We start from the raw sequence: 54,976 nt of genomic DNA, 5'->3' as shown, positions 1-54,976 counted from the left end.
TCTGCGCACTATCTGGTAGCAACTCACATAAAGCTGGTACAAGTCCCCTATGTAAACAGTTGCAGGGCAAACATTAAAAAGTATTGGGAACACATGAAATTAAAAAAAAATCAAGCTACAATACAAAGAACAACTAACCTTCTACATATGTGACATAGCAGTCAGTTCATGTTTTGTGCCTAAGTTCAGATCTTCTATCAGATAGTTGCATAAAAAACTCCAACTGTGTTTTGTCTCTATGTCAACAACAACCCATGCAATTAGAAACATATGTTAATTTCCATTTCTACTTAACAACCAACAATTAACCCTTGCAAAAAACTTTAGAAAGTATCCATCAAAACCAATAATTTTTCTTCATACTTCGAACCAGCCCTTCTTCAAATGCATCAAATTAAACATAGAAGTAAACAAACAATGTTTTTCCAGCCTGAGACTCTCTATATGTCCTCACCTAATAGGAAGCACCAGGATTAGTATGTTTAATCATGTCTGCATAACCGCAAAATATTGAAAATTCCATCATCCAATCAACAAAGACATCCGTGATAATCTTCTTTTTGTCATATGACAAAAAAATTCTTCCAACATACAACCCAACTTTTTTTGTCACCAATTCCTGAATTTCTTACAATATTATATATTGTTGACGTGTAATTTCATCGTTGAAATTTTCTACAACAAACATAGATGTACACAACTTATTCTTGGTTGACTGAGTACATACATGAACACAATAATAATTTTTGACTATAAATTCACCAGAATCCTTATCTATACTAGCAAACAACAACCATTTACATTTCTTGTCCTCACACTTAACTCTAACATTTTTTTGTCATTACTCTTAAACTTAAACCTAGTTTTATATTAACAAGAATAGTCTTCAATAACTTTTCTTAATTGTTTAACACTTTTAAATACCATACCATGCTCAAAAATAGATAGAACACAATCAGAATCAAATTTTACCTTTTTAATTTATCTTCTTCTTGGTAAATTAACATCCTTCACAAAATCAAGATCCAATTCATCCCTATTGTTATCACTATCCAATTTTGAGCTATCTATATATTGCTCATCACCCCCTATTCTTTAAGTTTATCTAGTAGCCTTGTTCCAAGCTCTATTTCCTCATTTTGAGCAGGTTTTTTCCTTTTTCACTTAGTTTTTCCTTTAATTTCTAAGAGCTCTTATTTCTTTGTCAACCTCAGAGTCATCCTCATCAGGAATAGCATCCTCTTGAGAGACATCAGTGTTTTCTTCATTTGATTCAGTCCATTCCTCTTCTGGATCTGATATATCCCCTGGCTCAAACTTCTACATTAACATTTTCAGATTCAGCCTCATGATTCAACCCTTCACTTGCAGTTACTTGTATATCTCATAATTCTTCTTCTACTACTAACCCACAAAGCAAACCGGTTGCGACTACTTCTACATTGTCCACCACATGCTTCACATAAAGGTCAAAAAAGTCAAAATTTTGTAGGCTTTGATAAGATTTAGTAAAGTGAAATTAGTGTCCAGCTCAATAAATCCATTAACTATGGGGTCTTCAAAACAAAACCCACTAACAGTAATATACCTCAATTGTTTAATGTAAAAAATTAATTCGATTATTGAGAAGTGGTCCTTGTCGAAATTAACATACTCCACCTCACTTTACCCTTTATAAGTAATTCTTTTTTCCCTGAATAAATTTACCACCATGATAAAAATGGTCTATAATAATGGCGTCCATAAGATTCCCTGAAACAAGACAAAAACCCTAAAATTTTCTGACACGTTATGCATAACAAAGACAAAGAGAAGCCTAGCTTTTTCCAGATATTCACAACACACCATCACATTGTTACTAAAACACAGTATATATCACGCTACAACAATAGAAATTTCATAGAAATTAAGAAATGAACTTACCTCATACTCGTCAACTCAAAAATTCTGATTGAACTCCAAAATCATCTGTAATCTTTGATAATTACTTCAACAAAATACTCAAAATCACTTTAAAAGTTTACAATTTCAGTTGTAAATGTCATTGAAAGAAGAACGATAGTTAGGGTTTTCTCGTCCAGCATTGGGTTAGAATGTTTTTCGGGGAAATTAGTTTTTAAGTTTGAGGATTTAATATCTGGTTCTGACGTGTAATTGGGTCGAAGAATATTGGTCGAAATTTTCATGTGGGGAAGGTTCATTTCCGCGTATGTATCTACTGTTGTGGAACCAAATATCAACAAATCATTTTTATGGAAGAGGATGACAAATCAAGCCACTAAGCAAGGGACGACGAGCTCCGGTACAACTTGTGTTAACCTTGACAAGTTGTGGTTCCCTTCATTGAGATGGTTTTATAAATTTTAGTTCAACGGTTTTAACATCTTTTCCATTTTAACTAAATTAAAGATATGTCATTTTAATCAAGACTAGTATCCATATCTGAGTTGAGTTAACCCAATAACTAACCCACTCAAGTCATTATTTATGAAACCCAAAATAAATCCCAAATTCTTTCTCTCAAATATTTCTCTCTCTACAACTTGAAGAATAAGAAAGAGTTGGAAATAGATCAAGGAAATTTCTCAGATCCTCAAGAATTTGTGTGCTTTGATATCATGGTATTATGACTTTTTTTTCCATTGAATTCTTTCATACATTAAGTCCCCAAGATTCCCCAATTCATAAGAGGAAATTCTCCAATTTGAGTTAGTTTTTTTTTCTATAGTTGTGGGCATTGATGAATGTTGATCGAATTTATTGGATTATGTTTTATTATGATTTAATTGATAGGAATAAATGTTCTTAGGAAGAATTTACATGTACCAAGTCCTTACCCATGTCTAAAAAGAAGAAATTCATATGATTATGTTAAATTCCATGAAAGGATAAATTGTGGGCTTAGATGTATCCTTATAGAAATGATGGATTATGACTATAACTGCCTTGACATAGAGGCTTATCAGATAATGCGATATTGGTTGCTTGAGAGTGAAGGATATGTTATGATTATGAGATGTAGGGCTTGAAATTAAAAGTTCTATTATGAATTAATGAATTAGATGTAATTGTTTTGGAAGGGATAATTCTCATATAAATTGCTTATGTATGAATGTGAATGATTTTCTCACATTGTATTATTCTTGGTTGAAAGGCTTGATCACCTTAAATTAATTTAAGAATTATAAGTTATGGTGATAATACCAAGATTTGATTTGTAATGTAATACCTTTCCCTGGATTGTCTGAATTGGTAAGTTAATGTCTTTCCATGGATGCTTGGATTGGTATTGTGTTATGTTCGAGGGATAAATTTTATTTTTAATGAGATACCTCTTCATGGTAACTTGATTTGGTAAGAAAATGATACCTTTTCATGGTATCTGTAATTGGTAAGAAGATGATACATGTTCATGGTAGCTTGAATTGGTAAGGACATATACCTCTTCATGGTATTTTTGATTGTTAAGGAGATGATACCTTATCATTGAAGATTTTATTGGTTAAATGATACCATTTTGTGGTACATTGAAAGCCATGATTATGTTCTCTTCCATGTACAATAACTACCTTGGATTGGCAAGGTACGTTGCCTTCTATAGATAATGACAAACGCTAAAAATTGAAAAATTCTCACATCAAGTTATCATAGTTATAATGAAACAGATTACTTCAAGAAAGTACCGTGAGTATGTCTTAAGATGATATTCACTTGCATTGATCGTGGTTTATGAATTATGTTGTTACCTCTTCTACTTATGTTGATTTTTATACAAGTTATCCTTTTTAGTGCATTTTTGTACTAGAACATACTTTTTCCTACACAAACATAAGAAGTTTCTAGTTATAAGAAAACAAATATTAACTATGTCAACATATAAGGTGATGTTGATAGTACTGGTCAAACTATTGAATATTAAGGTTTCATTCATTAGATTATTGAAGTGGTGTATTGAGGTTGGCCTAAAAAGAAGATTTTATTGTTTCAGTGTGAGTGGTTTGACCCATCACATAGATGCACAAAGATGGACCATCAACACAATATAATTGAAGTTAAGCATACCAGGTTATACACAAGTTATGATCCTTTCATCATCGCAAAAAATGTTAAACAAGGGTGTTACACTTCATATCCATTGCGTAGAGACAAAGTTGATTTGTAGATCATTATAAAAAGTAGGCATGTGGGAAGAATTGAAATTTCCGATGTCTTAGATATGGCATAAAAAATGATATTTCCATTTTCCAACAAAAAGTTAATGTTGAATTGGAAATCACAGTACAAAATACTCAACACATATTAGAAGATGTATCTAATGATGAGATACTGATCTTTGAGGAAGAAATGTTTGAGAATGTTGAAAATGAATCATTCGATGACGAAGAATGGGACGATAATGTAAATGAAAGAACTGAGGAGGTGGAATGGGATGATGATGAAATAAAAACAAGCGATGAGGAATAGTGTAGAATAAAGCTCGCTAGTATATATATGTAAGTAAATATATTTTTCAAATTTTATTGAATTAATGATATATATATATATATATATATATATATATATATATATATACACATATATGTATGTATGTATGTATATATATTGCATGTAAAAGAAGAACAGTGAAAATGATAGACATTGGGAGCATCTTTGAGTTAGCCAGACTAAGTAGGCTAAAAAGAAAACACTAGGAGAGACATAGATCCTGAGGATAATGCAAGATGCATTTCTTCTTCCAAAGAGCGCATCAGCAATGACATAAATCTACTTGTTGTTCTGTTTGTTACGGTGGATCCCTAAAAATATTATCCTAATTTCTGTCAACCACTCGGTACTTCCTCTACTTCACAAGCATTGCCTTTAGTGCGCTACGAGGAACTACCTTTACATGCTATTTATTGACGACGAACCATATCGGAAAGTACTACATCTCCCAAACGTACATCTCATAAGTTATCTACCGTGAGGATTGGAGATTCTAGTAGCGAGCAGTAAGATGCTATGACTGGTATGCCTGTATTGACTTAGCGTTATGACCCTCTATCAGCCTCAAATACAAATATAACTACAACTACACGTAGTGCTACTAATATGATGGGATGTCTACTCTAGTTCTATGGTAGAATGACACAATTGGTAGAGTCATGATTGAGCCAAATGTATCATCGTAAATTAGTTTTTTTAATCTACTTGTTAGATTATTTTATTTGTTTTTTATACTTTAATATATTGTTCATGAACTAACATATTTATTATCTATTTTGCAGGTGACATCCGGCAACGAATGTTGTCAGGATTTAAAAGAAAGTATTAAGACACTAGATAATAGGCTTATCACTCCTGGGGGAGATCCCAAATGGTATAGGCCAGGCGATAGTTTAATAACTTTAAGGTATACATTTTTTAGTTAAGTTTAGTATACTTTACATTTTTTTACTATCTAATTAACGTTGTTCAATTTTTTATTCAGAATATTTCTACTTGGGAGCCAAGACACAATCAAGTCGTTTCGACCACATTTGAGAGGAATTTATCCGCCAGACTATCTGTCTTGCCAAAGAAATTTTGAAATGATGGTGAACGCCTAAATTGGATGTTGTTGCATGTTCAATGTTGAACTGGGTATGTATTCGTTAGGAAAAGTAGGTTGGTTCCACCCTCTAACTGCATCAATCTTGGCTGGATCTACTCTAATACCCTCCTTGGATACAACGTGTCCCATGAAGGCCACAGAACTATACCAGAACTCAAACCTTGAGAGCTTGGCATACCACATCTCTTCGCTCAATAATTGAATTATTATGATCAAGTGTCATACATGGTCTTCCTCAATCTTGGAGTAAACCAATACGTCATCAATGAAAACATTCATAAAAGAATCAAGGTATGGTTTAAACACCCCATTCATCGACTTCATTAATGTTGCAGGGGCATTAGTCAACTCGAAGGACATCACTAGGAACTTATAATGTCCATATTGTGTCTGAAAAGTTGTCTTCGGGATATTTAAAGCCCTAATCTTGAAATGATGATACCCGGACCTCAAATCTATCTTAGAGAACAATGATTATCCTTGTAGATTATCAAATAAGTCATAAATAGTCATATCCGAGGAGCAACCCCTAGAAGTATCATGGTGTACATGACCTCTCAGAGGTCTTATACAAGATCATAGTTATCATTTATCGCATTTTTATAGTAAATTTAGCGGAAAATAAGCAATTACATAACTTTGAATAAGACATAACTTAGGAATCCTTGAACATAAAGATCCCTTTACTTGAATTTGGAAAACACATATCAAACCGTTTACCTTAGAGACATCCTTTAAACTTCCATAACCTACACTCTGTATAAGAAGGTGAAGAAGAATTTTGTTAATACAAAAATGCACTAAGTATGGAAATTATGCAAAAACATGCATTTAAAGAGGACGTTTTGTTAGAAACCATGTATCATGCCTTTTAAAAGATTCTTCAAGAAAAGTTAAACGGGTTTATTTGAAAAGTTAAACTTCACCACCCTCGTTCTACATTCAAGAAAGGAAAAGCAAGCATGCAACCAATCCATTCCCAAAATGATATCAAAATCGAGCATATAAAGTTCTACTAGTTCAGCATGAGAAACTCTATTAGGCAAGTTTATCGGACAACTTCTATACACCCTTTTTGCAACAACAGACTCACCCAACTGGGGTAGACACTATACAAGGTTCATGCAAGATATTGGGTAAAATGTAAAAAACATTTTAGCTACAATAGGTGTAACAAATTATAAGGTAAAACCGAGATCAAGTAAAGCATATACATAAATAGAAAACACTTTCAACATACCCATCACCACATCAGGAGAAGACTCTTCCTAACCCCTAGAGCGGAGAGCATAAAAGTTGTTCTTCTTAGGAGCATCACTACAACCTATTGCTTGAGCTTGACCACACTTGTCTTTGCAATTCATATTAAGGCAATCCCTAACCTTGTGGTCGCTGTAGACACAACCCAAAAAGTTGCCCGTTCCAACAAAGCATTCACCAAGATGACCCTTTCCACACTTGGCACATGTATGTTTCTCATTTGATGGGTTTCCACTCCTTCTCTTTTGGGTTCTAGATTTAGGCACCTTGTCATCATGAGCCTTATAGAACTTGGATGGAACTTGATTAGATAATCTCTTCTTGAACCTAGGATTATCTTGGATATTAATCCTACCCTTTGAAGAACAACTATAAAAAAATCTCGCCCTCGTAGTATCTCCACTCTTTCTCTTAGCGCTTGCCTCCTCCACTTGTCCAACATGAACTATGAGATGAGAAAACTTCATATTGTTATGTAGCATAGCCGAATAACACTGCTCTTGCATGTCCTTCAACACCCCTGTCACAAAGCGACTCATTTCATCCCTTGGATCAAAAACCAACGAAGGAGAATACTTGGACAATTTAGTGAATTTCAAAAAGTATTCAAGCACAGTCATACCTTCTTGACAAAGGTTGATGATCTCCACCACTTTGGCTTCCCCCATCTCTCTACGAAAGAACTGATCAAGATAATACTTTTTGAAGATCTCCCAAATCATAAGATGAACCCCTTAGAGGCCTATAGTCCTTCAATTCGATGTACCAAGTTTGAGACACATCTTTGAGTTGTTTAGTGGCTAACTCGGCATTCTCACTAGTAGTCAACCCCATAAAATAAAGGATCTTGTGGACTTCATCAATGAACTCTTGGGGGTCTTCTTAAACTTTGGACCCATAGAATTTAGGAGGATTCATCCTAGTGAAATCCCTAAGACGGGAGGCTAGGTTATCAACTTGTTGATTTGGTCGGGGTACAACCTCGTAGTTAGCTTGGGCCGTCATGGGTTGGGCTAGAGAAGTGATGTTCTAGTCTAGTGAAGTGATGTCTTGGGACATTTGGAAATGGGCATCCCTTATCTCACCATCCGTTTAAGGTCGAGGAATGGAAGGACCTTGGTCAACATTAGCATCTTCTTCAAGAGGAGGAACTTGATCACCACAACGAGGAACTCACACATTGGTAATATCTTCCTCAAGTATTCGAACTGCATTCCTTCAAGTATTCATTCCCCATAACAAAAATACAAAGTTTATATGAAAGCACAAAATAATTATACTCTAGATGCACGATATTGTATTTTAAAAAAAGAGAGTTTTCTAAGCATCACATAGATTTCTATTCATAAGAATGGCACGTTTTAAAATTTTAAGTAAGAATCTACATCGACGTGGTTTAGAGAGACATCGATGTCAAAGATATTGAACCTTATGCTTTGATACCAAGTTTGTTATATCCGGGAAGCACCTCTTACACGTAACCGGCTTGGTCATCCTCTTTGAGGACTAAGGCTAGCCTCTTAGCATACATCATTACATTAATAAGTTAAAAATATGGAAAAACTCAAAACTTTTCATTACATTTACATTAAGGTTTACATCGACCTCTACATACACATAATATATATTCATATCGAGTATACACAGACCCATCGTATAGGAAGATTACAGAGTCTTCTACTTTTATTACGCATAAGTGTATACATATATATATATATATATATATATATGTAAAACGATAGAACATAGTCTTTAAAGAGTGTCACATCTCAAACCAGATTATAGAAATTGTGGCACAGCCCATATATCAATGTAAAAGAGACACATATAGGTTATAGAATCCGTACTCAAATTATAGAGAAAGAACATAAGAGCCTTAAAAGTAAAAAACAACTTCATATGCTCTATATTGGCATCGCCGTCGAAAAGTGAGGACCTACCCACTTGGATGACTGACAAAGTCCAAGTCTTCTTCAAAGTCGTCTCAAAGAGCCTTCAATGACCCGAGCCTAAAATGTTGGGGAAAAGCGATAAAATGGTGTTAATACACCATTTGTACTAAGTATTAGACCATATGCACATATAAGATCAAATTATGCTAAAAAGGGACATTTACCTTAAAACGTGCTATATTACCTTTTTAAATCCTTATGAAAAATAAAGCAAGTCATATCAATCAACAAGACATGTTCATTAAGTGAAATCAAGTCACATACATATTAATCTACTTGAACCCAAAATCTAATACAACCGTATCATCAAGTAATAACATCACAAGCATAAGTAGGAGTTCATTATATCATAATAAAGCAAGACAACTACTCATGAATCCTCATAAAGTCAACAATTGTCACGACAAACCAAAGCCCCATAACCTTACTTAAGAAATTGACCTAACAAGAACCATTACAATATCCAACTTCACATACCAAAACCTTCAAGGATAAATAACATTATATCTTACAAATATAGACAAAATACAAGTTCATAAGAATATCAGTTACCACATAATGTCATTTAAAAGTAAAGTCATCGTATTATCATCTTTTTCTTTCATTATCATATACATACATAATATCAACCTCTTAGGCTCCCTTCAATACCCCTACCTAGGCTAACAAGAGCTAGTGTGAAATTCGGTGTTATAAATCCTTACCAATGAAAGGTGGTCTAGCATACAAAGTAAAACCAAAAATAAACGTAGCATTCTAGGTGAATCAACTAGCTAGTCTTCCTATGGGGGCAACATAGTTCAAGAACTAAGAGATAGGTTAATCCCTCTACATACTACTTGGCAATTAGGGCCTCCTTTAATGAGAATTCATTGGATGGGTATCCCTCATTGGGAAGTCAACATGACATGTTGAACTATAGGTTGAATCTTCCTCTACGGGAAGTCATCACCTTCCATTGTTAAGTTAACTCGGTGCTAAGCTAAGTTTTTATTTTTGAAATGTCTTTATTAATAATCATAAATTATTGTAGATCATAGGGTCTCATCCTTGTATAATAAACATCATCATAGCTGAATGAGAATTGCATGAGTATAGTACTTTCATTGCAATTAATTTAAGTGAGGTTAGAACATTCATATATTCATTCATGATAAGGCACATTGGTAGTCATCATCATCCTTATAATATTTTTATCTTATCAACCTCACTACCATTGTAAAGAAATATCAATTCAACATCATACCACCCTACCAGTCCTAATACAAGTCAAACTCCAACCCAACATCATGACTTAATCATAATTAACCGTAATTTGAAGTAAAGAATAGGGATCATAAGGCTTATCAAGTCTCATTCATAATCCATCATCAAGGTCTTACCATCAGCCCTTAACTCAACCCAATTAGGTTATAGTTTCATCATCAACCAATAACCAAAATACTTCCAAGGCTAATTGAATCACTACATTAAAATTTATCACTATTTCATAGTTTGAGACAAGGTAGTTAGGTCAATTCACTACATACTTCATATCTTATATCAACTTCTAAAGAACTAGAACGATAGGATTATAATTCATCCTAATCTATTCATGATTGATGCAATAACATAATCTTGTATTAGTTTAATCAATAACCAAGTAAATTAAACCAACATTACACAATTTATTTCAAGTTCATAACATAGTCTTAAGGAGTGAATGTCATCTTCTACAACCTACATAAAATTATCAAGATATATCATAATTAAGTTAGATATATGTTAATCTATTCATAATATATAAAATAAATCATAAACAAATTAATTCATAACATCAATTTCTAGATTGGATGAAACCAACTTGAAAACTCAACTTTTGAAATCACGTTGATGGAACCTTTTGAGGAAAGAGGTCTAAAAGGTGAATTAGATCACATTCCTAAATAAATAATGAAGATTGTTAATGAAAGTTTAATCTTTGCAGCCCTTAAACCCTCCCCTAGATTGATATTCAATGGAGTTCTTTCATAGAGAGAGAAAGAAGAGAGTATTGGGATTGTGAGTTATGAGATTTATAGTTACTCTTAAATAGGTTATGACTTTATATACGGTGCTAACTAAGTTAATTAGACCTCCCCAATTCCCAACTAATTAAATAAAACTTTAATTAATTAATTGAAGCTAACTTAAAAAGTGCAGAAAATTAGACCTTCACAAATGACTTCATGATCGATGTATCGTGGGTCAATCGACGGCTAAACCCCCTTCCATGTTGCACATCCCTGTTTTGATTCAGAGACTGTTCAAAAGAGTCTCTTCCATGATTTTTCTAAGTGTTTGTAGATGGATGGAATAGGCACCCCGCAGATCCACACACTCCCCGTCCTTTCCCTTCCGTGGGTGCACACTGCCCAGGAAGTCCTTGACCCCAAAATGCAATGGTTCTCCTCAAGGGCCCTTGGTTGGTCCTTGGGTAGTCGTACCCAGAGGTTTTGAACATTAATCGACTTTAACACATGTAAGACACCCTTCCACAAATTTTCATTAATTTCCAACTCCTAAAAGTTAGTCAAATATGCTAAGGCACGCTGGTACCTCTTTGAACTAGTTTCTGGACATCATTGACGTTCTTGGACATTTTGGTTTCTAGACTTCCTAAGGAACAATATCTAAACCTTATGACATTTATTTTAGGCATTAGAACACGTCTTGGATTTCCGAAGTGTTACAAAACCACACGGTAACCAACAAGAAAACCTCTAAACACAAGATTAGTGGACAAAATATGGGTACTCCTTACACCCCATCCGAATCTCCATATTACCACTTGCATAAAATCAGTCCAACCTAACAGTTCACAGTTTTAAAAAGTAAATCCCAACAACAACACTCTAACATGTTACATATTCTCAATAACAACTCAATATTCAACAGTGACAAGTTTCACAGAAAAGCACTCACAAGATCACCAAAACACAAATTCAAGTTCAACAATGATAAATTGTGCAATGCCATGAAATGCAATATCAAGTATAGTGATGCATGTCTGCCTTAATGATACACACCCGTTGTCGCTTAGTATGAGACCCATGGGGGATCTATTACTCCATGCATCCATCGCTACATGTGTTACAATCCTTGATAATAGTAATCCTCGTGGAACGTGATACGTCGCTTGAATATAATATCCATTGCAGCGCGTGATACGACCCTCAAAATGGAACATCCTCTTATTACATAACACTTATCACAACCATGTATCAGATGCATTCCAAATGACATGTTAAAATAAACAATAGGAAAATAACCATTATGATAACAAGGAAAAATTGACAACAATGCAACAGTAATATAACATCAACAAATAAGCAATAAGCCACCAAATTGTTCTCAAACGTCACACAAGGAAATATACAAATTTCATAAGCTTAACAAGGGTTCAAAAATCTACTTGCCTTATACCAATCACACAATCACTCCGAGACTTGAGTTTTCTCATTTCGTTGAGCTTCCAATTCAATGCAATCTATTCGAGTACATATTCACAATGAGATTCCAAAACTAACAACACTCATGTCGCTACAGGTTTAGCATAGACCCAAAAGCTTACCCAAATTTATAATTAAGTTTGTCATTCTTGATGCCAATTAACATTTCAACTATCATATTTTCCAAGTTTGAAGCCTAGGGTTAAACTTCAACTTCTCCAATATAATAACTGAAATGATATTTATTCAATTCCTTAACCTGATATTTAATTACCTATCTCAAACATTTAATATTTAGTTATAATGTGATACTTGAAATAAACACTTTAACTATGAAATATAACCGGTCATGCAAAAGAAAAACTCACGAGCTTCCAACAAATTATCCATTTCCGATAATAATTGCATAATGCCATTAATAACACTCACACCCACCATATTTTCACTTCAAATCCCCCTTCTGTAAAACCCCAACAATGTACTAACAACTATCCCGTTCTCATACTTTATTCTAATCCAATTATTGTCTCATTATTGTCATTCATTAGCCCACCATCATATACTTAATTAACCTACATGCCTTAAATTTCCAGAATAGCCTCACTTTCAACTTTATCAAACATACAACAATAAACAATAATTCCCATCCAATATTTTTTAATATTAAATAATTTTTGTTGTTTTATCTATCATTTCTCTCTCTAATTCCAATCATAAATTTTGTCCTCACCGAGCCTCCAAATTTACCCAATTACGAATGACACACTAAATCTGAAAAGAATATTAACTATTCCCTTAAAACTTTCTTGGTCACCGACTTTTACGAAGCTCATTCTACCTACTTTGTAAAGTATTCAATGGAAACCAAAAAAATTATATGTCTGTTAGAGGTGGCTGGCTCAGTTGGACCGATGACATCCATGACACAAGCTACGAATGGCCAGGGTGAACTCATAGAATTGAGTTTGCGAGGCAGCACTCACCATACACTTGATAATTGTGACATTTCTGCAACAACATTCAATAATCATACTCCATATTTATCCAAAAGTAACTGGCTTGAAGGATCTTCCTTGCTAGAGTTAGCCCATTTATATGCGTACCACAAACTCTGGCATGTATATGTTCTAGAACTTTTGCATATTCAACGGCATCAACTCATCTGAGAAGACCTAAATTTGGATTCCTCTAATAAAGGATATGACCACTTAGAAAGAAATTGAGAGTCATATGGTGTATCGACTTCTTCTTGTTAAATGTTGCATTCTCAGGTTAAGTTCCGGTCTTTAAATAACTCTTGATATCAAAATACCATAGAAAACCATCTTGTTCTGAATCAACGTGTAAACAATGGGTTGGTTGTTCTGTTACCTCTATATCCGGAGGATCGATATAACTAGTATCTGGATGTTTAATCATTAAGGCAATGGTGTAAAGAGAATCAGCTAACTCATTATGTGTTGTGGAGTGTGTTTGAATTCAATCTTGTGAAATCTTTTATTAACCTTCTATATATATTGCACATACGGTGTGATCTTCTAGCTCTTCACAACCCATTCTCCTTGAAGCATATGATCAGCAAATCTGAATCTCCAATAACTAGAAACTCATGGACATTCATGTAAATGGCCATCTTCGACCCAAGAGTACAAGCTTCGCATTCTGCCATATTGTTGGTCCAATCAAATTGGAGTTTAGCTGCCATAGGATAGTACCGACTAGATTCTGATACTAAGACCCCTCCAACACCTCTTCCTTGCAGATTTGTCTCTCTATCAAAGAATACTCTCCAACCAGGGTATGCTTCAGCAATATATTCACCCACAAATGATACCTCTTCATCGATAATATAAGTCTTAAGCGGTTCATACTCTTCATTGATAGGATTTTCTACAAGATGATCAGTAAAATCTTGTGCTTTTATTGCTTTTTAAGTCACATACACAATATAAACATTACTTAAAAGAATCTGCCATTTAGCCATATTTTTGGTCGGCATCGCCTTCTAGAAAATATACTTCACCGGGTACATCCTGAAGATGAGGTCGGTTGTATAAGAAAAAATACAATCTCTTAACTTCTGAGCAATCCAAGTCAAATGACAACAAGTTCTCTCCAGAAGAATGTAATGATCCTCATATGGAGTGAATTTCTTTCTTACATAATAAATAGCTTACAATTTCGTCCCTATTTCGTCATGTTGATAAAGCACGCACCCATATGCATTATTAGTGATAGAAAAATATAGCAACAATGGACTCCCTTCTCGTGGAGTAACCAACACTAATGGATGGGACAAATAATTCTTGATGGCATCAAATGCAGTGTGACATTCTTCATTCCATTTTGTCAAAGCATCATTCTTCAATAACTTGATGATAGGCTCACACACCATGGTGGACTAAGTTATGAATAGACTGATGTATTTGAAAATTCCTACGAAACTCATCATTTCCTTTTTCGTAATCAAAGGTGGTAGTTCCTGAATTTTAATGATCTTGGAAGGATCTAGTTCAATTCCCTTTCTGCTGACTATAAACCCCAATAACTTGCCAGTTGGTACCCCAAAACCACATTTGTCTGGATTTAACTTCAAGTTGTAACGACATAGGTGATCAAAAAACTTTTTCAAGTGAGTGAAGTGGTTCGAACTCTCGCGGGACTTGATTATGACATCATATACATACACCTCAATCTCTTTGTGAATCATTTTATGGATAATGTTCATCAAAACCCTCATATAAATAACCCCGACATTTTTAAGACCAAACGGCATCACCCTATGATGGTATACACCCCAAGTCATAATGAACGTTGTCTTGTCTGCATCTTCTTCATCTATCAAGATCTGGTAATAACCTACGAACAATCCACAAACGATAATATCTCATGCGTAGCACAGTAATTGATTAGAATGTGAATGTTCGGCAACGGAAAATTATCTTTTGGGCTTGCTTTTTTGAGATCTCTGTAATTGACACAAATTCTAATCTTCCCATATTTCTTGACAAACGGAACAACATTGCCCAACCAAGTCAGATACTGCGTTTCTTCCACTAATTGATTCTCGGTTTGTTTAGTAATCTGTTCTTTAATCTTTAAACTTAACTCAGGCTTGAACTTCCAAGACTTTTGTTTTACTGTACTAAAACCTTGATTAATGAGCAATATATGGGAAACCACATTTGTACTCAATTCTAGAATATCGTTGTAAACCCATAAAAATATGCCAATGTACTCACTAAGAAAATGAAACCGGTCCCTTCTTTGAATTTCATTCAAATGGACACTAATTTTGACCTCTATGATGCCCTCCTCATCTCCAAGATTCATAGTCTCAAATTCCTCCAAATTTGGCTTATGTTGATTCACATATCGGAACTCTTTAGCAACATATTTTGGAACCTCATTTTCTTCTTCGTTTTCTTCACATTCATCATCACCTGCCTCATTTTGTTTGATTGGTTCTTGACATGACATGACATTGGCAGGTTTTAAATTAATATTACTGAAATCATAAACACACAAAGTTAGAAAAATATATATAGCAAATAAGTAAATAAACAAATTTTCAACAAAAGAGGCTTTCATTCAAATCTAAAAACAAGTGCAAACTTTGGCCATGGCAGAGGGTTTGCCTTTTTAACATAACAAGGGAATTTCAAAAACTTAACCAATTAAAAATTGCAAAATGATGGGTCTCGGGCCTCTTTCAGACTACCATCGATGTTCAAAACATGCATAAATATATGTATATTCTACCTAAGGCGTTGAGGGAATCAACAGTGGCATGAAGGTCTAGTTCTGCAGTTGCTCCGCTGGATCAGCATCGCGGATACTAGATGTTTCGACCTCATCTTTTATAATAGCATAAATTTCTTCAAAAAGGCCCAGACTCCTTCCCCAAGGCCATCATAATCGTCATACCCTCGAGCTCGAAATGACTAATAGAGATGAGGAATAGTTCTAGCCAATGGTTGATCAATATTCTTGCTCTTCATCTCTGCTTCACCTTCTGTGGGGACGTACCCCAAACTAAACCTTTCTCCTTTTGCGGGAATTTGGATAGGCTCGAAAACTCCTTGAAAATTCCTTCCAGACCATAAGCCTCGTTCGAAACAATTCTTAAGCATCAAAGTAGTAATAAATCTTGTATACATAGGCATAGGAGGTTATAGAGCCAAATAATCATCACTAGCATTTCCCAGCTCCACCGTGTAAGTATTGCAGCCTCGGGAAACTTCATGAACAATTAGCACAGACCCATTAAAATGGCTTCCTTAACCATTAGTAACCATTTGTTGATCTTTTCAGACGAATTTCATTATTTGGTGAATGGTAGAAGGCACAGCCCCAGCCATGTGGATGAAAGACCTTCCCAAAAGAATGTTGTAGCTAGTGTTGATGTCCAAAACCTAAAACTCCACATTGAGCTCTGCAGGACCCATCTGAATGATGAGGTTTACTATACCCAGTGTGTCTCTTTGCAACCCATCAAAAGCCCTCACATTGACTTGGTTCTGTTTAAGCTTTCCCTAGTCAAATTTTAGAAGCCTCAAAGTCAATAGTGGGCAAATATTGAGACCGGATTTGTCATCAACCAAGACCCGCTTTATAATCCTTTCTTGACATGAAATGGTGACATAAAAAGCATTGTTGTGTATCCTATCTACGAACGGTAACGCTTTGCCAGTAAAACCTAATTCTTTGCCTAAGATGACCTGGTTGATCATAATTGTTCCATTGTTGTTGTCGGTGCCCACATACACGTACATGTCATCCTAAGACTTCATCAGGTCTTTCTATGTAGCAGTGAACTCGTTAACAAGTCCCACACAAAAATGTAAATCATAGTCTTCTCTAGATGATTCACAATCGAATAGTCCTTTGGCTGCATTTTCCTCTAAAAATCTTCAGCTTCGGCCTAACTTGTTGGCCTCTTTGCTTGGTCTTATTCTGCCCCCCATGAGCCAACTCTTCCAGCATATAACATCTATAAGACCTGTGCGTACCTAGAGCAGAATCAGTTTTAATCACGAACCTTGCTCGGGCGGGAGTTTCTATCGGCCCTGACACATTTGGGGAACACCCCCTATACGTAACCAGCATCGTCGTCCTCATTAAGGACTAGGACTATCCTATTAGCATACATCATTAAATTCATAGGCTAAATGCGGAAAATTTAAAACTTTTCTTCTATAAGTATCATGAGGTTTACAATTACCTCTCACATACGCATAATATATTTATATCGAGTATAATTAGACCCTTTGTATTAGAAGATTACATAGTCTTCTACTTTTATGACAAACATATATATAAGATACAAGATAGTCTTAAAACGTATGTCTCACCTCATAACAATCTAAACAACAGTATAACAATTGGGCATAGACTATACATCAATACAATAAAAGTCGCATATAAGCTATACAATCTTAGCACTCATATGAAAGGAAATGAACAAATGTCTTTAAGACTAATCATCATCCAATGCTAGATAGTGGCATTGACCTCAAAGTGGTGAGGATCTACCCATCTTGGAGAATGAGGATCCATGTCTTCTTCAAATGGTCTCAACCTGGTCAACGATCGAAACGTAAAATATTGGGGCAACGGGAGAAAATGGGGTTAGCACATCACTAGTGCTAAGTATAGGAACAATGCACTCACAACATAGAAACCATGCTTGGAAAGGGACAATTTGTAAAGATATGCCAACTTACTCTAAAATCTAAACTTTTATAAACAATTAGGAATCATATGAACCAATAACCACATAATCCTTGATACAATATCATATCCAACACAAGACCAATAATATAAAGTCAATTCAACATAGATATAGCCAAACAACCTCCACATCATAGTATAAACATAAGACATATATAAGAACTTCATAACATTTGAACATAGACAAATCCCTTACCCATATCCCCTCATTAAACAAGTGCAATGATCAAGAGAATCCCTATAACCTCAGTTAATAAAGTAAACCAAAACAAAGGACCATAAGAAATGCTTAACTTCACATAACATAACATTAAGAGTAATTATCATCATACATTGGCATTATAACCCAACATCATGCTCATAAAGAAATCATCATATAGAGCCAATAACATGTAAAGTCGATATATACATTACGTATATGTTATAAGAACACAAGAACAACCTCCTAAGGATGTCCTCAATGCAAACTAGTGCAAGGCACATACCCCTACCTAGGCTAAGTCAAACCTCATTAGCCACCCTAGTTAGTGCTTACTTCATTTTAATTTCGGGAACACTTGCCTTAACCAACATACACCACATGACCTAATATGGAATCGGGTGTCATGGAACCCTACATCGAAAGAAGGCGGAGTACCATCGAAGATAGTACCAAAACATGAACTAGAATTTATGTAGATCCACTAGATAGTATTCTTATTGGGGCAACATAGTTCAAGAACTACGAGCTGTAGTTGGGACCCTATTTATGTACATCACAGTAAAGTCTCCAATATCTTTGAGTATAATGATGCACCCTACCTTCTCTGTTTTGAAAGGTGTCACTGCTCACATCTTGTTTACTCGGTGTTAAGCTAGTGTCCCTTTTTAAAATGGCTTTTATTAATAAGAATAAGTTAGTTTAGGTCGTAGGAGACTACACCTTGAATATCGTCATAATTATCTCGTTAGGAATTGTATTAGAATCAACTTTCAATACATCCTTTATAGTGAGATGAACATCATATACCACATTATTGTAATGCACACAAATGAGTCAACATCATCCTTATATCATTACAACCTTAACACGGTCTCACAATTCATAAGAAAATACATTTCAGTATCAACATCATACCATCCTAATAAATCCATTCACAACACACATACTTCAATTGAATCACCCTCAATAGGTAAAAGTCATCACAATAGAGTTAAGGTTTGAACATCACAAAGTCATACCTCTTCCTCTTCCAAAGCTATCATCATGGTCATACCATCAACCAATACAGATTCACTCATAAATTGGTATAATAACAACATAGAACAGTGATTCACACATTAACTAAGCCAATTGTATCAATACTAGATAATTCAATTCAAGATCACAACCTAGGGTTAAGGGAAAAAGTTCATCTTCCAGAAACAATATCAATTCATCAAGAAGTAGTATAATTGAATAATACTAAACTTTAATATATTCATAATAACCAAAAATAATCATAAATAAAGCAATTCACAAGATAAATCTCGTATTGGAAGGAAACCTACATGAAACTCAACTTTTTGAAATCAATTTTTGAAGAACCCTTTGGGGAATGGAATCCCAATGGTGAAAGGTTCCCATACCTTGAGAATTGATGAAGGTTGATGGAGAAAACTTTATCTTTGCAGCCCTATAACCCTCTTAACCTTTGTCTTCTATGGAGTTTATTTGGGAGAGATAAAGTGGAGAGAAGGAAGAGCAATTGGGTTTTGACAATTATGAGAGATAAGTGAGGTTCAGGCTTAGGGTAGTTTATATAGTCATTTAACTAACTTAATTAACCAACCCCTAAACTATAATTTAAACCTTAACTAACAAAATAATTAATTTTACCAACTTAAACTTATCAGTGAAACAGTGGCCTTGACCTACGAACCCCCGACAACGGGCCAAAGGTCAAACGACGGGAACTACTCATGGCCATCCTGTGCAGTCGTCGTTTGAGATTGAGACCTTCAAAAATGGACCCTTGACCAAACCTCTATATGTTGGTATATGTATGCAACTGACACCCCGTCAACCATCCTACGTTCTGTCGCCAGCATTCTATCGATGGACACTGTCCACACTTCCTTAATTGGCAGTTTTTTGCCAAATTGTAAGGCTCCTCATGAAGGACCCTTGGTTTGTCCTTGGGGGTTCATACCCATACGTTTCGACTATAAACCAAATCTAATACGTATTAGACATCTTACTACGAAATCTCATCGAAATTCGACTCCTAAAACCTAGTAAAATAGACTAAGGCACACTAGCACCTCTTGAGCTACTTTCTTACGTAATGGATGTTCCTTGACATTTTGATTCTTAAACTTCCTAAATTACTATTGTTCAGTATTATTGACCCTAAAACTGTGACACAACCTTTAGACCCCCATGTTAGGCTCTATAATACGTCATAGACTTTTGAAGTATAACATTACCCCCCTTAGGAACATTCGTCCATGAATGACACTAAAATCTTTTGGTAGGAATAGACTCAAGACTAGCATCCCAACAAACAAAAACACCTAATAACATGAATGTCAACTCAATCATGACATTCACAGCAATTCAAAACTTCAATCACTATACATAAAAGCTCAAAACACAGTATGAGGAATTTCATTCACACAACAACATGAGCTCAACATATCATTAGGGAATCTATTTTTGACAAAAATCAACCTATCAAAATGCTCAATATTATTTAATAAAGACTCAACATACCAAAATGCACAAGATAAAGTCAAGACAAATAAAAAGCAAAATTTTCTTTTTTTAGGCATGAAATTCACTATAACTCCTTATAACATGCACCTTTTTGCACAAATTCACAAAAAATCAAGACAACTTCAAATTTACTCATTCTTTTAATTATTAGTAAGAACAACTAACCTTCATTAGGAAAGAGATGAGGATAACGGGAATTCATGTCGTCCTCGGCCTCCCAGTTGCTCCCTCAACTAGGTAGTTTCTCCATAACACTTTTAGGGAGGCTCCCTCTTTGTTCCTCAACATCTTCACTTGACAGTCAAGGATTTCAACCGAAACCTCCTCATAAGAGAGGTTCTATTTCACACCAATACCTTTGGTAGTAAGAATGGACTCGGGATTACCAATGTACTTCTTAAGCATGGACACATGGAAAATCGGATGAACCGAAGATAGTTCACTAGGGAGTTTCAATTCATATGAAACCTTTCCCACTCTTTGTAAAATCTCATAGGGACCCACATAACGAGGAATTAACTTCCCCTTATTCCCAAACATAACCACTCCTCTCATGGGTGAAATTTTTAAATGTACTTTATAACCTTATTCAAATCCAACGTGTCTCTTATCCTATGATCGGCATAAGACTTTTGTTGACTTTAGGATGTTTGCAGCGGTTTCTTATGATATGAACTTTTTCTAAGGTCTTATAGATCATATCAAGACCAAGAAGCAATGACTCGCCAACCTCAAACCACCTAATAGGAGATCTATACCTCCTACCATACAAAGCTTCAAAAGGAGCCATATATATGGATGAAAGAAAACTATTATTAGAACTCCACCATAGGAAAATGTTCATCCCAACTTCACATGAAGTCAATGACACAAGCTCTAACCATATCTTCAAAAGTTTGAATAGTATGCTCCGCTTGACCATCCGTTTGAGGATGAAAAGTAATGCTCAACTTCACTTGAGTACCCAAACCTCTTAGAAATGACCTCCAAAATCTAAAGGTGAATTGAGCACCCCTATCCAATATGATGGACAAAGTAACCCCATGAAGACTCACTATATTGTCAATATGGATTCTTTCATAATCTTCAACGAATAATTAGACTTGACAGAAATAAAGTGAGCTGATTTGGTTAATCTATCCACCACCTTTCATATAGAGTAATATTGTTCTTGAGTAACAGACAAACCAACTATGAAACCCATGGTAACATATTCCCACGTACAAGTAGGAACTTGGATCTCTTGTAGTAAAGCACCTAGCTTTTGTTGCTCGGCTTTCACTTGCTCGCAATTTGGACACTTTGAAACACATTCCTCAATGTCCCTTTTTAAGCCATCCCACAAAATCACTTCCCTAAGATCATGATACATCCTAGTAGAACCGAATGAATGGATTAATGGGCTCAATGAGCTTTCTCAAGAATACGATCTCTCAAATCATCAACATTAGGCACACACAATCTCCCTTGGAACCTAAGAACACCATCCCACCCTTAGGAGAATGACTTATTCATATTTCCAAGAACCGATTCCTTCAACTCCATCAATAATGGATCAAATTTTTGCTTAGACTTTACCACAACACCCAAAGACAACTCGGAGTTATGACTTACTACAACACCACCATTAGGAGAATCTTCAATTTAAACCCTTAAATGAACCAACCTATGAAGATCAATCACTACGTTTCTCTTTTATTATTCCACATGGGCCACACTTCCCATGGACAGACGACTTAGAGTGTCCACCACTATATTAGCCTTATCGGGGTGATAGAGAACAAACTTGTCGTAGTCTTTTAACAACTCTAACCATCTCCATTGCGGTAGATTCAACTGTTTTTGAGTGAATACATATTGAAGACTTTTATGGTTCATATACACACAAACATGAACCCCATAGAGATAATGCCTCCATATTTTCAAGGAAAATACCACGGCCGCTAACTCAAGGTGATGAGTCGAATAATTCTTCTCATGAAGTTTAAGTTTCCTAAAAGCATAGGCTATAACTTTGTCATGTTGCATAGCAACACACCCTAACCTAACTCGGGTTGCATGACAATATAGCACAAAGCCTTTAGTACCCTCCGGTAGGGTCAATACTGCAGCAGAAGTAAGCTCTCCCTTCAATGTTTGGAAGCTTCGTTCACATGCCTCCAACCGATCAAATTTCACATTCTTTTGGGTCAAGGTTGTTAAGGAGAATCAAGAGATAAAAACCTGTCGATAAACCTTCTATAATATTGGCTAGGCTTAATAAACTCCTAATATGCGTAGGAGCAAAAGTTCTATGCCAAATTTTTACCACTTCAGTCTTCCTTAGATCAACCTCTACACCCTCACTAGAGATGATATGAACAAGAAACTCTACCAACCTCAACCAAAACTCACATATGTAATACTTGATGTTCCTTAGCACTTGTAACACAACTATCAAATAGTCCATGTTTTCACCCTCATTTTTCGAATATACAAAGATGTCATTAATAAGATAATGAAAAAAGACTCTAGGTAACTTCAAAACACCATATTCATTAGGTTCATAAATGCCTCGGTGCATTAGTGAAATAAAAATATATTACTAAGAACTCATAGTGACCATATCTTTTTCGAAATGTCATCTTGGCAATATCTTCAGCTCTCACCCTAAGTTAGTGATATCCTGACCTCAAGTCAATCTAGTAAAAGTAACTCACACCTTAGAGTTTATCAAATAAATCATCAATCCAAGGGAGAGAATACTTTTTCTTGATTGTGACCTTGTTTAGTAGGCAGTAATCGATACACATTCTAAGGGACCCATCTTTCTTTTTCACGAACAATAACGGAGCACCACATGGAGAAATAATGGGACGAATAAAGCCCTTGTCTAGTAAAACTTTGAGTTGAGACTTCAACTCCTTTAATTCGTTCAGATCCATCCCATAAAGAGGAATTGAAATGGAGTTCGTATTCGGTAGCAAGTCGATAGCAAAATCAATTTCCCATTCGGGAGGAATACCGGGAAGATCATTAGGAAAGACTATCAGAAATTCACTCACTATGGAGACCGACTCAATGGGAAAAACTTCAAAGTCTAAGTCTTTCACTCTTACAATATGGTATAAACACCCCTTAGATATTATCCTACAAGCTATCAAGCAAGAAACGATACGACCTCTAGGAATAGAACTCCCCCCCCCCTTCCACTCTAAAGTGGACTCATTTTTGAAAGTTAAACTTCACTACCCTTGTTCTACAATCTATGGAATCAAAGCAAGCATGAAACCAATCCATAACAAAAATGACATCAAAATAAAAAATATCAAGTTCTACTAGTTCGACATAAGGAACAGTATTGGGATACATTAAACGGAACTTTTTATACACAATTTTTCCAATAACAGAAGCACCCACTGGGGTAGATACCAAAAAAGGTTCACTCAACATATCGGGTAATATGTCAAACTTCTTAGCTACTAAAGCAGTAACAAATGACAAGGTAGCACCAGGATCAAATAAAGCATACACATCATTAGAAAAGACTTTCAACACATCGGTCACCACATCGGGAGAAATCTTTTGCTCACCTCTAAAGATGAGAGCATAAAAACAATTCTTCTTCGGAGCATCACCATTAGAACCACTTGATTGATCTTGACCAATACCTTGTCTTGAACCTTTAAATTTGGGCAATCCTTAACCTTGTGGACACTCTTGCCACAACCAAAGCAATTATATGTCCCAATGAGGCAATCACCATAATGCTTATTGCCACACTTTCAATAAGTTAGCTTCTTGGTTGGTGAACTAGTACCCATTCCATTTTCAGAATTAGGGTTAGACACCCTATCATAATTAGCCTTAGGGAACTTGGAAGGAACTAGATTATAAAACCTCTTTGTGAACCTAGGGTTGTCTTGGATATCAATCGTACCCTTTGAAGAACCACCATCATAAGACCTTTCCCTATTGGCATCCCTACTCTTCCTCTTAAACCTTGTCTCTTCCACTTGTTGAGCATGAACCATGAGACAATAAATGATCATATTATCATGTAATCCAAACGACATTCTTCTTTCTAGTCATTCAACACCCCCATCACAAAGCGGCTCATTTCATCCTTAGGGTCAGAAACCAACGAAGGAGCACACATTGACAATTTAGTAAATTTCAAAGAGTAGTCAAGTACACGCACACCTCCTTGTTTAATTTTGATGAATTATTCCACTTTGGCATCCCTCTAATCTATAGGAAAGAACCTATCAAGAAAATCCTTCTTAAAAATCTCCCATGTCACCAGTCCACTCCTTAAAAGACAATAATCTCTCCATTGGACGTACCAAGTTTGGGTGACATGTTATTGAGTTTGTAAGTGGCTAACTTGGCCTGCTCACTAGTAGTCAACCCCATAGCATAGAAAATCTTGTAGGTTTCATCAATGAACTCTTGAAATTCTTCCTCCAATTTAGATCCATAAAAAGTAGGGGGATTCTTCCTCGTTAAATCCCTCAAACAGGAGGCCATGGTGCCAACATGTTGGTTTCCTTGGGTATAGCTTGTCGATTAGCTTGGGCCATCATGTCTTGTGCTTGAGTGGTGACAACTTGTCCTGTGAAGTAATGGCTTGGGCCATTTGTAGAAATCTTGCCCTTATGTCCCCATCCGTCAAACACAGAGGATTAACACGATGTTGATCATCATTAGCAACTTATTCAAGAGCAGGGACTTGATTGCGTCGGGGAGGAACTCATACATTGCCAATTTCTTCATCAATTCTTTGAGCGGATGTTCTTTGAGTATTAATTTCCTATAATCACAATAAAAGGATTTTATGCTAAGGTCACATAGAGTTAAGACTCTCGAGGCACGATATTGGATTTTTAAAAATAAGAGAGTTTCCTAAGCATCAACTAGTTTCCTATATATTAGTGTTGCACGCTTCACAAAGATGAATAAGAATCTACGTAGACGTGGTTAAATGAGACATCGACTCTAAATATATTTAACCTCATGCTCTGATACCAAGTTTCAAGGGAGCATCCCGTAGACGTAATCGGCATTGGTGTCCTCAAAGACGACTAAGACTAGCCTCTTAGAATACATCATTACATATTTACGCTAAAATGGAGAAAAATTAAAACTTTTCTTCTATATCTATCATGAGGTTTACATAGACCTCTCTCATAAACATAATATATTCATATCGAGTATACTTAAACCCTTCATATAAGAATATTACAAAGTCCTCTACCTTTACGGCACACATATATATAAGATACATTATAGTCTTAAAACAAAAGTCTCATCTCATAACCATATAAACAAGAGTATATCAATTGGGCATAGTCCACACATCAATACAATAAGAGCCACCTATAGGCTATACAATCTTAATACTCAAATGAAAGGAAATGAATAAAGTGTTTTTAAGACTAATCAACATCCAATGCTAGAATGTGGCATTGCACTTGAAGTAGTGAGGACCGACCTAACTTGGGGAATGAGGATCCAAGTCTTCTTAAAATAGTCTCAGCCTTATCAACGACCGGAACCAAAACTGTTGGGAAAAAGGGAGAAAATGGGTTTAGCACATCACCTGCAATAAGTATACAAAAAATGCACTCACGACATACAAACCTTGCTTGGAAAAAGAAAATTTGTAAAGATATGCCAACTTACTTTAAAATCCCACTTTTATGAAAAATTAGGAATAATATGAACCAATAACCACACATTACTCAATACAATATCATATAGAACACAAGACCAACAATACAAAGTCAAGTAAACATATATATAGCCAAACAACCTCTACATCATAGTATAAACATAAGACATATATAAGACCTTCATAACATTTGAACATAGACAAATCCCTTATCCATGACCCCTCATTAAGCCTACAAGTGAAATAATTAAGCAAATCCCCATAACTTCACTTATTAATGAAAACCAAAACAAAGGACCATAAGCAATGCTTAACTTCACATAACATAACATCAAGAGTAACCACCATCATACTTTAGAATTATAACCCAATCTCATGCTCCTAAGAATATCACCATATAGAGTCAATAACATGTAAAGTCAATATATACATAACGCATACATTATAAAAACACAAGAACAACATCCTAAGGCTTCCCTCAATGCAAACTAGTGCAAGGCATGTGTATAGTCCCATACCCCTACCTAGGCTAAGTCAAGCCTCATTAAGTCACCCTAGTTAGTGTTTACTTCATTACTTCATTTGCTTTCTTGAACACTTCTCTTAACTAACAATGATTACATGAGATAATGTTAAATTCGGTGTCATGGAACCCTACACAAGAAAAAAGACAGACTACTTGCCAAGGTAGTACCAAAACATGAACATAATCGTCTATGTGGATCCACTAGCTAGTATTCTTATGGAGCAACATAGTTCAAGAACTAGGAGATGTAGTTTGGACCCTATTTATGTATATCACATAATAGTATCCAATCTCTTTGCGTATAATGGTGAACCCTACCTTCCATGTATAGGAAGGTCTCACACCCTCACATCTATTTCACTCATTTCTAAAGCTAGATTCTTTTTTTGAAATGTCTTTCATTAATAATCATAACTTCGTTAAGGTCGTAGGAGAATACTCCTTGTATATCATCATTATTACTTCATTAGGAATTGAATGAGAACCACCTTTCCATACATCCCTTAGAGTGAGAGTAACACCACATACCATATCATATAATGCATTCAAACGAATCAACATCATCCTAATATCATTTTAACCTTAACATGATATCATAATTCATAAGATAATAAATTTAAATATCAACATCAAACCATCCTAACCAATCCAATCACAACACACATACTTCAATTGAATCACCATCATTAGGAACAAGTCATTACGATAGAGTTAAGGTTTGAAGATCATAAAGTCATAGCTCTTCCTCTTCCAAAGTCATCATCATGGTCTTACCATCAACCAATACAAATTCGCTCATAATTTATCATAATATTAACATAGAATAGTTACACACATATTAACCAAGCCAATTGTATCAATACTAGATAATTCAATTTAAGATCATAACCTAGGGTTGAGGGAAAAAGGTCATCTTCCACAAACTAGGTAAATTCATAAATAAGTAGTATAATTGCATCATAATACATGTTAATCTACTCATAATAAACAAAAGGAATCATAAAATATGCAATCCACCAGATCAATTTCGTATTGGAATGAAACCCATATGAAACTCAACTGTTTGAAATCAATTTTGGAAAAACCCTTTGCAGAAAGGAATCTCAAAGTTGAAAGGTTCCCATACATTGTTAATTCATAAAGGTTGGTGGAGAAACTTGATATTTGCATCCCTAGAACCCTCTTGACCTTGGTCTTCTATGGAGTTTTTTGGGAGAGAGAAAGAGGAGAGCAGGAAGAGCAATTGGGTTTTGAGAATTATTAGAGTTAAATGAGGTTTTAGGCTTAGGATAGTTTATATAGTCATTTAAATTACTTAATTAACCGACCCCTAATCACTAATTAAACCACTAACTAACTAACTTCATTAATTGACTCAACTAATACTTATCAGTGAAAGTGTCCCTGACCTAGGAACACCCGACCAACGGGCTATTGGTCAAACGACGGGCAGTATTCATGGTCGTCATATGTAGTCGTCGTTTGCGAATGAGACCTGCCAAAATGGAGCCTTAGCCAAAATTTGAAGTGTTGGTCGACGTAGGCAACCGACGACCCATCGATCAGCCTACACTCCGTTGCCTATAGTCGGTCGATCGGCACTGTTCACACTTCCTTACTTTGCATATTTTTGCCAAATTGCAAGGGTCCTCATCAAGGACCCTTGGTTTGGTCCTTGGGGATCGTACCTAGAAGTTTTGACTATAAAAATCCTCTAATATGTATTCGACACCTTACTACTAAATCTTATCAAATTCCAACTCCTAAAACCTAGTCAAAAAGGATAAGGCACATTAGCACCTCTTGAACTAGTTTTCGGGCATCATGGACGTTCGGTGATGTTTTGATTCTAAAACTTCCTAAATGATTTTTTTTTTCAACATTATTGACCCTAAAACAATGGCACAACCTTTAGACCCCTATGTTAGTCTCTAGAATACGTGTTATACTTTCAAAGTACATGCACCTAGGCAATTGCCTTCCCTATAGTCAGAATCACGAACTCCTTTTGATCTCTTATGCTCAATGAAGCTACAGCCTTTTCTAGTTCGTCATGAACGATGGGTTCTATTGATATAGTCACGCACCAATCATCGTCTATCTCTACCAAATTGGTACTGACGCCCCCATGATTTGGCAAAGGATTATTGTTGACATTGGGTGTGGTTGTCAGGAAGGAGATCACATTCTTGTAAATCAGATCTTAGATTTTTTTTTGAGGTTAATACAATCCTATGTATCATTCCCAATGCTACTGGAATGATATACACACTTCTGATCGGATTGTAAAATATGGAGCTAGTATCCATGGCTTGGGCCACACTAGATGGATATAACCTGCCACAATCAATCGCTCGAAAAGATATGTTCATCTTTCGATGAGTGGATTAAAATTTTTGGTGGATTATTTCTCAAATCAGGGATGAGGGGGATCGTAGTTGCCTTGTTGAGGGGGAGGCCTCTGACTATAATTTTGGACGTTCAGACGGGGAGCTTTATATCTTTGTTAGGGATTAGTCTAGTAATTTGGTAGTGGAGCTTGGTAGTTCGGGGAAATTATGGTAAACTCGAGTTGGGGCTTGATATGTCTGGGGAGGCATTTGATAATTGGACTGCACCTTAGCAAGGTTGGGAGAGATGCCTCGGTAATAATGAGATGGAGTTTGGTAAGATGGAGCAGAATTTCGGTATGTGAAAGGTGGAGTTTGAAAACTGGGAGGGGAGCATTTTGGTAAGTGGGAGGATGGGTATTTTGATAATTGACTTGTGCGTAAAAATCCAGGTATGGACTCTGTGAGGGTCGAGAATGACATTGGTGACGATGATCTCCTTGGGGTCTTTTTTTCCTCATAAGAGACAGAAAACACATTGTCACTTTTCTTTTATCAACAAACCCGAGGATCCAGGCGAACCAAAAATATAGGCAATCTTCCCGATTCTCATTCCATCTTTGATAATCTCACCTACCTTGACTATCTCAACAAATTTGTCTCTAACGAGCAACATGATTCTGTCATAGTATTCAGGTTCCTAAACTCGCACAAATATTTCATCAATTTCTTTCTCAGACATGGGAGGTCAAACTCTAGCTGCTTCCTTTGCCATCTATATGTGAACTCTTTGTAGGGAATAACTATCGGGAACAATCTCCACATTAGAAGCAAATTGTTCAATGAAATCCTTAGCCAGGGCATTACAGTTAGGCCACTGCCTTGTTTCGAGATATGTAAACCACTCCAGAGCCACTCCGCTCAGACTTCAGCTAAACAGCCGTATTAGGACAACTCATTTCTCCCAACTCCAACAAGCTGGTAAAAGAAGGCCCTTAGATGCGCTAAGGGATTCCCTATTCCTCCAGAAGTGTAGAATTTTTGCATCTTGAACCCTTTTGGGAGGTCCAAATTCAAATGAATGCATAAATACTTATAGCTCAAACCGGCGACCTCAAGAAAACATTTGAACTCATTCAATATCTTTCGAATCTCCTCTTTTATATCAACCTTCGTGGCCTGTTCTTTCAACCTCCACTCTCTTTCATGTTCTTTAGTGGTCCAGCTCTGAACCGTTCACGTCATGCTTATTAGGAACGGGGATTTATAAAGTAGTTTTTTGGGGTAAAGGTCGAGAAACAAAGGAACTTGGGGCATTCTAAGTGGTTTGGTAGTTTTGAGAAAATAATTGGGAATTGGTGTGTTGATTTTGGTGATGGAGGGGTGTTAGGGGGTTATATGTATTTTGGTTTTGTGGGGGTCGAGCGGTTTGATGGTTGGTATTTTGAGGGGGAGGGGGCATTAAAGGATTGGTGTTTTGAGGAGGGATGGGGTCTGATAATAAACTCAGGCGTATTGAGGATTTTGCGCAGTTAAGTTTATGACCATGGGATTCTCACTAGAAGTGGAAGGTGTGTTATAAACTTGTTCCATGTTTGAAAATAGAAAGTACAGCGGAGACATTCCATTTGTCGAAGCATTGGCAGTAAAACACAGTGGAGGTAGATATTGTATCCTCTGCATTTCAACCCTCATCTTGGCAATTTGTTGAATCAACTGCATCATTGGTTCATTTTGATCTGTGATGGCAAGTTTAGCCACCAAAACTTCAGTCAGGCTGATTAATGTATCGTGGTTTCACGGTACTTTTAATGTTTTTTTCTTAAGTTTAGTATGTCTCTAAGGCCTTTTTGTAGTAATTTTGATATTTCTTTATTTGTGTTTACAGGAAAGATGTCCAAAATGGAAATGTAGAAAACTGTGCCGAAATCAGTGAAGAAGTGATAACCTGGAAGCCATCAATGGTTCCTTGACCCATCGACGGTTATACGTGTTTATCTTTGACTGGAGGTTCAAGCATTTGGAAGCAACTCGGGGAAATCTGACCAAGTGTGGGGCTACACAAGGATGGACAGTCTGTCGACTGATCAACGGACCGTCCTGGCAAACAGTCATTTCTAACAGAGAGTAGTCCGAGCACCGACTTGAAGAAATCACTAAGTATGGAAGGATGGAGACATCGATGGATAGTAAGTTAGAAGACTAACCATGTTGTTGGTCCGTCGATTGTAACAGAGAGGATGCAAAAGTGAAGGCTGAAGAAAAAGTAAAGAGTAGACCGACGGAGGCAGTCGACGGTTTGTCGTTCTGTTGAATCGTTGATTGAAGACTCTTTTTGGGACAGATTTTCTTTATAGAGTTAAAAACCTCATTTTTAGGGTTAGACTTTTTTTTATTTTTCCTACTCTTGTTATTGGTAGTTGAACTTTGGATTTTGGGTATTACTTCAAGTTTCCGAAATCGATTCTCAAGATATTTTCTTTAATTCAAGTGTTATTTCTTGATTTTCTTCAAACCTATCAAAGTAAGTACATGAATTCTTGTTTAATAATTATGAATTGTATATTTCTAATCATCGGTAACTAAATCGACAACTAGGGTTGTGGGAACCATGGGTAATTAACAAGGTAAAACTAGCTAAATAACAATTCTAGAATAGGTTCTTGCATGTATTGATAATTGTTTTGTTTAGAAGTCTTTTGAACGAGCGCACGCATTAGAACTTGCCCTATTTCTACTTGTCGGACCAAGGAGGTAGTTGATAGGAAAATAATTATCAACATACATTTAGTATATATTATCTAATAGGCTAGTTTCAATTGATGAAATGTAGTAACTTAGCTATAAATTGAATATGATGCTTAATATGAGGTAAAAGTTGGCATGACCCGGATTCTGGAAACCGAATCGCAACCGGCATCGTTGACCTCGCAGAAGTCACAGACAAGCCTCTTCTTGCATTCATCACATTTATACGGTTAATTTTAGCAAAAAATTTACAACATTTTGTTTATAGTTGAAGTATATATAGACTTTATATAAACGCATATTTGTAAGGAAGTTTATCACTCATACATCAACCATCTAATTATAACATCATGCAACTTGAAAGAAATGGAATTTCATGTCATACGTAATATTTGCCAAAATGGCATCATTACAAGCGTCTAAATAAAATAGGAAAGAAACACTAGTGGAACATATTCCACTATTTTAAACCTACTACTAAGAAAGAAATATAAAGGCATGCATTCTCGATGCATGAGGACTTACCAATTCCGGATGAAATCTCTTGAGTCCGAACAGCTGCAACGATACCCTTAACATCCACCTGAGCCTGCACCTAAAATAGTGATATTATATGGAATTAGTATACACTTGCACTAAGTATGGGTACAGGCAACAACACATAACGGTAATGCATGAACAAGAATGGCTCTTCCTAATCAACATGCTTTCTTAGAAGGTCAAGTCTCTTGACATTGACTATTTTGTAATAGGAAGGCCATACCATCAATATGTCACATACCATACACAAATATGTTCACATAATATACATTTCATGTTTTATATAGTATACATTTCATATGCATGACACCTTGGAATCATAGACGTAGCATTAAGACATCCCAAGTGCAGACCCAACATATGGGATCTCAACCCAAGGGTCTCCTTTAACAAACACAGAGCCTTCTTCATTCGTTCATTTGTACTTCACATTATCCATTCGTTCATTCATAGGCTGATGTGAACACCAGCTATACCTAGGATGAAGTTTAAGACTCTCATCGGGATCATGAAGTGCAATGACCAAGAATAACCTAATGTCATTACTTGAATCCGCTTTCACCTCTTGACTGTCTTACACAAACACCTTCGGTATCATTCGTATCATTGTCCTTAATACTTTGAGTAGCTTCAAACCTTAACCGACATAGATCATGTGAGCATCATCAAAGCCGATGTCTTCCCCACACCAAAAAGAGGTGGAGTCACTGGCCAAAGTGAAACCAAAACATGCTAGCTTTATGGGTTCGAACCAATCTAGTTCCCTGTGTTAGAAACATAGTTCAAAGACTAGCAGATTTAAGGAGACCTAACCCACCTTGCTCGACAGTCTCATCACATGAGATTTATGTGAACCTCCCCCTTCTTGAAAGAAGGTATCACCACTCATAGCTAGCCTAACAGTGCTTAGTTTTAAAGTTCCTATTTACATTCAACTCATACATCATCGAAGCTTGCTTCTTAGCATGAGGTATTCATAGCTCATTAGATGATTTCTCTTTTCTTTTTACGTATTAAGTGTTAATTTTCTTTACACTTACATATAGAATGTGATTGAGACATGTCTCTTATTATTCAACACTCTGTTAGGTGAGTATTTTTACTGACCTTTGCTTAGGCTTGGTTGAGACTTGTGTCACCATTCGTCTTAGACTCTTATCATGTTGTCACCATTTTCATCGGCATCATAGTTTAACATAATTACTCACCTTATTACCTGAATGTTCATTCATTAATATTACCATTAACTAATGGTATTACCCATTTTGGGTTACTAATAATTGATTAAGTGTTTCATGATAATATAAGTATATGTTGTGTAAGACTTATGCATTTTTTACACATTCAGCCAAGGGACCCAAGTTCGATCCCTAGTGGCTGCATTTCATTTCATTATATGTGAGACTTATGTGTCTCACAATTTCAGTCAACGTGACCCATGTTCGAGTCCCTTGGGCAGAACTTTATTTTTAATTATTTAGAGTTCTAGGTGACTTCATTCATTAGGCCAAGAGGATCTGGGATCGAATCCTAGTTGCCTCAATTTTTATTATTTTATTTTGGTGTGAGATTTATGTATCTCACACCCTTGGCCAAGGATCCGAGTTCGAACCTGCCTCTCTCACACTATTTTCTTTTTCTTTTATTTTTAAGGCTTCTTTAAATGAGCCGGGTTCGAATCCCCTCTCTCACCCTATTTTCTTTTCTTTTAAGGCTTATTCTCTTCGTGTTAGGACCTTAAGGTCTCGAGATCCTCTCTAACTGGCAGCATCTATTTCTCTTCATTTATACTAGTGCCTAGCCTAAACCATGTTCAATTAACATATTATTTTAATTCACTTTGTTACATTTAGCCTAGGCATTTAACTCATAGTTTTACATATTCTTTTAACCAATTCATTAAGGTCTTTACTTTCACTTTCTTGTTCATGAACAACACAATTTCTTTTTGCTTGTTAAACACACAACATTACATAACACATGATTCACCATTTTCTTCAAGTAAAACGTAACAATACAATTACGGAAATATAGCATGTTTTGTGCATATATGACATTCAACATTCGGACGTACATAACAAATCATTAACAGCCCGAAACACACATTGCACACAATCACAATCATTACTAAAATCATCTACCAGAAGTCATATTAACGCATGCATCAATTCCTTCATAGGATCTAATGACAGGGGCATGCAACGGGGGACAACCTTAGTTTTTCGATTCGACTTAAACTGAACCTTAGGGAACTATTGGGAAAGGGACCAAGAGATAAGAAAACCCATACCTTTTCAGCTTCGACAACCAGCCACAGCCGCACGTCCCCACCTATACAGAAACCTTTCTTCCGAGCTTTGATATTAGTTCCCAAGTGAAGTTATTTACCTAAAACATTTAGGTGTACGAATTCTTCCTTTTGTTTTTTGATGGATTCATCAAAGAATACTTTTAGAAAAGTGAATTTACGTTTATTTTCTTTTTTTGAATTGTGAGGTAAAGCTGAAAATGTTTTTAGGAGTAATATAAAGAATTAAGAGTGGGTATGAAGCACACTCCTAGTGGGAGTCTTGCGCCCCTTTTGTGGGAATTGTTGTTGACTTTTTCAACACAATTTAAATGATAAAAAATCAGATTATATATATACATTAAGTTATTAAATTGCCCCTTATTATGTTATATAATTTTTTTATCATTTAATTTGTGCCCCCTAATGCCTCCAACTCGCACGAACCCGAGTGTGGAGGTCCGGTAAAACTCTGGCTTGACCATCGAGATTTGACCCATTTTGACTAATTAATAACCTTATTTAATTAATTAAATATCATACAATGGTAATTACTACAGTACCCCTTGCCTTGAAATTACCTTTATACCCCTAGAACCCTTCAAACGTAGGAGTAACCCTCTAAGTCCAGTTAAGACTCATTCGGGTGAATCCTAGTATTCGGGTACCCAACATGGCTGGAACCAACCTTGCCTAGATCAACTAACTCACCAAGTTTGTTGTCTTGCCTGGTGCATAGGTTCATAGGTCTATTTCCACGCGCATCAATCCGTGCGAACCCGGTCTAACCTAGGCATTCTAGGTACGTTTAGGCCTTACTTAGCATAGGCATTTTTGGGTTGTCACAAAAGGAAAGGTTTAGTAAAGTAGACACATGTAGCCGAACCAAGTGATGGAGTGAAATTCTCTAGTTTCCGGACCAAGGAATTAGGGATACATTTACCACTTTGCATGCAAGACACTAGGAAAGAATTGTTATAGCTAGGATTACCACGTTATGAACCTATGGAAAACACTTACACCCTAGTTTCTCTCATCAATTTATAAACACCAAAGTTATAAACTTTCTATTTGTCTTACTTAGAAATAATTAAACAATTCTCTTAGACAACCCCCCCCCCCCCTCTTAATTAATTGTTTTCAAAAAGGACTTGACTAAATAGACGTAAATGTAGATTGAAGTTAATTCTAAACAATTTTCGTCGTGGGATCAACCCCAACCTAACAATTGGGTTCTTTACTCGATACGACCGCTTATACTTCCTTAGCGAAGTATGATTTGAACATATCAAATTTTTGTGTCGCTGAAGGGGATAGTGGCTTTTAGATTAACTATAAGAGCAGTTACTTATTTAGTCAACATTTTCTTAATTTTACTTTTTTTTCTTTGTTTTTATCTCATTCAAGTCTAAGCTCTAGAGTAAGCCAAGTACACGAAGTCGAGGAAAATCAATAATTCAATTTGATCCAGAACTAGAATGTACACTCTGCAGAAAGAATGAATCACACAATCCTGAGAATATTGGTGATGGGATAGGCTGTCAACTTCCTCCGCCGGTTGATGCTCCTAACCAAATGATCGTAGAAAACCCTAATGAGGGCACTCTAAGGAGACAACCTCCTGCCCCACGCTCTCAAGAGTATTATAGAGGCAATGTTAACATCATTGATTAGGATGGACCTCTTGTCCTGCCTCCTCTACAACAAGGTCATTAATTCGTGGTTACTAGTAGTTTTATACAGATACTCACTGTTAAAGGTTTGTTTTGGGGGCTACCATCTAAGGATCCACATGCTCACATCGACAAACTAAGGTTGGTGGGCAAGAGTTATGTAGGGAGGCCGTACTTGGACATGGATATCATTGGATTAAGGGTGTTCCCTCTCTCACTAACTGGAGAGGACACAATTTGGTTTACATAGTAGAATTATAATTCGATCTATACTTAGGAGTATTTACGGGATGTGTTCCTAGTAAGGTATTACCCAATTTCTAAAAACCTTAGCCATAAATATAGGGTGAATAACTTTGTGGCATTGCCTGAGGAGTCAGTAAGTAGTTCTTGGGATAGATGATAACAATAAGGTGTTACTCGATACTATTGCAGGTGGTTTTTATGGTAAGTGCGCTTATGCAGACATCACAAAAAAGTTGGAGAAAATTTCCCGAAATAACAACACTTGGAGCACTAGGAAGTCGGACACTGGGAGAAACACCTTTGCAGTGCAAGATACACACAAACCGGCCGCAGATAAGATTTGTGAAGAGATGGATCAGTGAGAACTCAGATTATGTTAGTATAGAAACATGTCATTGGGGTGGCAAGAAAGTGAATGCGGTGAATTATTTGACAAAGACGCCACCATTGGTAGATGAATTTTACTATGACGAAGACTATTATGCAGTGAATGAGAACACGAGGGGTTTCTGACCGAACACCCAAGTCTCCAATCAGGAGAATTGGCATTTATTTTAAGGAAATCAAGGTCAGAACTATGGGAATTACAACAAAAAGGGTAACTATGTTTGAGATGGCAACTACAACTGTGACAACAACTTCAACCAAGGTGACTATGGTAACAAAAACAAAAGGAGTAGGCCCTATGTTCTACCTCAAAATTGGGAAGTTGCTCCGAGGGATGGTGGAGGTAGTATGGTGCGACTTGATGATATGTGTCAAAAGATGAGAAAGAGGTTTGATGCTAGTGATGAGCATGCCAAAGAGTTGAAAAATTATTTAGCGAATATTGTGAAAAAGGTGGATGCGCATCCAATCTCAATCAAACATATTGAGTTGCAAATGCCCATATTGTATTTTACTTAGAACCTACGCCAACCGTGTACTCTTTCTAGCATTACCGTCCAAAATCCAAAAAAAATAATGAAACTTGTATGGCAGTCACTACTCAAGGGTGTAAGAAAATCATAAACCCACCTATGCCGTCTGGCGTAGAAGATGAGATGAGAGGAGATGATGTGGTGGAAGAACTTAGTAGTGAGTTGGTAGACAAATCGCGGAAAGAATCTGAGATACCCCAAAAGGTGACTCCAATTCCTAGACCACCACCACCATTCCCGTAAATATTGGTGAAAAAAACTGAGGATGGTAAATATCGGCATTTTATCACTATTTTGATACAGCTTTCTATCAATGTCCCTTTGATACAAGCTCTTTAAAAAAATCCCGGTTACACCAAGTTTATGAAAGATATGGTCATTAAGAACAGATCAATCAGTTTTGAGGATGATAGGATGCAATATTGTAGTGTTATTGCTGCTAGGTCTCTTGTGTAAAAGAAAAAAGATCTGGGCGCTTTCCATGTACACTCGGGTTGTTACATTTTGCTAAAACATTATGTGATCTCTGGGCAAGCATAAATCTCATTTCTCTCTCTATTTACAAGAAGTTTAGTTTGGGTGACCCAAAGCCCACTATGATGCGGCTACTAATGGCCGATTTAACGGTGAAGAGGCCTATTGAGATACTCCATTATGTGCTAGTGAAAGTAGAGTCATTTATTTATCCGGTCGATTTTTTGATTATTGATTGTGAGGTGGACTTTGAGGTGCCTATTATTCTTGGGAGGCCGCTCCTTGCTACCGGTCGTGCCTTGGTTGATATGGATAAAGGGCAAATGAAGTTTTGGTTAAATAATGAAGTAGCGACTTTCAACATTTGTAGGTCTATGAGCAGAGTGGTATGCTCCAATCGAGTTTGTCTGAGGTACTAATAGAAGAGAGTCTTGGTGATAAGGAACTAGTGGCAGTGATAATAAATTTTGAGAGTGATTATATCAAAGAGTATGGGTAATTGGTTGCGGCACTTGATCGACGTGATATTCATTTCAAACAAAAGAAATTGGATTTAGATATGAAACAGAGCGAGTCTCCACCCGCAAAACCATCTATTGAGGAGGTCCCAAAATTGGAGCTTAAGGCTCTACCACCTCATCTAAGGTATGTTTTCTTCAGAAAAGGTGACACAGGTAATCATTGCATCGAATTTGAATGTGGCGCAAGTGGAGTGTCTTGTAGAGGTGTTGAAGAGGTTCAAACGAGCCATTGGTTAGACTATTGCAGATATTATTAGGATTCCACCCGGTGTTTGTTCACACAAAATCCAACTCATGCGCGATCATAAGCCAAGTATAGAGCATCAAAGATGGTTAAATCCATCTATTCAAGAGGTAGTGAAGAAGGAGATTATGAAGTGGTTAGATTCCAGAGACATATATTCGATCGTTGATAGTAGTTGGGTATGCCCTATTCAGTGTGTGCCTAAGAAAGGGAGAATGATTGTGGTCCCTAATGAGAAGAATGAACTTGTTCCTATTAGGCCGGTGACCTAATGGAGAGTTTGTATGGATTACCAAAAGTTGAATACATGGACTGAGAAAGACCATTTTCCGATGTCCTGTATGGATAAGATGTTGGATAGGCTTGCAGGAAAGGGGTAGTATTTTTTTTGTTAATGTCAAAGAAGGATGTGCACCCAAGGTTGATTAGATGGGTATTATCGTTGCAAGAATTTGACTTAGAAGTGAAAGATAGAAAAGGGACCAAAAGTCAAGTTGCGGATCACTCGTCCCGATTAGAAGATGCAGCTATGCGAGAGTTGGGTGAAAAGGCTGAAATTGATCATACTTTCCCTGATGAGAATGATTTGGCCGCTTCTCATGACTTGATTCCATGGTTCGCCAATTTTGCAAATTATTTGGCTAGTTATATAGTACATCGTACTTGTCCAAAAAGTTCATGCATGATGTGAAAAAGTTCTTTTGGGATGAGCCATATTTATATAGGAGTTGTGATGATGGTCTTATTTGTCGTTGTGTGCCGAAAGTTAAGATGTTAATTATTTTGGAGGCATGCCACTCCTCGCCTGTGGGTGGGCATCATAGTGGTATCCGAAGGATGTAATAGGTGCCAAAGACATGGAAGTAAATCTAGAAGGAAAGAGCTCCCTTTAATCACATTCTTGTAATTTAGTTGTTTGATATGTGGGGCAATGACATTATGGGCCCTTTTATAAGTTATCATGGGATGAAGTATATTCTTGTGGCGGTTGATTATGTGTGAAAATTGGTGTAAGCCATAGCACTTGCAAAAAATGAAGGGAAGAGTGTCACTTCGTTCTTCAAAAAGAACATATTTTCCAAATTTGGCACCCTAGAGCTATTATTAGTGATTGGGGATCCCACTTTTGCAACAAGTTGTTCAAAGGGTTGTTGGAGAAATATGGGGTTTGCCACAATGTAGCCACCCCTTACCATCTTCATACTAGTGGGCAATTTGAGGTGTCAAACAGAGAAATCAAGCAAATTCTAGTGAAAATGGTGAATGCTACTACAACGGATTGGTCAAGGAGGCTTGACGATGCTATTCGGGCCTACCAAACAGCATACAAGACTCCTAGGTATGTCTCCATAACAACTTGTATATGGGAAGTCTTGTCACTTGCTGGTTGGGATAGAGCATAAGGACATGTGGGCAATGAATAAAGTGAAGATGGATTGGAATGAAGCAGCGGAACAGACGTTGAATGGGTTAAATGATCTTGATGAGTTACCCTTGAAGGTATATCAAAGTTCATCCCTCTTCAAAGGAAAGATAAAGAAGTACCATGACCAAAAGATTGAGAAGCGCAACTTTATAGTCAGGGATTTGGTGCTTTTGTTCAACTCTAGGTTGCACTTGTTTCCGAGCTAACTCAAGTCGAAATGGACTAGTCCATTCTTGAGCACTCAAGTATTCCCTCATGGTGCGGTTGAGTTGGAGAACAAGGAGGGTGCAAGGTTCAAGGTAAACGGGCAAAGAATAAAAATCTACCTAGGGCATGCGAAAAATGCAAATGAAGTGGTTGAGGCATACCATCTTGACTAAGTCTGATTAATCAAGAATCTTGTGTCGTGTCGCGATATTAAATGAAGCACTGATTGGGAGGCCACCCAATATGTATCCTCTAGACAACATTAGGTTTTTCTTTTATTTATAGGATTAATTGCATTATTTCGGTTTTTACTTAATGTCATGTGTTGATTTTATTTTATTTCTTTTAATGTGTTTTCTAGAGAGTAGTATAGGGTCTGTGTCTAAAAAGTGTCCAGAAAATACAAAAAGAATGGCTTATTGGGTGCTCAATGTGTAGAGACTAAACCTAAGGAATTCTGTAGAAATTGGTCTGGTGCAGTGATCTACAGACAAAACGACGGGCCGTCATCCCATCAACGGACCATCGATAGCGTCCGTGGGTCCCAGTGATGATTTTTAATTTTGTCTAAATTAGGGCACATTCGACGGACCGTCAATCAACCTACGGTCCATCGACGGGGAACCGTTAGTTCCCCTGAACCCATGACCCAACCTGACCCAACTGGCCATATATTAAAATAACACCATATCAGTTACCCCCACCTTTTCAGATTCTCCCCAACCGTTTCCCTCCCCTTATTCTCTTACTCCTCCACTCACTCCCACACTAAATCCACCATAATTCCCTTCTAATTTCCCATCTTCTCCAAATCCCCTGAGTCCCCAAATCCTTCTCTCCCGAATTCCCATCATTTTCTTTTATTTTTTTTGTCGGTTTTCCAAGGCGAGCTCGGTGGTTTACTTGTAAAATTCATCATCCCATTCATTCAACTAAAGTATACAGGTATGCCATTCTCATCCTCTCAATTAATTCTCATTCATTTGCATAAGAGAATGGTGAAAACTGTATGTGGGTCTTGACTTGGGGACGAAATTGCATGATTAACTGTTTAAAATTGGGTCCGTAGTCCCTTAGAATGATGGAAAGTGAATGGGTTGGGTGTGTTAGTGTCTAAATGAACTTTTTTTATGTGTTTTGATGTTTTTCGACTTAGGGCTTGTTGATCTTTTAGAATCTAGGATTGAAAATGCAATAATCAAAGCCCTAGGAATGACGAAATGGTGTGTTGATTGCTATATGAACATGATGTTTCATAATTTTCTTAAACTTTTCCTTTGGGGTGCCAAAAATGGATTACCATAATCTATCTATAACTGAGAGTGTGAGACCCCATCTACGAACTGTCGATAGGGTCCATCGATAGTTGCACCTCATACTAGTTTAAATCTGGAACAAAGAAAGTGGAATACGATCCATAGATTAATCGATGGACCGTCCTATCTTTCATTTCTAACATAACCTTTCTCTCCAAAGCTTTCTAAAATCTTGTCTAATTGTCCAACGACGGAAGTGGACTACAGCCCGTCGATTTATCGATGGGTCGTCCTACAAGTCCGTCATATTTAATTGCAACTACTATGGACTTATAAATTCTGAAATGTACTAACTATCCTCCGATGGACCCTATCGACAGACCATCTTTCCATCAACGAACCGTTGATAGTGCCCGTCGTTCAGTTCTGCACTTCACTGTGTTTTGTGTTCAAACTTTGCTCTTTGCTTCTTTCGAGTGTGGTGAATGATTATGCTGGAACTAATAACCCTCATTTTCAGGTAAAAATTTTCCCCCAAGCCCTATATGGTCTACTCTCGAGGATGATCCTTGTTTGTTGCCCCTTCACATTGTTGATGATTGCTTCGTCAGACGATGAGACTGATCACGAATACGTGCCACCAGGAACCCGGACACCTAAGCCTGCTGCTAGCACCACTTAGGTGGCGTCCAGTGTGTTCACTACCTCCCAGTCTGATGAGGAGTGCACACTGGCCGACACGCCGTCTAGGTCTGTCGCGGGTTCTGAGGGAACGACTGGCTTCGAAGGAGGCTTTCGGGAACCACTTAACCATGTTCAAGTCCGTGGTCGCAGGGTGGATATCTCTTTGCCCACCATTCGCCATTTCTTATACGGTGCTGATACAGATGTCACCAAGGACCCTCTCACCCTCGAGTTAGACTACCGTTGTAAACTGATTAACGAGGTTCTTTTCAGGTGAGACGAGATTGTGAGGGTGCAGACTGGGTGCTGGATCCAAGAGGCCTTATCAAGAAGGTCAACCTCACATTTGCTGCCAAGTTCATCTGGATATTGGTCCGCCACTGCTTATCCTCCACAGCCGCTCACAACATTCTTACATAGGATAGAGCATTCTTGGTTTTTACTATGGTTGCGGGGTTCGAGGTTGATTTTCTGAGGCTTTTGCTGGCAGTTATCCATAAGAGGTCCTTTACGGCCTCAACCAATTACCCCTTTCCCTGTATGATTTTTGAGTTGTGGAGGTCTGCTGGAGTGCCTATTTGGCCATTGATGTTCTCAAGACTCCTACTAGGATAGTGGATAATTGGTCTCATTCGGGATGAGGCCAATGAGGCGGCACCCAACAGAGGGCCAAGAGTAGAGGTGCAGCCTCCAGGTGAGAACATGGCGAACAGGGTTGAGCAAGCTCAAGGGGCTGATGAGGATACATCAGAGCGTATCTACACCACCTCAATTAAGTCTATATCGGGCACTAGCAGAGCCCCGAGTTCCTCCCGATCTACACCATCAGCAGCACTGGACCCGATTGCTAGGGTTTAGAAGTTAGAGGCCCAGATGGCCACATTGTTGCATCATATCCAGCTTTGGATGCAGAGGTCCATTGCTGAGGCGAAGGATCGGATTGAGAAGAAGATTGCCCAACAGACTAATGTGTTCGAGTTGAGATTTCTCGCCCGGCCAGCCCCTACTATTGATTTGACTACTCTCTAGGTTGTTGTGGTGAGTCTGAGGGCTGATGTGGACGCCACTCTAGATGTGTGGGTGCCTGAGCCTAGAGCCACACCTGCGGAGCTTGCTGAGGATTAGTGCTCTGTTCAAGACCATCGCAGCGCCACCGCCTCCACCACATGAGCATGCCACGAGGCACTGGCCCAGAGAGAGTGATGAGACTCGGGCTAAGAAGGATCGCCCTAAGTTTGAGGTCGCAAGAAGAGCTCTTTGGTAGATGAGGAGGCCTGGAAGATTAGGGCTCGTGAGTTGGATGCAAAGGAATCTAGCTCCATGATTGAGGATGTTGATCGAAGCACCACTGAGGGTGCAGACATTGCTACGGACACTACTGATGGTGTCCCTACTACTAATGGAGCAGGTTCTGGTCAACCGGACCCGCGTTCTTGTTGATCTTCATTGATATGCGCCTCAGGTTTGCTTCACCTTCCACCTTATTATCATATTTCTTATGATTGGGGACAATGGCATGCTTTCTTATAGGGGTCGGTTATATGGAAAGTGAGTGTTAGGATGAAGTCTTAGCAGCCCAACTCACGATCCTCTCTTGGGGTTTTCTTGACTATGTTCTTTTACCCCAAGAAACTGGTTATTTTACTATTGAACCGGCATGGTAGTATCTTGTACAATGTATGAATGTGAAATCTAAAGCATGATGGCTAAATACAATGATATCTCGTTCTAAAGAGAATGCTTGCATGATTAGGCATAGTGAATGTTCAATGTGTTGGCTCTAAGCCTGACATAGAGATACACCATTGCATGACCCTCAATCTAAAACTTAACTAGGTATAGGATAATCTGGTAGGGTCATGAGGTGTTAAGAAAATGTGAGGAAAGTTGAATATTCCACTGTTGGTACCTATCTAAAATTTGCCCGGTTAGTCCTGCAAAAAGTACTCCGTGTTTGACGATTAGTAAAGGATCATACGCCCTTGTTCAAATTTGTCAATCTTTAGCCTAAATAAAAGAAAACCAAATAAATTAATACCTTTTTTATCTAAATTATTTGAGCTTACAATGGACTTTTCTTTTCTACCCCAACTCGTCTTTCCTAGGTATACTGTGTTGGTCCTGGTCCCTCCTTGGACATGTGCACCTTAACTTAGGCCAAAAGCATAAGTTGAGGGTGGATAATGCAGAAACCAAACTCGTCTTGGACCTGACCCAAACTTGGGTATTATGTAACTTGACTCATGGAAAAGCCAAGATTTGAGGGTTGCTATTATGAGTAATGTTCCGAAAAGTGGGGTTGAAAGAATTAATGTGAAAGGAAAAGGAAAAGAAATAGTGTAGAAGAGAAGTGACTCAATCAAAGTGAAATCAAGTGAAAGAAAATAAAATTAAAAAAAATAACAATAAAAATAAATGAAGATTCATTTGAACAAAAGGAGGAAGAAAGGAAAACATAAGGCAAAGATTACAAGAAAATGAAGAATAGGGCATAATAGAATATGAAAGAGTTAGGACGCTTAGCCGTAATATCAAGGAGTACAACAAGTCAAAGTAAGTACATGAATTCTTGCTTAATAACTATGAATTGTGTATTTCTAAGCATGGGTAACTAAATCCACAACTAGGTTTGTGGGAACCATGGGTAGTTAACAAGGTAAAACTAGGTAAATAACAATTCAAGAATAGGGTCTTGCATTTATTGATATTTTTTTCATTTAGAAGTCTTTTTAACGAGTGCACGCGATAGAACTTTCCCTATTTCTATTTTCCTGACCAAGGAGGTAGTTGATAGGAAAAGAATTATCAACATCGATTTTGTATACACTATCTAATAGGCTAGTTTCAATTGGTGCAAAGTAGTAACTTAGCCATACATTGAATATGATGCTTAATATGAGGTAAAGGTAAGATTAACTAAATTAGAAACACGTAGCTGGATCAAGGTAAGGAGTGAAATTCTCTAGTTTTTGGACCAAAGAATTAAGGATACATAAATTATCACTTTGCATGCAAGACACTAGGAAAGAATTTCTATAGCTAATTACCACGTTATGAACCTACGGAAAACACTTACACCCTATTTCTCGCGTCACTTGATAAAGACCAAAGTTATAAACTTACTATTTATATTACCTGGAAATAATTAACACTTTTGTTACACAACCCCCCCCCCCTCCCTTAATTAATTATTTTCAGTAAAGGACTTGACTAAATAGACGTAATCGTAGATTCAAGTTAAGTATAAATCATTTTCCTCGTGGGTTCGACCCTAACCTAAGAATTGGGTTCTTTACTGATACGACCACATATACTTAAGGGAAGTAAAATTTGAGCGTATCATTGATTTCTTCATTGTTATCACACATTGTTGTTTTCCCTTATCTTAGATTTACCCAAGAAAGGAATCTACAGCCTTTAGATCTTGTGAAGTAAGGACGATCAGCCAACATATCGACATATACCAGTTTTAAGTACCAGTAGAAGGAAAAACAACTCAAAGAAAAATTTGTTTGGTTGAGTTAATAATACATAATACAAAATATCACATAGAGAGCATGTAAACACACAAGTTGTTTTGTTTGAAGACATGCTAACCCACGAATAATGGGGAAGCTTATTTTTTGAACAAGAAGAAATTTGCTTGTTTAATTTTGGAATATCTTAGAAATGTCAAATCATGTTGAGCTAAGTCTTCTTGTTGCATATCTTTGGACATCCGTTAATCTCGACCTCATATTTTTTGTAGAATGAAAAGGGAAGCATTAAAATTTTGAAGAATAGAGGTTGGGCCTTGAAAGGATGCCTACGTATCTCACAAAGAAAATTCAGGACTAAGTTGTTCAAGTACGAAAGGAATACTTGTTTTCATTCATTCATTTCAACAATAACAAGGAAACTGAAAAACAAAAAATAAAGCTTCTAAAAGATAAGGTGACCCCATCCAAGCCGTTCTTCTGTTTGTTGTTGCATTAGTCTCGGGGGACAAACTCAACTTTAATCTTCCCTATAATGACAATGGATTCAACATCATGGCGAAATGCAGGGCATTATTCAATGATATGGACAATGGCGCGGTGTTAGGGGCAACATTTTTGACCTTCTATTTGAAGGGAATATAACACTCCCACGTCCTTATAGAGAGGCACAAAGACCCCTTTTAGAACCAATTGTAAGTATACCTTCAGCATTGTGTTCTTGAAGGGTGCGAAGGAGCAACGCTAGAACTCAATCTTCTCAATCACGATTATGTCGAGCCTTGGCTCATCACATGCAATGACAACGTTGTCACCCCATCTCTTCGTGACTCTTTCAATATCAAGCATGTAATGGACTAAAGTCTTAAGCTCCACATACTCTTCTATGGTGAGCCCTTTCTGATTAATATGACATGCACAAGTCTTACGCACATCCCCATATCTTACTGGGAAGTAGTTCTCTCGATGAGCTTTATCAAATGATCAGGTCGAAAGTGCTCATAAATGAGGGCACACGGAATGACATTCATCCCTACTCGATGCTTGTGAAGATATACTTTGAGAGTGACTTACTGATCCCTTTCTGCGAGATGTCTTTGGAAAGAAGGTTTGTGGGCAGCTACTTCCTCAAAATCTTTTTCAATTTCTCAAGGTAAAAGAGTGTTTTATATAAGGGAGGTTAATTTTCACGCACCCTCCGTATATTGATCATCTCTTAATCTATGACAGTGCATTTCAACACCCTTAGTCGTCAGATCCTCTTTTGGTTGCGTGTTTGTGGCTTTAAAAGATGCGGCGGCAACCTCTACTTCAAAACCCTTTCCTATGGTTTCATGAAGCCCTTGTTCAAGCAACTAACAGTAAGTCCTCTCCAATTGGTTCAGTCTATGTTGTTTCCCTCATCCATAGTTGTGATTTTACCTTTCCTGAGATGACAGAGTAATGTTTAGGATTTGGGTACTAGGAATTTACTTTTTGGTTGAGAAACTTAAGACTCATGAAATTTGGTCGAACATTTTATAATAATGACTTGTATATATTTTTTCAAGAGTTTTTGAAAAGGAATTGATTAGCAATTTCTTCATTCAAAGCAACATATCACATAGAAAATTAAAAGCATATATATCGCGTCCTAAATAGGTGGAGGACCCTTTTGTGCCAAGGGTATGCCTGGTGTATTTGAACGATGTACGTGGGAATTGAACCTTTTAGTTACCCCCAAGAAAATTTCGCATATAATATATAATGTTCAAAAGAGGGTAATCAAACACGGGAAATAGGAACAAACAAAGAAGAAAGGCTCACGCAGGGGTCATTTGAAAGCGTATCGAAACACAAGAAATGCAAGCCCACACATGGGTTGATAAAGACAGAAATACATATAGAAAAACCTGAGTATATATCCACTACGTTGTCCCTGATGGACCTTCTTCTATGTTGCTTTCATGTGTCTTGTATTAATAGAACGTGTGTTATAGCGTCAGCACCTAACTCTCATTTCGGTATCCTTTTTCATCCAAATTCTCGTATTGCATCCCATCTATCTTTTCTTTAACCCATAAGTCAAGATCATCAAAACTTCTCCTCAATCTTTCCAATTCCTGAGTTGAATTCTCGAGAGCACATTGATTTTTGAGAAATTTGGTGTGCATTTCTTAGGCTTCCAGTTTACCTCTCTTAGTTCGATCATAGCTTTGGCCTCTTTGTCTTCCATGCTGCGGAAATTGTTTGGGACTAGAGAGGAGATACTTTGTATATTTATTTTTAACCAAATCTTATAAGTTTCATCATATCCAGAGTCAAACCGATCTCTAGCAATGTCGTCTTTTTTCATCCGCTTGGTCCCTTTCCACTCCCTTAGAATTTGTGTAGCATCATCCACTCTATCGTCCCCAATGTGATACACGTAGGCACAATAGTACGCCTCTCAAGGTGTAACTTGTTTCCTCCCAAACTATCGTAGGACTCAGAAGGGTGCGTAAGAATGAATTCCCCAATACCTGGTAATGGAAGCACGAGTTGTTAGTGGCCCCCCACAATGACATCCTTTGAGATGAAGCAATCGAGCATCCATTGGACATTCTCATCCCTTAGCTCGGAAAAAATTTCAGTCCATCTTCCTCTTGTCCTCCTATTCCCCAAAATTTGCCCAAAATAGCATATCATTCAAATCCTTAAGAGTATTTTTATCGTTAAGGGTATGCAGTTTCTGAGTCCCATATCCTTTCGCCAAATGACTTAGGATCCACCATTGGAGGAGAAGGTTACTACCTTGAAAGTAACGATGACCCTCTTTGCATTTTACCAAAGCTCGATACATTTTTGACAGTATGATAGGAGGAATGGTATAATACTTCACTTGCCTTTGATTCCGATGTTCATGGAATAAAGTGTGTGCAAACATTATCATTCAAGTGTTGATGCTTAAGCTCGGGCCGTGTGGAAAAACAATAGTACCCAATAGCGCGATGGTGAACGCTAAAGAGCGGATTTCATTTCATCCCCTTTAGGTAACTGTGAACTCTTTGTTGTAATTTGCATAAAATCTCGCATTCAAGCCAGCTTGTAATATCGCCGACAGAGGACTTTCTAGGGATCAAGAAATCTTCTTATTTTCTCTCTTCAGTTTAACCCTGTATCAACTGTGTCAACGCAGTCTCGAATTTCCTCAATTGTCGGGGTAATTTCCACGGTTTCAAAGCGGAACACCATTTTTTCGTAATTCCAATATCCTATGAGGATGTAAATTAGTTCAAGTAAAATAACCATGTTGAGTAGCTCAGTTAGAGCACCCAGATATTTGTTGAGGGTTCTACTGTGATCCCCGTCAAGGTTGTTATACAACATCTTGAGTGACATTGTGCTGCTACAACCATGTCGAACTTAGGAAAACGATCCATACCTACAAAATAAAACTCGGTTAAGTTTCCCCTCCCAAAATTAGGTTTCCATATATACAACCTTCAAATGTCAAATAATATGGTATGTCATTAGGTCAGAGACCTTGGACATGATTTTGGAGGTTTTACTAATGGACTTAATACGCCTTGGGTATTAAGTCGTCTTAGTCTAATGCTTATATTTTGTTTTTGTTTCGCTCTATCCTAGGTTAACTACAATTTATTTAAAAGTGATGGTTACCCGAGTAGGACAAACAACGGGGTGAATCTAATAAACGACGTTGGATGAGTGCAAGCTAACTATAATTCTATTACTTCCAAAAATTAGACTTGTGTTTTTTCTGAAGGACAGTCGTGGTAAGCCATGTAACCGCCTTTTTCCTCATGCATTCTATTTGCCGATTGGTGGGAGTTGATATCATGAAATGCAACAGTTATATAATACGATAAATAAAGCAAGTAGACAGTTATTTACACATATCCAAAATAGGTAGTTTTAAGGTTAAAACAATTCAAACTCCCCAGCAGAGTAGACATTCTGTTTCATTTAAGGAAAATATTTTTTATGTATTTTGGACTTGTTTAGACTTGCCACTTAATTTTTGAAAGAAATCAACAAAAACTATTCTTCCAATTGATAAAAATAGGAAATCAAATTAAAAGAGTTTTGAAGGGGGTTCAGGGATTCTTATTAACATGTTACGAACATTTTGAAAGCACTCAAGACGTTCTCTTACTTGAGATTATCCGACAACTAATTAGTTTGGCTAAAAAACTTAACTCATTGCAATTCATAAAAAATCCTTGAAATATCAACTTACTATCTAAGTGAGATTTGACTTGCCAAATTTATTTTAAGTTTATTTATACTTGGTTGATTTAATTAAGTGGTGTCTTGTGGGAATTTGAATCTTTAACCCTAAGGCTAACGACGATTACCAAGTAAAAACGCGGAAAAGTAAGACGGAGAGAGAGAGAGAGAGTTGAGTCCAAATTCGATTTCAGTCTGTCTAGACCGGTATTTGGACCCATTTCATTTTGCTTTACGCTTAGGCCTAATTTTTTACCTGTGCTAGGAATCTAACAATATAATAATGATAAAACGAAATAAGGGGTCTTATAGGCCCAACATAACATAATACAAAATTTTAAGAAAAACAATTTGGGCCCATATGGCCCACTCTCTTCAACTTCTTCCATTTTGGTTTCCTTCCTTTCGGGACTTGTTCATCAGTTTTGTAATCTTGACTCGAGTAAAAGGAATTGGTCCTCCATGTCCCTAAGGAAGATGTTAGGGCAAAATCTGTGAGGACCCGAGTAGATTTCACATGGAAAAAATGTTATCATTATAAGACCCAATTTGAGTCAATATAAATCAAACAAAACATTATTTATGATAATCAACACATAAATTAAGACACCCCACAAGAAAATAAATGAGCCCATAAAGGTAAAATAAAACAAATAGGAGGAGGAAATCTAATATATTGATAAAGGAAAATAAACTGAAGTATGACGAATGATATTTTATTGTTCGCGTCACCATATAAACTCATACATATTAAAATTGGAACTCAGAATTTAGACAAATTAGGCATCAACCAGTGAGAAATTATACATCCCAGGCCTTTTTCTTCGAATGATATCAAGGAGTAATCTAATCTCACAATAAAGTAAATACTTATCTAATCAACCAACAAAAGTTCAAACTTTTACACTAACAAAACATTTTTTTATTATATACATCACTTCTTTTGGAGGGAAAATAGATAATGCTCAACTATTATTATTATATATTTTTTTAGATGGAAGAAGAAAACACCAATAAAGCATTATGTAACTAAGGGGTTCAAACAAGCACAGCAGATTATTCGAACGACATTAAATGCAAGAAAAATTGGAATACAACTAAGCTATTCACTTAGACCCATTTTAGGATAAATACATATAGATAGTTTAGCACATTCAATCGAAATAAAAAAAAAAGAAGTGACCAAGTCATTTGGAATGAATGTTAGAGATAAGCATAGCTATGCCTCAACAAATTGTCAAGTCATGTTACATATTTTAACATCAAGACTTATCAAACTATGCTAAAACATTCTGTCGTCCAACATGTATCAAATTATCCACGAAATTCAAGAACTCAAGGCACCAAATAATATTTCAAGATCGAATATAGAAATTCTTGATGACCAAATTAAAAGGGGTCATATGGAGAGTTCTAAGAGCATACTGTCAACTTAAGTGAAAAGATAGAAGACTAATTTCATCATAGATTATGAAGAAAAAATCTACCATAAAACAGATACGAGTATGCAGGGTGACTATAGAAATGACTAAAGTTGTAAGATTTTTGACCATTAAGCAACATCAAAACGGCCTAAGTTATATTTAGGAAACAACCAATTCGAAAAGGATACGAACAGATTTGCAACCATTCTTTTAAAAGACACAACTCCAACAAAATCAACTTATATGACCAGGGAAACAAAAGTACAACAGCCTAATGCATTTGGACGCTTTCTAGGCAAATGGCGAAGGCATAAAAAAATAATATCATAACCATCCACTGAAATAAGCCAAGAATCGACGCGAGCATGATAATGATTATAAATTTGAAAAATTTAAACAGAGAAACTATTTCGAGAATAGGTATCTAGTCATTTTGAAAATAGAATCTTTATTACCATTTTAGAAAAATGTGAAGCAAATAATAACGACAACATTTAGCTTTACGCACTTCTCATAAGAACAAACTAGAAAACATATACAGACCACAACTCAAGTTGAGAGATAAACTGAAAATGAATAAATTAAAAAGTGTAGGTCATATACCTTTTGAGGAGCAGCGACCAAGACAAAAACGAGCAGGGGAATGACGGCGAGTTCCACCACACAATCACGAATGGAATAGCAAGCGAAAAGTCCTAGTTTACCCTTTCTCGAATGCGTTTTATATGTATTTTTGTGACTAACTACTTGAACTGTCCTCTGTAGCTTAGTTCAAATTCTCTCTAACTTTCGTCTAATTTTTTTTCTTCAACTATAAAATCTCTCTAAATTTTTCCAGAAAATCTCCAACCAAAAGAAAGAATCCAATCGAAAAAGATCCCAACTTTCGTCAAAAAAAATCCCCCTTAATAGTTAATCTAAAAGTATACATACGGAAAACTAGGGTTCAATTTTGGTTGGGGGGAGTGAAAAGGGATGAGATTAGGCTCATTTCCATTTCGAATTCAAAAATCCTTTTTACTTTTTTTGATCAGCAACCTTTTTATGAAAATTCGACTCGAGCTAGAAGAAGAAAGGGGAATGGATGCTTGGGATCGATCCAAAACGTCCTTGTTGCGACTTGGTTCCATCTGGAGACTGCAAGGACGCAAAACACGTGCCTTGCTATTGCTTTCTGCTACTGCAACCATACAAAGATAGGGATGAGGGAGGACGATATATCACGTGCTACTGGCTTATGGGTTTTGTTCATTGGGAATTTCAAGTTGCTGAGTGTTGTTGTTGCACGCTATTATCGTGATAATGGGAAAAGAAAGCTGCTGGGTTTTGTTTTGGGAAGGGGAGAAGAAGTGGACCGAATCAAAGATTTTGGGCTGGGAATTGGAGAAGGGAAAGGGAATGGTTTAGAAATGTTGATTGAGGGAGCAATATTGTGCTGCTGGAAATTTAAAAAGAAAGTCGAATAGCTAGCTGTTAAAATGGGTTTGAGGGATCTGTATTTTCGAGTAGGTTGGGGTATTGTATAAACGGAGTGGGATAGATTTCTAATTAAGAAAAATTTCTAAGGAATTGCAAACTTAGCCAATTTGAATTAAGAAATTAGTCAAATTGAGCTTAATTGGCAAGTTTGACAAAAATAAATAAAATTAATTAATATTAATTAATTAAAAAGCTTATTAATCTTAACGAAATAAAGTAATTAACTTAATTGTAAACTAATGACTCAAAATTAAAAAATATTAAATTAGATAAAAATTAATTTAATAAAGCATTGAGTAAAACTAAAATCCTTTTGAGTCGAATATTTTATAAAATAAACTAAGCAATATATATTACTCAAAATAATTATCAAATCGATAAATCTACTTCAACATCACTTTAAAATATTAAAAATTTTGTAAGGTCAGTTATTTTTACTTGTTTGGAATTTATGTAGCTCAATGATTAATTTGTATTGTGGAGGTCCAAAATTGAGTGTCAACTGATACAGAGACCAAGATGTAAGAAGTGTGGTTTGGCTATTAACCTAGTTGGTGTCCACTCAACAATAACAACAAATAAGGGCATCAAGAAGTGATAGACTAGGTGGCTCAAAGATATCTAGGGCCCGTGAATTTAGTGTTAGCATTTTTGTTATTGTTGATATGGTCCGTACTACATGGATCCATTATCTCACTTCATGGACCCATTATCCCACTAATGGTAAGGTAGTTAACTACTCATTATCTCACTCATGAAAAGGTAGTAAACTACACATTATCCCACTACATGGATCCAGTATCCTATTACTCTAGTGGTTGGAAACTTCTTATAACCTCTTAACTGTTCTTAATGGAAGCACAGTTATAAATATGTCATTTGGTTCAAAGGTCCCTAAGCACATTACTTCTTAGAACTCGATACTATCTATGAGTGGGGTTTTGAGTGATTAGAAGATCTTTGAAGAAAAGAAGAATCGTAGACTCCGATTATATCGCTAACAATAATTGGAAGTATGTCGATCACACTATATTTCCGCCCCGCCGTTGTTGAATTTTCTCTGCCTTGTTAGTTTTTGAATTCTCTAAAGCCTCTCAATATGGTTCTTAAAAATTCATATCTTGATTTGAAATTTTTGAAACATTTTCTAATAATAAAAGTCAAAGAAATTGTTGTTTTGTTTCATAATGATCAACAATAAATCTTGTATATGCTTTTGATTTAATATTTTGTGATTCATATAATTTTATTTGATTGAGATTTAGCCACAACAATCTTAATTAAATGATATTATATATTATATTTTGGATCACTTAAAGAAATAAATGTTTAAGTGATCTAGAATTTATTTGATTCAAGTTTCGTCACAACATCTTTAATTGAATAAAATTTTAAAGTTCATATAAAGAAGTTTTTAGACATTAGAATTGTAATTATTTATGCATGATATGATAAATTAATTTCTTTAATATAAAGTTGCAGAAATAATTAAGATTAAACATTAAATACTTTTCATAATTACCAACAGGAATTATGAATGAGAGTTTCATAGTTTTGTCATAAAGATAGAATATCATGCTACTAAATCGGTAATTTTATCATAAATATGAATCTAATTAAGTTAAAAGCTTAGCCCACAAGCAATTTTTTTGTCACTAGATTCAATTTTATATTATTTGCCTCAAATTTATGTAATGTAATTTTTTGCAGTTATGCAACATGCAAATTTCTCTGATTTTTGTGATATGCCCGAATTGAATGGTGACAATTATAAGATTTGGAAGGAGAAACGATATGTGAATATTGATTATTCTATCAGGAAAGACGAGGCACCTATTAATGAAATTAACACTCAAGATGAGATTTTCTTCAAGAACAATGGGAACACTCTAACCGTTTAATTGT

General features: G+C 36.5%; 1 long non-coding RNA gene across 1 annotated transcript; it reads left to right on the top strand.

Annotated features, from left to right (window-relative positions):
- Window positions 1–5,273: 5,273 nt before the first annotated feature.
- On the top strand, window positions 5,274–31,758 carry LOC138339601 (uncharacterized). Its single transcript, XR_011212449.1, has 3 exons — window positions 5,274–5,392; window positions 5,471–5,884; window positions 31,143–31,758. It is a non-coding gene; the product is annotated as an uncharacterized lncRNA (long non-coding RNA).
- The last annotated feature ends 23,218 nt before the right edge of the window (window positions 31,759–54,976 follow it).

This window comes from Solanum lycopersicum, chromosome 11 (assembly GCF_036512215.1).
Source record: "Solanum lycopersicum chromosome 11, SLM_r2.1".
In the NCBI taxonomy this organism is placed as follows: domain Eukaryota; kingdom Viridiplantae; phylum Streptophyta; class Magnoliopsida; order Solanales; family Solanaceae; genus Solanum; species Solanum lycopersicum.
This window is presented reverse-complemented; position numbering and strand designations above follow the sequence as displayed.